The sequence below is a fragment of the Camelus bactrianus genome, chromosome 2 (assembly GCF_048773025.1).
Source record: "Camelus bactrianus isolate YW-2024 breed Bactrian camel chromosome 2, ASM4877302v1, whole genome shotgun sequence".
Lineage (NCBI taxonomy): Eukaryota > Metazoa > Chordata > Mammalia > Artiodactyla > Camelidae > Camelus > Camelus bactrianus.
Window position 1 is genome coordinate 86,098,464 of NC_133540.1, and position 72,089 is coordinate 86,170,552.

The following is a 72,089-nucleotide window of genomic DNA, read 5'->3' on the forward strand; positions in this document are numbered from 1 at the left end:
CATTTTTTTCCTCCTGGGATATAGACAGACAGATAGATATGTAGATAGGTATTCATACATATGATATATATGGATGTAATAATATCCATCTATATCTATGTGATATATGGATATAATTGTATTATATTATTTTAATATTATATTATATAGAATTAGTGTCACCTTTAGTTCCACGAAACATTCAACCAAGGTGGTCTTTCTTCTGCTAGTTGGTTGCATTTTATGAAGCATAGATCTATATATATATAGAGAAAGAGAGAGAGAGAGAGGGAAAGAGAGAGGAAGAGAGGGAAAAAGAGAGAGGGAGAGAGAGAGATGTTTACCTATTCATTTATATATCCCAGGAGGAGAAATATATGTTTATATTCAATATATTTTATCAAATATGTTAATAATGCTATAATTATCTATAGCCATATTTAAACACCTAAAATATATTTCCATATATCTGTATCTATGTCCATATGACTTTATGTCTTTATATCTAGAGCTCCCTATATGGGTATAAATATAGATATATAGAAATTTATAAAATATATAGAAATGTATAGAGAGAAAGAGAGAAGGAAAGATAGATACAGGTGTAGATCTATAAAAATAAATATATAAAGAATCAACTTCCAAACACTAGTCAGAGATCCCTCTTTACACACACATGTGTGCACACACACACGTGCACGCACACACACACACACACCAGCTCTGGTACATGGCTGTGACATGAGGTTCCATCTGTTGAGATGCTGTCTCTTTTCCAGCTTAAAGACACCAGCCAGCCCTGCAGTGCTGAGCACTTCATTTGTGACATGGTCTCCAGTAGATCATAAAATAACAGAAATGGGAATGGCCTGAAACTCCTTATTAGTTCTAACAACTAAGAATTCCAAAAGCCAAGTCAAAGTTCCAGAATGGAAATAAAATTTGTAAAGGATAAATTAATTCACTCTTGGCACTATTTGTTAGAGATGGTCCAGATATGACAAATCCATATTTGTGGTATCTTTAAACTGGAAGGGTTATTAATGATGTTAAAACCAACCCCCTCAATTTACAGATGAGAAAACTGAAGACAAGAGAAGTTAAGTGTCTTCCTCAAGATCACAAAACTAGTGTAGGGAAAGCTAAGACTCAAAACTAGTTCAGAGATCTTTAAACAACCAGAAAATGCACCTCACAGCTCCAGGCTCATCTGGAATCAGTGTCGCCTTGAGTTCTGTGTAATGTTGAACCAAGGTGGTGTTTCTTCTTCCAGTTGGTTGCATTTTATGAAGCATCCCCAAATAGGATATGAATTGTGTCTCACAATGTATCATCGTTAATATTGACCAATTTTAAATAAACCAGGGCTTCCCCCAGGAGCATGCCTATCTCGAGATTTCTGCGCACCCCCCTTCACTTTCCAAGTCTGGATCCTTCTACATTTATTTGCCTGTATCAAACTAGAAGCCACCTTTGCTGACTGTACTCAGATTAAGCTTGTCTAAGCCAAAAGCTGTGTCAATTTTAATATTTTTAATAGTTAATTTAAATGTAACTTACACAACAGAACTTCAAGTGGGAAACATGATATTTTATAGCATCTATTTTTATAACAAACAAAAGCTATAATCCTGAAACCCAAGTGCAATTAATTATACCTTGATATAAAAATATGAAAACAGAAAGAGTAATCCAAAATCATCTATTTCACTATAATCTACTTAAACCAATTGTATTAAATTGTGACTGTCTTAATGGAACAATCTCCCACTGGGAAAACAAGCTTTAGACCTAACTCCTCCAACAATAATCATGTGAACTTGGACAATCCAATTCTCTACAACTCCTAGGTTGTTTTTTTTTTTTTTCTTTCTGTACATGAAGGGAAAAAAGGACTGGAACTAACAATTTCTCAGCCCCTTTTTAGCCCTAAAATGCTATGGCTTTTGGTCTTCAACACTCCATACTCTCCAGGAAAAAAACAGAATTTGTAACAGAGCAGGACCCTATGGGGTCTTCCCAGAACAGACTTCCCCACTCATGTCCTCTGCTTGCTTCTTGTCTGTAGAAAAACTTTAGCTTTCTAGGCCTTCCCTGAGTTCCAAAGGGTAAATTTAATCAGAGAAATGAGAAACTGTGGAAAGAAAGGAAAATAGCCAAACAAGACAAAATAATAATAGTTTAGCCATTAAACAAAGTCAAGGACTTTTAGTTCCTGCTCAAGGGCTGTAGATAATATTCTGAGCCATATCTTTTGAGCTGTTTTGCACGTACTGAAACCCCAACCAGATGGAAGAATTTAACTGTATGCTGCCCACACTCAGGTAGACCCCAAACCGGCTGGAACCAGAAGGTTGATGATGCTGACTCCCAATTACCTCACCTCAAACCAATCAGAAGAATGCCTACGGGCTGGTCACGCCCCCCACAACCCTCCTCCCTCACCTCGTCTTTAAAAATCTTTCCCCAAAAGCCTTCAGGGAGTTTGGACCTTCAAAGCACTGGCGACCTGGACTCCTTGCTTGGTGCCTAGAATAAGTGCTGCGCTTTCCTCCATCACAGCCTGATGTCAGTAGATTGGCTTTGCTGCATGTGGGGCAAGCAGATCCAAGTTTGGTTCAGTAACAACTTCATATATATTCAATACAAAAATGTTAAATCTAACTCTGAGCAGAAATCTGGAATACATTAGTGTTTGTCCTATGATAAAGTAGATTTTGTGTTGTAAATTCCTGAAATCTACACCCCTTTTATGACAAACAGTAGGTAAGTTATATTGTGTTTGATTACTATAAGCCACCAGAAAAGAAAAAGAAAACGTGGGTATCAGAACAGCTACCTGCCCTCAGGAAAGAGTGTAACAAATGCCCTTCCTCCACTGTTAGAGACACTGTTTTTCAAGGCAAAGCCTTAAAGAAACTCTGTCAGCATCTCCTGAGGTGCTTGTTAATGTGCAGAGTCCTTATGTGCCCCTTCCATCGCCTAAAAAATCAAAATGTTGGCTGTAGTGGGGGGAGGGAGAGGATGCGTTAGCTCAGACTCCCATAATAAAATACCGTATACCAGGTGGCTTTAAAAACAGAAATCTATTTTCTCATAGTGCTGGAAGCTGAGAAGTCCAGGATCAAAGTGCTGGCCAGTTTGATTTCTGGTGAGAGCTCTCTTCCCCACTTGCAGATGGCTGCCTACTCACTGTGTCCTCACACGGCCTTTCCTGAGGCATCTGTGGAGAGAGAGAGAGAGAAAGAGAGAGATCTCCCTCTCTTCCTTTTCTTATAAAATTACCAGTCCTATCAGATTAGGAACTCACCCTTTTGACTGCATTTACCCTTAATTACCTCCTAAAAGCTTTATTTCTGAATACAGTCACAGTAGGAGTGAAGACTTCAACATATGAATTTGTGGAGGACATAATTGCAGTTCACAGCAGAGGTAGAGTCTGCAATTTTAACAAACTCTCCAGATTTTTCTTTTGCAGAATAGTATCTGGGAAGCACCGGCTAAGCTTCAAGGAGAATTAACTTAGCTTCAACAGCAAAATTTGAGATCACATACCCCTTCTTACTTTCACATCATAACGAATAAAAGGAACAGAAAGAAAAAGAGAAGAGAGAGAGAAAGAAAGAGAAGCAGAGACATGACAGAAACAGAAACAGGAATAGAAAAAGAACGTGCCAAGTTAAAATGAGATTTATAGAGAGCTTGTTTCTTTGAAACTTTGAACAAGCAGAAGACCCCACGATGATGCTGATATGTCAAAGGGACATAGGTGTCAAATGAAAGAGCTCCCCTGGACAAAGCTAGAACAATTTAAGCAACACAACAAATGAGCAGTAATGATGAATTATAACCCAAAGTATAAAATAAATATCCATGAATCCATCCTAATATTAATTAATTAATAGGGGGAGAATAGACAAATATCCTATGTAGAAGAATTTCAAATAATTTATGTAGATTCTCCACCCTCAGGCTAGTGGAGCGTAACTTCTCACTTTCATATGTGGGATACACATAATGGCTTCTTTCCAAAGGATACATTATGGAAAAGCTGCAAAGAGGACTAACTTGACCAGGAAGAAACCTGGCAAACACCACCTCAGCCAGCTGACCAAGGTCAACATCAACAGTGATAAATCATGCTGATAGTGTGTACTATTGATATAGTGTGATGCAAATGGTTCTTTACCTCTGCATTTTTCCTTTGACAATGCATGATCGCAGTCTAATCATGAGAAAAACATCAGACATATCCCACCTGAGGGACATTCTACAAAATACGTTACTCCTCGAAACTTCTCAGGTCATCAAAAGCAAGGAAAGGCTGAGAAACAGCCACAACCAAGAGAAGCCTAAGGAAACTCGATGACAAAATATAATACGGCATTCTGGATGGGAACTTAGAACAAACAAACAAACAAAAAAACAGTAAGCAAAAGCTAAGTAAATCTAAATCAAAAATGGATTTTAGTTTATAGTAATATACTAACATTGCTTCATTAATAATAACATTGTACGATACTAACGTAAGATGTTAATAATAGGAGAAGTTGAGTGTGGGGTATAAGAGAATTCCCTATCATCTTCACAATTTCTCTGTAAATCTTTATTTTGTTCTAAAAAAGTTTACTTTTAAAAGTGATTTAAATGAATCAGACTCTAAATGTCAAGAAACTTTAAGAATAATTTAATTTATTAATTTTTACCTAATTCTTAAAAAACTTTCAATAGGAATAAAGAAAGAGTTCTATATCTGAAGGGAAAATAAAAAAGCTTGTGAACAACTGTAATGCCTCCTCAACCTCAAAAGCAGGAAAAAATAATAAATTGCAAAAATTCGATAAAAGTATTTCCTTTATAGAAGGCACAATATTGCAAGTGCATTTAAAAGTAGCAGGGCATAACATTTATTTCCTTGACATCAGTCTTCCAAAGAGTTCAGTGTCTGAGTGTCAATTAAAAAAAGGATTCATGTGAAATTTTTATTAAACCAAATTTACTGTGAAGTTACTGCCCAGATAATACTTTATTTTGATCTTATTGAATTCTTTCCTGACTATTGAGCCCTTTATTAGAGCTTTCAAATATACCAAATACCTTAGAATGCAAATTTTTAAACTGCAATTACAATACCCTAATGAATTACATATTGTTTTCCTTTACCCAGATATGTCACATGGTAGACATCTAGTAAAATACTGAATGAATGAATGCAATTGCCTCTGATTCTTCATTCAGAGCTCTAAGTTTGTCTCCTGACTATCCCAACGGTGTAATCATCAGTTGGTTCAGTATCTTAGCTTTCTTCTAAATGCATCATCTCACAGCATAATCCTCACTGGAAGGCCTGATTATTGCAGCTAGAGATCTTTGTTCATTCTGGATTTGTATAGTTATTTGTGTGTGTGTGTGCATTAGTTAAATCCAGAGAATGGAGAGAAAAGCTGCTATAGCACGTGGATTTCCCTGCATTGTCTTAAGAACAACTACTCACTTAATACTATGTTATTAAAGATAGAAATGGAACTCCCTCCTCTCTACCTGTTGCCTAGCTGTGCAAATCCAAACAACATCACTGAGCATTTGCTGTGTAGCAAACCACCTCAAAACTTAATGGTTCAAAACAACAACCATCTCATTTATATCACGATTCTCTGGACTATCAGAGCTGGATGAGGACTTTCTTAACATCAAACTTCAACCTTCAGGAATGCAGGCTTTTTCACATGGAGGATTCCCAGAACAAAAAGGAGCAAACCCCAATGCACAAGAACTTTTCAAGCCTCCGCCTCTATTATGTTTTCTAGTGCCCCATTGGCCAAACAAGTCCCATTGGTAAGTCCATATTAGAGAGTGGAGAATAGATTCCACCTCTTGACAGAAGGAACTGCTAAATATTGTGGCTATTTTGTCTCACCTACCACAGTCCATTCCCAGTGCAAAATACACTGGCCTCCCTATGGCTATTCCCAAAGTCTGATCCAAGAGGGTGTCAGTCTCAAGGTCTAATACCTTGCAATTTGCATCCTGTTTAAATGTGGATGGAATCCTGGAGTGTGGCATCTTGGGTGCACACCTTCTTTGTTCAGAGACCTGCAAACTTATGAGAAGATAACTGCTCTTGACGCACTTAATGTGCAATGAAAAAACAGGGACAAAAGAACGATAACAGAGACTCTTATTCAAAAATGGAGGAATCAGGACAATACAGCAGTCACTTTTTCATAGCAATTCTGAAGTCCAGCTGAGTATACGTTGTCAGATACCCCACTAAGAGGAAAAGGAATGATCCTTGGTAAGAATGAAACTCTGCTCCCAGGAAGTGGTTACCTTGTCCATTGTTATGTCTTTTGGTTCCACTCCTGAAGCTCGCCTCCACCATCTGAGATGTCCATCATTGTCCGTATGAAATTGCACATTTGCAACTAAGTAGCTTTCTCAGTCTGCTTTCTCCCTACTTATAAAAATTGGGGGATCCAAAAATTTTTTGGGCTATCTCTGTCCATTTTAGTCCAAATTTGCCTAGTGTGGGGTTTCAGCAAGACTTCTGAAAGAAACAATGTTTAAATTGAGACTTGAAGAATGAAGAGAATTTTACCAGGCAAAGGAGAGGGTGACCAGTAAAAGAAAATACCATAAGCAAAAGAAATATTTTCTGCCTCTGAACTGTAGGACTGCAGGCAAGTTCCTTGAGCTCAGATTCTGAACCTGTTTCCTTCTCTGCACCTAGGTAATAGTACCTATATTATAGAGTTAGTATAGGTAAAGGAACAAAGAGGAACAAATCAGAGTTTGTCTAGTGCTTAATACCATATCTAGGATATTAGTAAGTACTTAATAAATATTCTCTAGCGATGATAACAGTCTGGAGCCAGACTTCCTGCATTAGATCCTGGATTTGCCACTTAATTAGTTGTGTGATCCTGGGCAAGGCGTTCACCTCGGGTCCTTCAGTCTCCTCTGCAGGGAGACACCAAGTACCAGTGCACAGGGCTGTGGGGAGGATTCCATGAGTTCCTATGCGAAGTATGAGAACACTTCTTGACACATACTATATGCTATATGAATGTTAGCTTGTAGTAGGAAGAAAGAAACCCCGCAAGAGTCCAATTGAGACGTTCTACGGCTTAGTAAAGAAATCGAGATGCACAAAGTGTAACTACCTGCCCAAGTTCACCCAGCTAACAAGCTCCGTGGTCTGAACTCAGACAGTTTCTTATCCGAGCCTCACCCCCTGATGCTTCCCTACGTTCCAGTAAAAACCGCCTCCTTGAAACTTCAAGAAACAATATTTGGCTAATTGATATAATAATATTACCATTGATAATAATGTTCCTTGGTCCTTGCAGTGAAGATGAATTTCCTGAGAAGTATCTGAGATATGGAGAAATAGGTGGGAATTCTTGTCACTCTGAATTTCTTAGGTCAGAATATTTTAACTATAGCACTAAGCAAATGATGCTTTTTAACAGGAAATCTGTCTCAGATTGGAATATGAGCAATAAGATGTGTAGGGGAAAATGCACAGGTCCTTGAAGTGCTCTTCTTCTTTTCAAAACAAAATGAGAGCATTTCAACTGACAGAATAAATTGTCAAGATACACTTAAGTAGCGTCTCCAATGTCAAAATGCTGATGGGAAAATATCACCAAAAAGCTGAAATGCACACCCAGGTCTGTCTGACTTTAAATCCCTTGTCCTGTCTACCACATCACTTCCACCAGCACATGCTGCCACCAGAGGTCATTTGCAATTGCTTTTTCATAAGCTCCTGAAAAAGGGGAAAAAGAAGTAGAGGAAAGATTGGTAAAAAAGTACTAACCTGCACAGAAACTAAGGGTTAGGGGTGTCGTTAGGAGTCACCTGGTATATCTCTGAAAGGGAACTGGGGTTCACATCTTCAAAGACAAAAGAATTTTTTTTTTTAGGAAAATGTCACTGAGGCCAAACAACTCCTTAATATTCAGCCTTCTCTCTCTATTCTCTCTTGGTTTGGTTTCCATGGCAACCTACACTTGTTGGGCAATTCTGTGTGTATTTGCTAAAGGCAGGTGATTGCTTTTGCTCAGCCGAGAAGGGGGGAAAGCAGTCTGGAGAGAGGTCATTTAGAAGAAGGAATATTATTTTATTTTGTGGGAACTCTAAGGCTGAAACCTTTAAAAATAACTGAGTTGGTTTCTTAAACTTTGAGGTAGGCATTATCAGAAAGATGAATTCAATTAAAACTAATTATAAGAACAGGAGGAGGAGGAAGAGGGAGAGAAGATGAGAAGAAGGGCAGGAAGGAAGGAGGAAGGGAATAAACACAGATGTGGTGTGTGGATTTTCTCTGAGGACCCTACTAAAGTCTAGCCATTTCCACTGCTTGCCTTCAGACTCCTAGGACGTCTTGCTATACCCACTCCTTTCTCCACCTCTCTTATCCTTCTGCACTCTGACTTCTACTCCTGTCACTGCAGTGAAGCAGAAGCGAGAGGCTGGCAGAATTGCAGGGAAGCCATGTGCCAAAACCACCACCACCACCTGGACGTCAGTCTCACAGATTTAGAAATGCTACCATCCCCCCGTCACATGACTCCATCTCTCTGCTTCTCTGCCTGAAGGCTTTCTCCAGCATCACATATCTCTACATGTGATCAGGACAACCCCAAAATACAAGGTGTTTAACCCTCAGCTGATGAGGGACAGATGTCTGTGGACAAAAATGCCATCTTGACACAAGCCTTGGTGGGACGCTTCTGAGGGGTATTCCACACGGTTCCTCAGTGGACCCAAGAGGAATTAAGCTCATTGGTTGTCTACAGCAGTAATTCTCTCACTAACATGCTCTTCTGGAGCTTCTCTGCCTCATTTTCCCAATTCCTCACTGGTATATCCTAGAACTTGTTCCCAAATAAATAGTTACTTCCCAAGTGCTCATCTCAAAGTCTGCTTTTAGGTGAAGACAATAATTTTTTGGCATTAATGTCTCTGGGAAATAATAATAATTAAAATGATCAATTATTAAACAATGATCATTGAAATTATTATGGGAAATAATAATAATTAGTTGAATAATTCAATTCAACTAATAATAAATATAAGAGGGTAATAATTAAAGCAAAAGGAAGTTGATATTTTTGTCATTGCTCCAATGCCTCATTCTGAGTTCCATCAGGGAAACAGAACTCCCCTGGGTTTCCATCTGGAAGGGTTTTTCTGCAGGAAATTAGACACCCAGACAACCCCTGGAAGAGTTAGGGAGTCAAAGGCCAGGAAAGCTATAGCTCAAGGCACGTGATTCTCAGGAAAGCATGTGGAAAGCACTGCACACCATATGTCTGTCATCTGTCAATTAGAACTGCTGCTGGAGAGAAAGAGCTTCTCTTTCCTCCCATCTTCCGAATTTGATGTGGAGCCATAAGAAGAAAAGGATTCCGGAAAACCGGGCTCCAGTTCTCTGCCCTGCACTGCAGAGCGGAACAGAGGAAAGGAAAAGGTAATTCTAAGATGATGGAGCACACACAGGGAGAATGCCCCGGGGGAGGCCAGACGCTGCCCTCGGACAAGGCTGGATCAACATTGACACGTTCTTACTCCCCGAAGTCTTCTGTTCTAGACTCCCTGAGGGCTGCCATGTGTATTATTCAACATAGTATGATTATGAAGAGAAGCTCCATTTCAACCAGTTAAATCAGACAACAAGCCTGTCTGAAACGTATATACCCAGTGACCCTGACTGACCAGAGGTCCCTTCTTAGGCTTCTCAGCCAAGCATTTACAAAACACCTCAGTGCATCCAAATCTCAAATCATCCTCACCATTCTGTCCCACCATCACCCACCATCACCGTTAACCCTGCTTCTCCTGCCAGGTCTCTATTTGAGTTAAACCAGTGTAACAAGTGTATATTGTGCATATGCTTTGTCATCTACAAAGAGCTGACTCTTGGGAGCTTTACTCCAAGAGGTCCTGTCTGCAAAAGGGTGGAAAACTTCCCATATTTTCTAGAGAACAGATAGAAACCTCTGACTTTTTCTTAGTTTCGTCCTAGTAGCACAAGCCACCACAGGTCACTGTCCCCAACTCGTTCCCTTCCTCTGTTCATTTGGTTTTCCTCACAATGCACTTGCTTTGTTCTCGTCCCATCCCTGGTCTTTCCTTCTGCTCCATGGCTGGGCCCTCTTTCTTCTCCAGTGGTTGCTCCCTTCAAGGCTTTACCCAAACTTTTCCACCTTTATCTCTATAGAGGTTCTTAACACTTGAGGGCAGGAGAGATCACTCTGAGGGTCTGATTAACTAAAGACCTTCAACCTAGGAAAATGACATAAGCATATATTGGTGGGGGGAGTATTAATTTTAAATTTCACTTTTCTCCTTTTGCTTCACGAGTGCACAACCCTGCCCCTGTCTTCTCTGTCTTGATAGTCAGCTACCCCCATCCAGAAAGCTTCATTTCCCTGTAGGCATCAGTTTCTTTGTAGCTGAGTTGAGAGCTAGTCGCCCTGTCATGTGGCCTGTTGCAGCAGAGTGAGATAACACTGTGGAGGCTGTGAGGGACCACTGGGTCAGAGGCCAGGTCAGGGAGGAGGGGATAGAAGACAATAAGATATGAGAAGTCACGTCAGCAAGAAAGGATAGTTGCTGCTCCCTGAGATCATGCCTGGGCCATCAGATAGGATGGTGAGGTCACCTGCCTCGGAATTCAGCATCCAAAGCCAGCCGAACACATTGCAGTCAGGCCAGGGGACATGCCCCCTGACAGCAGTGGATACGTGCCAGAACAGTCCAAGGACCCACATGAGGTAGGTCCCTTTTCCTCATCCCCTGCATACCACCTTCATGAGAGAAGCAGGAGGAGACGGCCACTCACTGAAAGCCTCAACTTCTTATTCCAAGGGATTCAGAAAGTTTCTGGAAGGTGCTTTTTACATTACACAGTTGGGCTAAGTTTAACCCAGACTGAATGTTTCATTAGCTGGCTTTCCCACTTACTAGCATGTGAGCATTCAAGGGAGAAAAATTAATCAGTAATGGACTGAATTAATTTATTAGATTTTTTTCCTGCACAATCAATTTGGAGTGAGAGTTACATTTTTTTTATTGTAACACACACAAATTTTCATCTCTTTTCAAGGATTTCATAGCACCTTTGATGGCTAAGTGTGCTGTCTATATTTGTAGTGAAATGCCATTCACTTGTGGAGGCTCCACCTATTTGCAAAATCTTTATTTTCAACCCTTGTATGTGCTTTAGATATTGTGACCACTAGCAAGACATCTTAATTTAGATGTTCTATAGACAACCCGAAACCCAATGAATGTACAGTAGAACCTACCTTCTCTCCCTAAAGTCAGCTCCCCCCTCACCTCTTTCTTGCTGTCATGATGTCAAATCCGGCAATTTTTTTCTTTTGAAGCGGATCTAAGCTTTACCCCTTATCGCTCCATTTCCACTTTCACCGCATTACTGCACATCAAGATGCTGTAGATCCTCCCAGCTCCTCATGACCCGAGCACCTGGGCACTTTAGTTCGTCTTTAGTACTCTTGGATGATTCTTCTTTTTATTTTTATTTTTCTTTTTTCACTGAGTTATAGTTAGTTTACAATGTTGTGTCAATTTCTGGTGTGCAGTATAATGTTTCAATCATACATGAACATACATATATTTGTTTTCATATTTTTCACAAGTTACTACAAGATATTGAATATAGTTCTCTGTGCTGTACAGTATAAACTTGTGATTATCTGTTTTATACATAGTAGTTAGTATCTGCAAATCTTGAACTCCCAATTTATCCCTTCCCACCCTCTTCCCCCTGCTGGTAACCATAAGCTTGTTTTCTATGTCTGTGAGTCTGTTTCTGTTTTGTAAATAAATTCATTTGTGTCATATTTGAGGTTCCACATAAGTGATATCATATGGTATCTTTTCCTTTCTCTCTCTGGCTTACTTCACTTAGAATGATGATCTCCAGGTCCATCCATGTTGGTTCCAGTGGTATTATTTTATTCTCATTTATGGCTGAGTACTATTCCTTGTATAGATATACCACAGCTTCTTTATTGGATGATTCTTCTTGAGGCTGCTATTCCATTATGTCTTTCTCCTGCTCAAGCCTCCTCTTGTTTTTGACCTGGCTTTTTTCTTGATCTCCAGGTTTACAATCCCAGTTGCTTGCTGAGTTCCCTACAAAGATGTTCCCAGAGTCCTCAACATCTCATTTTTGGAAACCAAGGTCATTATGTTACTACCTCACCAAACCTTCACCTCGTCTTTCAATTCGTATCTCAATCACACCAAGAACTGCCTGGTCATCAGTTTGCAACTATCAGTCTGCTCGCTTTCCTCTTTCACACCCCCAAATTCAACAGATCACAAAATCGTGTTGATTCTTTCACCAAAATGCCATAAGTCTATCACAGCCTTTATGTTACACCTCTCAATTCCAGCTCCTGTCATTTCTTCTTCCACTTCTAAGCTTTCCAGTTTACTGCTCACATCCCTATAGAATTATCTTCCTAAATGATATAGATTATCATGTCACTGGCCTGCTCAAAACCTTTTGTCATTCCCATCCAGTAGAGCTCAAGAATTCTTAGCAAGACATTCTTGCTTGGTTAGATGCTTAATAGGGAAATAGTGAAAGCCCTTCATATTTCTCCACCTTGTCTAGGGAGGGGATTGGAAGGAAGTGCACCAACCCCAAGACAAGGCCCATCCTATTTGTGAAAAGACATAGGCATTCGATGGCTAAGGCTGCTAAACTTGTCAGACGCCAGAAGGACCTGAGGAGACTGAGAGGTTTTGGTTTTCTTTTTTTAATTATGTGTATACATGGGGTTTTTTTTTTTTTTTTTGGTCTTTTTAAAAAATTGAGGTATAACTGATGTACAATACTATATGAATTCCAGGTGTACAACACAATGATATACAGCATTTAAAAGTTACATTTCACCTATAGGTACCACAAAGTGTTGTCTGTATTCCCTGTACTGCACAATACATCCATGTAGCTTCTTAATTCCATACACAGCAGTCTGCTCCTCCAATCCCCCTCCATGTCCTGCCTGTCCCTCACCTTCTCTCCACTGTTCTCCACATCTGTGAGTCTACTTGTCTTACCCTTAGATTCCTGCAAATGGCAAAATTTCATTCTTTTTATGGCTGAGTAGTATTCCATTGTGTATATATGTATACCACATATATGTGTATACCATATTTTCTTTATCCACTCATTTGTTGATGGACACTTAATTTGCTTCCATATCTTGACAACCATAAATATGGTTATGAACATTGGGGTTCATGTACCTTTTCAAATTAGTGTCCTCATTTTCTTTGGATATATACCCAGGAGTAGAACTACTGGATCAGATGGCAGTTGTTTTCCTGATTTTTTGAGAACCTCTGTACTGTTTTCTACAGTGGCTGGACCAATCTACACCCCATCAACAGTGTACGAGGGTTCCCTTTTCTCCACATCCTCATCAACATTTGTTATTTGTGTTTTTTTTGATAATAGTCATTCTAACAGGTGTGAGGTGATATCTCACAGTGATTTTGATTTGCATTTCTCTGATGATTAATGATGTTGAGCATCTTTTCATGTGCCTGTTAGCCATCTGGACATCCTCCTTGGAAAATTGTCTCTTCAGGCCTTCTGCCCATTTTTAAATTAGATTTTTTGTTTTCTTGATGCTAAGTTGTATGAGCAGTTTATATATTTTGGATAGTAACCCTTTATTGGCCATATCATTTACAAGTATTTTCTCATATTCAGTAGGTTGTCTTTTTGTTTTTTTCTATGGTTTCTTTTACTGTGCAAAATCTTTTAAGTTTAATTAGGTCCCATTTGTTTATTTTTGCTTTTATTTCCTTTGCTTTAGGAAACAGATCCAAAAAACATTGCTACAATTTATATCAAAGAATTTTCCACTACGTTTTCTTTTAGGAATTTTATGGTTTCCCATCTTACATTTAGGTCTTTAATTCATTCTGAGTTTATTTTTGTATATGGTGTTACAGAATGTTCCAACTTCATTCTTTTACATGGAGCTGTCCAGTTTTCCCAGCACCACTTATTGAAGAGACTGTCTTTTCTCGACTGCATATTCTTGCCTCCTCTGTCATAGATTAATTGACCATATGTGCATGTGTTTATTTCTGGGCTGTCTATTCTGTTCCATGGGTCAATGTGTCTCTTTTGGTGCCAATACCATACTGTTTTGATTACTGTACATAGCCCTAAATCAGGGAATGTGACTCCGCAAGCTCTGTTCTTCTTTCTCAAGATTGCCTTGGCTATTCAGGGTCCTTTGTGCTTCCATACAAATTTTAAAATGATTTGCTCTAGTTCTTTGAAACATGTCCTTGGTATTTTTATAGTGATTACATTAAATCTGTAGACTGCCCTGGGCCTTGATTTGGAAAGAGGAACTGATCCCAGAGAACAGGGAGGGGAGAGGGTACTTGAAGGCAGAATGCTATGAGGGGGCAGGTAAAGAGGGAAAAGGTAAAGAATGGGAGTCCCTGTGAGGGCCCAACATGATGCTGACTGGGTCCAAATTCCTCTCTACCTGTTCTTAACTTGAAGAGTTAGGGAATATTCACAGAAATCTTTTCAGAGATGAAATGGGTACACCACAGGGCTGTCCAGCACGGATTGCTTTAAGCAAAAGTAGGTGAGGCAGCATCTAGAACAAGAAGAGAATGAGTACCCCTGTATCTCCTGGTCACAGACAGGCTGGCCATCTCTTCAAGGTGGACTATTTAGGTCACTCAGAGCATCTCACACAGACAGTGACCCAGCGGGAAAAGGGTTAGATTGCAGCTTGAACCTTTCTACAGGAAGCTAAAGACCAATTCTAAAGACACAAAAAAAATCAGAAAATAAGAAATGGTTGAACGTGGCCAAAAGGTACAAACTTCCAATTATAAGCTAAGTCTGGGGATATAATGTGCAGCAAGGTGACTGTAGTTAACAATACTGTATTCTATTTTTAAAAGTTACTAAGAGAGCAGATTTTAAAAGTTCTCATTACAAGAAAAAAGTTTCTGTACCTATGTGAGATGACAGATGTTAATTAAAAGTATAGCGGTGATCGTTATGCAATATATAGACACATCAAGTCTACGCTGTATACCAAAACCTAATACAACACCATGTGTCAATTATATCTCAATAATATTTTTTTAAACCTGCCACATGACAACTCTTTATACTGTAATTAATACCTTCTGCCTCATCTATGGGGAAGGGTGACTTATTCGGGATGTCACTGGGTGATCCTTTGGGAAATAAAATTGCATTGTTAACTCATAGTGGACAGATGTGCTGCTAGAGATTGCATAAATATATTTCTCTTCCCTTCCAGGAGTTGGCAAGATTTTGTGATCTTAAACTTTTGGCCTTTTTGGCCCAGGAGGTTACCAGCTCTTGTACGACCTTGAAAAAGAAAAGTTACTAGAGGAATGAGGAATCAAACTGATGAAATCATAAGCCAGACTTTGTGTCTAGATTCCATTCAATTTTATTGCTTGATAAGATTAAAGAAATGGACTTTTCATGTTTCAGGTGTTGAAAAAGTGAAAGCAACCCTGTTGCTTGGAAAATGGTTTGGGAGGAGGGGACAAGAATCTGGTGAAATGTGATCCCTCAGAGACTCAAAACCCCTAGAAGGTGCTGACTAATGGATCCCCATAAGGACGGGGCATGATGATCTGAGAGTTATAGAAGGCCATCCTTGGCTGAATTTGACCCACAGGGAGTGAAAGTGCTGAAGAGGGTGCCTGCCTTACAGCGGATCACTCTGGCACGGGCAGGGAAGACCCCCACTCTTAATGGACGGTAATAGAGCTCTGAGGACTGGGGAGCTCCTTCCTGGACTGGGTATGTCTCCCAGTGTTGATGGACAATTCAAAAAGAGGAAAGGAACTTTGTCTTCTCCAAAATGCTATTGCATTTATAGTCACTATCAGTTAGAACTTCCCAAATGTCTCTATTCTCTCCTTCCATTTCATTCTGGTTCCCCTAAACAGGAAGCAAGGGCCGTAACTAATGCAGTGTTTTCTTTAAACTCCCATATCCTCATGTCTGAGCACAAGACAAATGCTCAGTAAACATGTGTGTGCCCACAAATTAAGTACAATATAGCCAGGCCCACCAATGCTTTCTGAATGCTTATTCTGCAGTGACCAGGACCAACTATAGATAGATAGATAGGTAGATAGATAGATAGATAGATAGATAGATAGATAGATAGATAGATAGATAGATAATGTGAATGTTTATATATATACATATATAAAGTGCAGTTCAGTGCCAAATGAAAATACTGGGCACCATTCTCAGCATAGGGCCCATGTGCTACACAGGTCAAATGCCCATAAAGCTGGCCCTGGCCAGAGGCTTTCATGAACAGTATTTCAATCAAGCTTACCACCAGTCTGTGGTGGAGTGGGTATTATTCTATCATATTTACAGACTAAGAAACTGAGGCTAAGTATATGCAGGTGATTTGCTCAAAGTCCTTTCATAAGCCAGGAATGGAGTTCACATTTAAATTTAATCCTAAGAACTTTATATTAAATCTCTAGAATGTTAGCAGGAATAATGAAATATAAAATTCATTAAGTCATAGTGAAGATTTTGTTTGTGGTTGTTTGTTTATGGAAAATTGCATGTAGGGCCTGCTGAGTTTAGTCCCTTCCCTGCCTTTTGTCGATATCAGCACTGGGATTAGAGTGAGAGTGAGGCTCTCACTTGCCAAAATTTAAGGAGGCCAATGAGACATAAGATTCAAGATAAATAACATGCAATGTGATTTTTAAAATCAAAATAAATGCAAAAAGCCCATGATGAATAAACTGTCAAAATTATAAATAAAAATAAGCAGTGGCTATTTATTTTACAATCTTGAATTATATATTATACAGTGGAAACAGTCTGCCTCAAATCAGCCTGCTTTCATCAGGTCCCCGTCAGGGCAAGTTTATGAGGGCTGACCAGTGCATGTGAAGAGTGAGGGCAATACAGGCCTTTATATATTAGTCATTTTTTTCCCCACATATTTGGTCAAGTTTTTTCATTACAGAATTTTTATTAACTTTCTTTTCATGGTTCAAAATGTAGGAGGATATTTTGTCATAGGGACTCACATTTTTCTTTTTGCCCCAGGCTGCAGAGTGTCACTGTTGATAATGTGGTGTATCACTGTTGATAACTCATTGTATTCTTGGGTATCAATTTACATGGTACCTCTGATTTATGGTGTACTCCTCACGGCATGCACTGGTACCATATGCCCCCTCTGACCATAGAAGTCTTAAAGAACATTTTGACCTATTGGGCAGAATACACTTCATTTGGTAGCAGACACTCCTCTTGGCTACATGTACACTTGTCCTGTTCATCATCGTAGTCCACATGAATATCGTGCCAGGGCATTCCTAGACTGCTTTAGATACCTGGTTTAAGCAAGCATATTCATCCCTAACCAGTCATAGACTCCCCTGTGCTCTCATCTGCACTAGCCCAGGCACTTGAACCTTCTCATCTATACTTGCCTCTCACATCCCACTCATTCTTCCAGGCCTAGATAAATGCCACCTCCTCTGAGAAGTCTTCCCTAATCCCTTCAGTCCCTGGTGCATGCTGGCAAGGCATCATTTGTACATGTAAAACTCTCACCTTCTCTACTATAGAGTAAAATTCCTGGGAACGTGGACTGTCTGTCTCATCCTTTTATCCACAGCTCTAATGATGTGCGTATAGTAATGCTGAATATTCATTGGATGAATGAATGAAACTCATTCAGCTTTTTATTATAATTTTTTGTGTACTTGAAGAAATACACTATCTCGTGTTCTCCTCTCCACCCTCCCCGCACTTACAACACTTTTGTTTATGTGCCTGTTATCAGTTTTTGGTAATATTTAATCAGTTGAATTAGGATTTGAAGGTAGTTTACAAAAATGACAAGTTTAATTTCAAACATGTACTGTCACGTGAAATAATAATATTACCATGAAAAAAATGTTGCTGCTGAAATGTATTTTTACATTCTCCAGGATAGATCACATATTGGCCCACAAAGCAAGCCTCAGTAAATTTAAGAAAATTGAAATACCAAGCATCTTTTCCAACATCCTTTCCAACCACAACACTCTGAGAGAAATCAACTACAAGAAAAAAACAAAAATCCCAAACATGTGAAGACTAAACAATATGCTACTAAACAACCAGTGGATTTCTGAATAAATCAAAGAAGAAATCAAAACATACCTAGAAACAAATGAAAATGAAAACACAATGATCCAAAACCTATGGCACACAGCAAAAGCAGTTCTCAGAGGGAAGTTTATAGTGATATAAGCCTACCTCAGGAAACAAGAAAAATCTCAAGTAAACAACCTAAACTTACACCTAAAACAACTAGAGAAAGAAGAACAAACAAAACTCAAAGTTAGTAGAAGAAATCATAAAGATTAGAGCAGAAATAAATGAAATAGAGACAAATAAAAATAGAAAGGATTAATGAAACTAAAAGCTGTTTCTCTGAAAAGATAAACAAAATTGATAAATCTTTAGCCAGACTTATCAAGAAAAAAAGGGAGAGGGCCCAAGCTAATAAAACCAGAAATGAAAAAAGAAGAAGTTACAGTTGACACCACTGAAATACAAAGGATCAGAAGAGGCTACCACTGTGAGCAACTATCTGCTAATACAATGGAAAACCTAGAAGGAATGGACAGCTTCTTAGAAAGCTACAATCTCCCCAGATTGAATCAGGAAGAAGTAGGAAATGTGAACAGACCAATTATCAGCACTGAAATTGAATCAGTAATTAAAAAGCTCCCAACAAACAAAAGTCCAGGACCAGACGGCTTCTCAGGGGAATTCTACCAAACATTCAGAGAAGAGTTAATACCTCGCCTTCTGAAACTATTCCAAAAAACTACAGAGGAAGGAAAACTTCCGAATTCATCCTATGAGGCCATGACCCTGATACCAAAATCAGACGAAGATATAACAAAAAGAAAATTACAGGCCAATATCACTTATGAATATAAGAGCAAAAATCCTCAACAAGATACTAGCAAATTGACTCCAACAGTGCATTAAAAGGATCATATACTATGATCAAGTGGGATTTATCGCAGCGATGCGAAGATTTTTCAATATCCGCAAATCAATCAATGTGATACACCACAGTAGCAAACTGAAGAATAAAAACCATATGATCATCCAAATAGATGCAGAAAAAGCTTTTGATAATTCAGCATCCATTTGTGATAAAAAAAAAAAAAAACACTCCAGAAAGTGGGCATAGAGGGAACATACCTCACCATAATAAACTCCATATATGACAAACCCACAGCTAACGTTATTCTCAGTGGTGAAAAGCTGAAAGCATTTCCTCTAAGATCAGGAACACGATAAGGATGTCCACTCTCGCCACTTTTATTCAAAGTATTGGAAAGGTTTTTAACATTTGATACCTTTGTGAGTTTTAAAAAATACGATTTCTTCATTATCGTGAAGGTAAACACCTGCTTATTCCATGTCTAAATGGTGACAAATGCTGATGGGTGGGGTTTAAATTAATGAAGTTCCACTGAACTTAAGGGACTTGAACAATATGGAGTTAATTTGGGGTATCAGAAAAATATTTTAAAATAAATCAGTTCGTATAAAATTTTACTATTTGTAAAAGCTTCAGGAACAGCCAAATACTCTCCGGGCTTTTTACTTCTTCATATCCTTTGTGGTTCAAGAGATTATTTTGGTCCTACCAAATTGAGTACTCTCCAATAAGAGCATTATATGTGTACCTTGACTTAGTGCGCATGCCCTGTTGCTCAATCTACATGTGTTTTATTTAATGTCATTTTCTCTTATTTTTAGATATTTTAACAGACTTCAGAAAAGATAGCTAAACCTGTTCAATCTGGCTGAAAGGTTGAATTCTAAAAACAAGCAAAGCTAATCAGCTGGTTGCCAGTGAATCCTTTTATCTTATTCCTGTTCAGTTTTCACTTTTGAAAATGTCTCAAATGCTGTCACACGTAGTAGTCATTTACTGAGCTAACTGGCAGAGTCTACATTTCTTTTTCTCTCCTTTGGAAGGTAAATAATTTCAGTTGTACTTTTATTTCAAGGTTTAAGATGCCAAAGTTAAGAGGCAGGTGACAATGATTTACAAGTAAAATGATCTGGCAGGATCTGTATGTAAGCCTCCTGAGCCTTAGGGTCATAATCATGCAAATGTGGATAATGATTCTTACCATGCAAGCACACTGTGAATAAACAGTGAGAGAGGTTACTCCCTAGCCCAGGCCCAAATTATTTTTAACACCTCCAATAACGTTGAGTTTACAAGTGGTAAAGTCCAACTCCACATCCCAAAATAGCAGACTTATCACAGCACAATTTAAAAATCATTAGGCCTTTAATTATTAATTATTATTATTATTATTAATTATTTTCAATAGCATTGTAATAACTCTTCTTCAGTTTATCTCATTGGGTTTTTTCAAGAAAGGAGTAGGGAAGGGAGGCGGGAAGAATATAGAGAGAGAAATGAGGCAGTCTTTAGGGCCAGTCACCAAGCTGGAATTCTTTACCTAAACATGGCTTGTTCAGACAAAGCAGAAAGACATTCCTTTCCATAGGGATCATGAATCCTTAAAAACACAGAAAACTTTTACTGCATCAGTGCACTGATTTCACTTCAGAAATGAGATCCTTGTTTTCCATAAGAGTAATCAGAGAACATCATTTTCATCATTATCACCCTTAATATTATTGGCCTTTCTAATAGTAATTAATATTAATTGAACGTTTACCTCAAGAATGCTTAAAATATTCCAGGTGTGAGGCTAAACATTTTGCTGGCTTTATCTCATCTAATCCTCTCAGGCCACCCTATTTATTATTTATTGTCACCTGGTTGATGAGAACATTAGTAGGGTTACGAAACTTGCCCAGGGGCTCCCAGTAAGTGAGAGATCAGGGACTGAAGCCCAGATCTGTCTGAATAAAGATCCTATGCTCAAAGCCTTTGCATTATAATAGCTCAGAAGCAAATTTCCCCCATCCCTATGCCATTTATAGAATAACCAGGACACTGGTTTGGTTAAGAGTTCAGAGATTTTGATGTGCAGATAGAGTTAAGAGGCAGAGAGGTGACAACCCAATATCCAAGACCAGATGATCTTCAGGAGTAAAATAAACAAAACCAACCAACAAACAAAAAACACTATGCAAATGATTTTTTTTTTTTTTTAGGGTTGCTAGTTCTGGTTCATTGAGTAAACAAATGTTCCTAAGGTGTTAAAAAAGAATATGCTAAAAACAGGTTTATTAAAATTAGCTTATACATTGCAGTATTTCAAAAATGGTTTTACAGAGCAAGTTGGAAAAAAGTTCTCTCTCACTTCTTATTAAAACCCAACATATGACAAATAATTATCCAGTTTGGATCACAGAGCTTCAAAAAAATTTATCATTCTGCATACACCATACAAGAATAATTATACTTGCCACAGCAGCAAGCAACATTAAGGAGTTCTGTGTTTGTGGAGAATTCTGTTTTGTTAGCTTCTTTTAAATAAACTGAAGAAGGAGAAAAAAGAAAACAGTTACTGAAGTACCTCTATTGCACTATTTTTTTGGTAACTTAAATTTGAGTAAGAATAATAAAAATGGGAGGAAAAAGTCTTTAAAAACATGTTTAGTTAACATTTCTTTTATAATACAAGCACGGACTATAATTGTAGATTAAACATTTCTGGATACCCACATTTTGAAATTTCCAATAGCAGAAGCATAATTTATCTCTTGAAAATAATTGCCGATATAGTTTTTGAAGTTATATAATTTATTTAGTTTCCTAATATAGAATTTCAGACTACTTCAAACACCTGACAGGTCCTGAGGGCAAATGAGTTTACAGAAGTGCCAACTAGATGTTATTATAAGATACATATTCCCAGGATCAGTAACATTAGCAAGGATAGACTATTTGCACATTATGTTCCAGCGTTAACACTCAGTTGCCAAAGTTGATCACATGGGAACAGGCTCCTTTGCCGAGAAATACTCTGAAGCACAGAGGATCCTTTGAAGAACAGATGCCCAAATACAGCACCTATGTTCATCAACCATAACGAAAAAAAAATGTGTAAACCAAGATTTTTACCCAAAGAAACATAGTTATACTTTTTTTTTTTGCTTTTGATTGTCATTATTAAAATATTTGAATTATTTGGGGATCAAAAGAAATGGGCTAATCTTACCATATACTGGGTTATTCTGTGAATGCTCACCTTGACTTTCATGCTCCAAGACAGTGGCATAGGTTAAAAGTCTAATGACAATGATCTCTGGATAACGTAACCTCTTGGATAAGCTTTGTTTTAAATTTAATGCTAGGAAAGATTATAGCCACTGCAACATAAGCTAGTGGGACCACGAGGTCATAGATTTTTGTTCACTGATGAGGTCCCAGAACCTAAGGTACTCAGCACTTAGTAGGTGCTTAATAAATATTTTTGAATGAATGAACGACAGCAATTCCCCAATACATTTGGGTTCTCATAACATAGTATATGCAGAATATAAACTAAATATATATGCAGAATATGATACTAAAATAAAGGTCTCATTAAGGTCATAGCTTGGTCTTAAAAGCATGGGCATTTAAATATATCCTAGACTTCCTTCACATAATTTTGCACAAACCAGGGCCTTTTCAAAAAAGCTAGTTATTTGACCCAGAATGTTTGACTCCACTCTCTACATAACCCTCCTTCACCATGGACGGTAATATAGATTGGGAAATGTAAAAGGGCCAAATAATACACTTTAGGGAAGAAATCAAAAGCCCTTCTCCATCTCAACCTATCGCTTAATGATGTAACATCACTGGAACCAGGAACATCTCACCTGACAGCTCACGTGCACATATTCTTCACCCAGTCATGCACGTGTGGTGGACGTTCTGAAACAAGGCATGAAGCCTTGATGCTGTCTCTTTCTTTTATTCCCTTGTAGCAACACTTATTAGTCTCTCTACTGCTAGAGCTTTCCAAGAAATTCCGTACAATTTGACAAGGATCCAAGAAATATCTGGCCTTACCCGGGATTTGGGGCAAAGACCTTTATTTCTCAGAGCTAGCCATCAATTCAGATGTAATTTCCTTCAGGGGGCTTCTCCAATTCCTGACAAAGCTGGCTAAATCATCCTCCTCTCCAATCCCCTAATACCTTAAGCCTTTCCCAGAGCACCAAATTGTATTGAAATTATCAATGAGTAGTTGTTTCTCCCACTAGATTATAAATTACCTAAGGGACCATGTCTGATTCTTCCTCATTATTTGTCTTGATGGGTGGCATTGTGCTTAGAATGCAGGAGGTGCCCAATCAGTGCTTGCTGGGCTCTCTGCTCCCAAGCCCATGCTCCCCTGCAATTGCTGTCCTGAATGGCTGTATGGTGAAAACGCAACATTGTTCCTAGAAGTGTTCTGATACAACTGAAGGCACACTTTGATAGTACTGTTCCATAAAGAATGTTATTTATGCTTTCAGAGACTGTTATCCACAATCTCAAGATGCACCAGAGTAGTCAGGATCTTGGTTCCAAGTTACACAAATCCAAACAGAACTAGCTTAAGCCAAATGAAGAATGTATTATAAAGATACTAACATGTCTCATGGAGCCTGCACACAGGAAGGGAATAAAGCTAAACTTTAAAAATGCCCACAACAGTAACTCAAACTGCCAGGAAATTTATGTCTCACCTCCGTTCTCTCACAAGCTCTCTTTGCTTTTCTGGTCCACATGTAGCAAAACATGACTGCCAATAGCTTCAAAATGCATTTTTATGCCCCACAAGGACTCAAAGAGGAGGAACTTTAGTTCAAGCTCCCAATCCCCCTGGGAATGGCTCCAATTGGCCAACTTCATTAAGTGCCTACCTTAGAGCAACCAAATGCAGCTGAAGATGGTGTTAAAAAATAGGGCCAGGCTGTGGGGCAGACAATCTCCTAGGTGGCTAGCGCACTTCTCAATCCTTCAGATTCTAAGGAAAACATATGGTCAAAATAGACTATTTCACATGTATTCATGATTGTTGCTATAAAATATAAACTTTTTTAAGGCAATAATGTTCAAATTTATTTTGATTAATAATTCATGGTAACAATAGAAAATTCCTAAGTAAACATACATTTGCTTTGTTTTAAAAATAAATTTATTTTATTACATGATAATACTGGCAGTCTACATAAACAAGGTCACTTAGCATACGCCAAACAATTTTAAATACATTTTGAAAAGATATAAATCTTTGAAGGTCTTTCTTGGTAGTTCAGACCTACCAAATTTCAAGAGACACCCTTAACATTTTTAGAATCAAAACAAAATTCCCAAGCTTGAATTGGCTTGAGAGTTTCCATTGGTCAAGCAACCTCAGTTCAGGAAAGAAGCAGCATTAACAGCATTGATTTTTTTACTTTAAACATTCTAATAAGCATGGGTTTCAAGCACTTTTAGTATCAAAGAAGACTGAGAAAGGGAAAGAATGACTCAGAAGGAGGCTTTTGAAAATATAGCATATACAACAGGGTTCAGTTGAATATAATCCTATTTCAAGGATGTTAAGTCAGAAGGAAAAATGGATTTAGAAAATTATCGGTGGTTTGACTTAGCCCTTATTGATATTTGAGCTATTTCTGTGTTACACCTTAAGCACAGCCTCAGTCTCACTTAAAACATGATGTGTGATAGACGGCAGTGTACAGCTTCACCTTTTCTCTGAACCCCCTTTTCCCTTGGTGTATGGCATCTACACTGCCAGGCAAAAGTTACAAAGATTCTGGAAAAGCTGCTTTGCTGACAAGCACAATAGCTAACGTGCCACAATTTGGGGACATCTGTCATCAGTTTTGAAAATGGTCCACTCAGTCAGAGTAGAACTTTCCATATTCTATGGAATTCCAGCTAAATGTGCATTTTGTTTTTTCAGTTTTAAAAGAATCTTTATTCAATGTAATATGGAGTTGAAGGAGCATTTGGCAAGATGATTCCAAGTAATAGATGATTATGGTCATGATTTCATTTCACCAAAATTTACCTGAGAGTAGTCACAGGCATTGTTTTTCAGAAGAACAAAAAATGAGGATGTGGTCACAGCCAGTCTCTGCCTGGGGTCTGCTGTGCTGTCACTGACCACTTACCAGAGGATAAATAAACTCTTTTAGAGCTGTTATCTCTCCTTTAATGAGCATAGACACTTACCTGGGACTTGAAGACTGTCAGACATTTACTTTCCATCTCTATTCATTACCCTAGCTATGGGGCAAATTTTGCTTAACTAATGTAAGAATGTATGAAAATCACTGAGAATTTATAAAGGAGCAAAGAAACATAATGCAAGTCAAGACTACAGAAAGCATGTTGGTAATAACAGTAACATATACCCAGGACTCTGAATTCTGAGTTTCTGCAGGAAAATGTCCCAATGTCCCAGAGTCATGGCAAAACAACACTTTAGTGTAAAATATTGGGTTATATTATGAATTGGTTTGCAGAACCGCCAATGAACAAAAATGATGGTTAACAACACGAATGTTGAACTTGGGTAAATCTTGGTTCCAATTTCAGCTCCACCAAATCCTGACTCTGTAAATCTGTGTTAAATTATTCAACTTCTTAGGGCCTGTTTCTATGCATGAGAAATGAGGATCATAGGTTCTTGAAGGAATTAAAGAAAACAATATATTTCACACTCTTAACACATAGTGTCAGATAAATGGCAGCTTTATTATTAATTCAGTTCCTAAGATCTAAACTCCTTCCTATTTTCCTTGTTTGTTTGACTAATAATCCTGGTGACAAAACTTAAGTGGAAGTTTATTAAAATTTCCCTTCTTAACTGGGTGCTTTTCCCCAATTACCATACAATAATAAAATTATTTGTTCTTATTATAAAAACAATAGTAAACAACACAAGTTAACGTTACAAACAAAAAGTAAATACATTATTTAAAATTCATGTTGCTAGCTGTTTTCCTGAGACACATTCTGTCCATTTTCAAATGAGTAAGGCATTTTGTAGCTTGCCACCAGAAAGGAGGTACCTTCATAAACTGTAGAAAAAAGAGGGGGGAAAAGGAGCAAACCATTCAAAAGAAACATACTAGGTAATTAAAAAAAAATCTAGAGCCAGCATTTTTGTTTTCAACTCATTAGTGTCATTTTGGTAATAAGTTAGGAGAACACTACAATTTTTTTGATAAGCCTTTACTCTACCCTATTAATCTGCTGGGAGGATCTGGGAAAGGAGATTCTTTGTACTGCTGGGAAAGCTATGGAAAGTCACTGCTGTTTCTTGCTTGATGGAGATAAGGAAGCATGTGGCCCTGATCCCTGCTGGCCTCTTCTATGACCTAAAATGAATTAGCCAAGGATGAAACCAACTCTTCAAATGGTGAGCAGAAAGACAGAAATAATATTTCTCTGCGTGGGAACTCTGATACAAGCAAGGGTGAATGCTACGCTTCCTCTGGACTGCCAGGGCATGTGAGCCAATACGTCTCCTTCATTTTGAACTAGTTTGGTTGGGTTTGATGCTGTTACAGACAAAACAATCTTGTCTGACTGAGCTAGCTGTGCTCGGTCTGCCCTTCCGGAACCTTCCTCTGCCCTGCTCACGGGGCTGGCTGACCTCCAGATTGCATCACAAGGGCTCCCCTACCCTCTGAGTTCTCATGGGGTTTGGCTAGTGGGAGGTACCTGCTGAAGATCTGAAAGCAAGAGAGAGAAGGTTTGGGGTTATTCTTCCCATTTCCTGCCTGCTTCCTTGTTCAAGTGCTGGCAGTGGCTCTTACCATCCACAGCTACAGCTACAGTAGCTCCTGCCTAAACCGTGCCACCCCCGACCCGGGTGCAGCCAGCCTCTCAACGCCAAAATCACTCTTCCCCAGCCCTTCCATGCATAGGAGGGGCACAGCTGCCCGCCATCGATAGACTCTAGGAGCCCCCACATTCCTGTGGGCTCCCTCCACCCTGCCCTCCCAGCCCCTTCATCAGAATCTCTTTACTGGATCATCCGGGGGGATTTGTGATTCCCACTATCCCATTTGATAGAACATTTAAAGAGCTCCAAACAATGCTTGGCATGTGGTAACTGCTCAATAAATATGGTTATTATTAAAACATTGCTATGTTCTTTCAATGTGAGATATCTAAAATACTTCTTCCTGTGTCCCCAAATGAAAAATATACCAAATATCGCTAATATTTTATAAAAATATAAAGTCACTACCACAACCATGCAGAACCAGAAAGCACACTGATCTCAGTACATTAGAAAACATATATAAAAGTCCTTTCTCCCATGTGCTATCTCTGCAGTATCATGCAAAAGAAAGATATGAGAGAGTCTTCTATTTGGCTTCAGAGTCTATGAAAAAATCATCAACTTATTTTGAGATGTTTTTAAACACAATCAAATTCCAGTCAATGATTTACTAGATGCAGTTAAGCCCCACTTTACCAGGTAAATGTCCCTGATTAGTTTCCCATCAACCATGTTTATTGAACTTACCGTTAAGCAATACTAGTCTCTTGAATGTCTTCATTTATAGGAGTTGCATCTTTACCCAGAGTTTCCATTTCTTCTTCTTTCTTTCTTCTTTTACGATGTTTCCGAAGAGGACTTGGAAAATAAAGTGTTAGAAATTAGTGTGGGCCTATTAGTTCATAGAATCACAAAATTAATCATCAAGAGGACCTATGATCTTATTTCTAGACTGTTAGAAATGTATGGGTTCCTTTTAAAAAATATATATTTTACGTTCTCTCTTAATCCATCTCTTTCTCTAGGCTGAAATGACAGCTACAATCGCAACAGTGTGGATAGAATTTAGTTGTATCTATATAGAAAGGATAGGGTACCTGATTGTTGACAATGCATGGGGAGCAGAGGAAAATTTTTTGGGTCAAGCCATGTCACAAACTAGACTGATAAGTATTTAGTGCGTAAACAAGAAATAGAACAAAAAAGAAACAGACATGAGAAAACCAAAGAGAAGGAGGATAGCTCTGGATGTGCTATATTAAGAAATACATTAGATATTCTAGACTGCAGTCCAGTTTTCTTGAAGCGTAATACAAAATTCAGTAAAATAGGGCATTTCCCAGCTCTGCCCCAAACTTGGCATTATAAAAATGCCAAGTATTTTTTTTTTGCCATAAAGGTAAAATGTTAAAAATAACTTTTGCTTTTATAGCTAGAAGAAATCCTATGGATTATTTGGTTTAATCCTCTTGTCTTACAGAAAATAAAAGTAAAGATGTTGAAAAATTTGTTCAAGTTCTCAAAAATGTTTAATGCCAGAGCTGGGATGAAAATCAAAGACCCTAGACTCTTGATAGCTATGCTCATGTTTTTCTACCAAGGATGCTGTAAAGAAAGGAATCACATGACACCCTCTTCTAAGGTGTACCACAGCTTCAAAGTAAGTGTAACAGTTCAGGAGACTTCTCAAGACAAGAAGCTAGCACTTTAAGATTCTGTGGGAGTCCTGGTCAGATAAAAAAAATTGACAGGTTTCCAAAACTAACTTAAGAATTGAAACAAGCCATTCTGTCTCAGAGAAGAAAACAAGGTTGTTCTTGATTACTGAGGCTGTGATATATAGTGAAAAGTAAAGACAGGAAAAACAGTGCAATTATCTTTTGGAAATAAAATTCATGTTTTCAATGTGACCAAGAAAAAAACATTTTGGTTTGCTTGTTTCTATCTTTCAAAGTTACTGTGTCATGGTACAGTTTAATAGTCTTGTTTAGCCTACTAACAAACACACAAAAAATATGACTGACTACAGGACTAAATAATTGACACACAACATTGTATCCTTTTCAGGTATACAGCATAATGATTTGATATTTGTTTATACTGAAAAATGATCACCACAGTAAGTTTACTTATCATCCATCACTACAGTTATAAAATGTTTCTTTTTTGAAATGTGAACTTTTAAGATCTTCTCCATTAGCAACTTTCAAATACACAATACTGTGTTGTTAACTATAGTCACCAGCGTACATTACATCCTCAGGACCCATTTATCTTACAACTAGAAGCTTGTACGTTTGGGTCACCTTCATCCATTTTGCCCACTTCCTTTTTTTCATTTAAGATATTTATATAAATTTTATTTTAAATTATAATAATTATGCTCAGTGAAATGAAAAAAAAAATCAAGTGTCATGTGTTTCATTACTTCAAAGTAAAGGATGGCAAATTGTGAAAAGCAATTTACATAAAAGCCAAAAGGAAAGAAAAGGTAGGTAGGAGAGAGAGAAGGAAAGGAAATTGTGAACAAGATGAAAAATTTTCAGATTTACTTTAAAGTAAATTTAAAAATACTTACTGACAGCATGTGCAGACACCAACCACCAAAATGATAAAAATGACCATAACTGCTATCAAACAAATCACCAAAATCTGCCCTCTATCTCCTCTTAAGTAAAACAAGTCAACTCTCTCACATCTTGCCCCAGCGTAGCCTTCCTCACAGCTGTAAAAATAGAACAAGAAGAGGGCAAGAAAGTGAAAAGTGAAAAAATTTTAAGAATCTCTACTATGTCTTTTTCAAAGAAACTAACAGTTTTCATTACTTGGAATTAATAAAGGACACAATTGGTTTAAAAAAATCTTTAAGCTGTACAACCACTGCATTCATAAGTTTCATTCTTCACTTTGCTGAAAACTTGTCATCACTTGAACATCAGTAACAATATGCCTAATATAAATCACTAGGGATGGTAACAGTTTACTAAAATTTTCTTGAAATTTTAGATTCTGAGTTTGAAAGGGAGGGGTGATAAACTCCCTACACAGCACTCCCAAGTGCTTAAATACCTCCATGGCAGGGAATTCAAAAACCCCCAGGAGCCCTCATTTCATCAGAGGGCAATGCAAACAGTTTCAGCATGCACAAGTTCTCTTACTATAAATTATTTTTAAAGTATACGGTTTTATATAGTCAACCACGGAAGACACAGAAAGCTCCATAAATGTTATTCTACAGGAGTTCTCCCCTTCCCCACCCCTGCTGCCCCCAGCCTCTCTTTATAACTTCCAGCTTTCAGGTCTAGTTCTACCACTTGTAGGAGTCACAGATTTTTAGGTGATGCTCTTCTATTCACCACCCCCCCAACTGCATCCCCTCAAAACATCATAGGGCTTGTCCTCTCCAGTTCCTTCATCTGATCCTCAAAGGCCCCATTTTCAGATCTGTACACCATCCCCTCCACTGTCCTCTGAATGCTCCCCTCTCTTCTCCATGACCCTGGTAAAGTGCAGTGACCAGAAATCAACAAGCTGTCCAAGTGGCACTGTCACCTCTCTCATTCTCCCAACTCTATCAATATTCAGTCCTGAATTCACCTCAACTTAGTAGATGCCCCCATGTCTGAAGTTACAGATACAGATACATTGGACCAAGCCAAGACTGTCCAAGCAACACTCAACCAACTTAAGTAGCAGTGATTTACGGACCATCCACAGTATTCTCTGAATTGTGTCGGATGCTTAAAAGATGCATGAAAAGGACATTTTAAAACCAAAATGATACATTGCAATGTCAGGACCTTTACACTAACAAATATGTTCCCTTTTTTTCTCCTTGGGCTCATTCCAAACACAAAGAGATACTGGTCATATACATAATTATTTCAACCTCAGACACGTGAAACTCTGCTTCCTGAAAAGATTTAAAGATTTCTGTGTAACCTCATTTTTTGGTTATTGTTTGTTTGAAGAAAGGGTCCATTGCCAGGTAGCTCTGGAGTTTATGTTTGATAAAAGCCAAGGCAGTTAACGCGCACAAAGCCTGTATTTCTCAAGTAAGGAGATCCCTTACTGACAATACTATAGCCGACACAATGCTTAAAAAATAAATCTAGCTCAGTCACAAACATCAACTGAAAGGTAAGACTAAATGTAAGCAAAGGACAAAAAACACCTAACGCTGTCTATTGCAAAATGACCTCAGCACATATGAGGGAAAATTGCTTCCTGCAGAATAGCTGGGATCTTCATTTCAAGGTCAAAATAACTGGAAGAGAGCTTAGAAATATCTTGAATATCAAAAATCTCTTGTATATAGGATTAGACCTAGGGGGAATATCACTTTTAATTGCATGTGTGGGAGGGAGATTTTTAAGAGTTTTTTTTAAAGGTTATAATTAAAATCTTACACATATAGTCTCTTCCAATTAGCTGAAATTTTTTTTAACAAATTTACTAAAAACAGCATTTTTAAACAATAACTTTGCCTATAAAAGACATAGCAATTACTTGCTGCTCTTTTAGAATGTTTTTCTAATGATAAGCTCCGGGTTCAGTTGCTCAACCATGCTTTAAATGACTTTCTCAGTGAGCAGTCCTTCCTGTAAGTTATAACCCAGTGAAGCCACGTACAAGGTCAGATTCTTATATAGCCAGTTATAATGGCTCTCACATTATTTCACTGCTCATCAAATTAATCACATATTAGCCAATGGCCATTTCAATGGGAGAGGAAGAGGCAAAGGGTGAAAGATGCTAGTAAATTTTTATTAAATGCTGAGTAAATGAATGAGTTTCTATCTAGTAAACATCTTATAATTAAATCTTATAAATTAAAATTAAAAATTATAATTAAATTAATTTTATGTTACAAATTAACATTATAAGTTAGAATTAAAAATAACATTTAAAGATGCTATGATAAATAAATAAATAAATAAATAAATAAATAAATAAATAAATAAATAAATAAAATGTATTATTATAAAGTCACTATGATTTAAAAAAAAAAAGATTCTATGACCCTTGAGGACTGTTCAAAATCAGGATTTGGGGGGGTTATTCTGAAATAATCAGACAATGTTCTAAGAGATTTATGAATAGTAACTCAATTGATCCCTATAACAACCTTTGAAGTAGTTGCTGTTATTAACCCCATTTTGCAGGTGGAGAAACTGAGGTGTAGAGAGAGTAAGTGAGTGGGGCTAGGATTCAAGGCAGGAAGTCTGGCTCCCAAGGTCATGTGTCCAACCACATGTCACACTGCCTACACAAACTTTGCCACATAAATAAATAAAAGTTATGTATCTGAAAACAGATCAAACAGTTCCAATAAAAAAAAAATACTAAGAAGACCAAGAGGGGATTTCAGTTATTTGAAACACACTTTGGTTTTTTATGTAAGGACAGGAGTCCACAAACCCCTATGATCCCAAGCAGGAGGAGATATTTCTGGTTTCCTAAGACAGCATAATCACCAATAGCAAGGCAGTTTTGGGTGAATCAGGGCTACACCAAGTCACCTATAAAGTCAGGTCCAGGTGGAATATCTCCCATTCATTTCAATGGTACAATTTACCAAACATTGACTCTACACTGGGTACCACAATAAGTATTTTTGCTTGATGTATTATTTTGCTTAATTTTCAGCACTTGAAAGGAACAATTCTGTGGATGATAAAACACTTAGGAAGGGTGGCTGACCCATTGTTAATGCTGCTTATAACTGGTGGAAACAAAATCTTAACTTAGGTCTATCTGACTCCAGAGTCTATGTCCTGACTCCTATCTTCTTCCTCCTCCCCTCGATTTTGTATCATTCCACCACTGAGAAGGTGTTCCTGGTTCAGATGAAGGCCTTGGTTTTGACATTTAGCACAGCACTCGGGGAACCGTGATTGAGGGACTTGCTTGCTTATTCATCAGACATTTCCTGAGCACCTCACAAATCCTAGACACTGTGCTTGGCACTGAATACGAAAATGAATAACGCCCTCTAGGAGTTCACAGCTGCAGAGGGGACTTTCAAAGAAACCAACAGTTATGCTTCAGGACAAAAGAGCTTTCACAGAAGTGTGACTGGATCACAGAAGAAGGACATCTAACTCAAGTCAATGCGGGGGTCCAGGAGGAGCTGATATTTGAGTTGAATCTTAAAGCATCAGTAAGAATAAACTTTCCAGACTATGAGAAGAGCTTGTCCAATAAACCTTGCAAAGGAGTGTAGGATTTCAGACCATTTGGGAATATGATGAGAGATACAGCTAGAAAGATAAGCCAGGATCAGAGCAGCTACGGAAGAAACGAGTTTTAACCTCTGACTGAGGGGCCAGACTGCGTATTGATCTAAGGCAGGTCAATCTCATGCTGTGGTTTCATTCTAGAAGGCAGCAGTGTTCAAGAGCAGTCAACCACAGACAGAAGGACCAGTTAGAAAAATGTACTGGTTAAAGGGGATTATTAATCTTTTTAAAGTTCATTATACTCTCCCAAGCCAGTTAGCAATTAAATGAAAATTTTTTAAAATTAGCTCTATCTTTCCCAAGCACATCTTTCTTATTTTCTTACATAGCAATTCTTATTCTCCTCTATTATCTCTGTATATTTATTTTCTAATTAAATTTAATTATAATTAAACTTTGAAGCAGTCCATTCCTCTTCAATGTTCCACTGCATCAGGGCTTGGAATCACTGTTCTGAGATACTTGTTTTAAAAAAAAAGGGAATGTCGGGCAAGCACAGAGAAGAACATAAACATTCTATAAACCTTAGATCAAAATTGTGCTTAAAAACCACCTTGCTCCCTATGAGGTAGTCTCAGACAGCACTTTAGAGGAACATCTTTTTAGAAGAGAATAAATATTGAAGATATGCAAAACATCTGTTTGTGCCTGAGTAAAATTAAACTTGGACTCAATCTGCTAAGAGTTGGAAAGAGAACTTTTCTCCCAGTTCCCCGCTATACTCAACAGGCTTCATGAATCTCTGTAAATAGGACTGATTTCTAGCCACTGAATTGTCCCCTGCAAAAGTAGCTTTTAATTTGGCAGAAATGCCTTCATATTTACATTCGCTGTGAACCACCTAACACATGCCAGAAGAATGTGTTTCCATTGGCACCACCTGGGAGATTATTTGAGCTGAAAAGCATCCTTAATGCTGGACAGAAACAGTTTTGCTTGCGCAAGGCAGCAGAGGACACGGTCCCGCCTGGCAGGGGATCGCACGCTCAAATTTCAGCAGGAAAGTGTGTGTCAGTTTCTCCATAAGTAGCTGCGGGCCCCTAAGCAAGTGGTCAGGTGGCAGGACCAGCTAACTCGGTTAGCTCAGACTTTCCAGTGCTGTCAAGCCCCAAGCCGGCACCAGCCTGCACCTTTGCTGGTCAGCTCCTCGTGCTCCACTTACACACAGGAGGGCGTCTGCTCGGCCACCACGAAGCGACATCTCCCTTTGATGCAGTAATGCTTGTATTGCCTGGGGCACCGAGAGAAGTGGCCTCTTCTCTTTGGTTGTGTGGTGGTAGCTGAAGAATGAGAAAAGGTTCAATAAATCAACTCACTTTAAATACACATTTGGGAGGAGAATCATATTCCTACCTGTGCTGCCACTTTTTCTGTAGACCAGATGCCAATCTCTCATCTTCTCTCCTCACTGGAATATGTCTGAGTTTTGTGACCAGAAACTAACTCTAGAATGGGAATAGTAATGGGAATTGTGATGGGAACGTTTCATATTTTAATTAAGACTTGTGCCCAAACTACTTCTCAGAAACATTGGTATTGTTAAAAGGGTAAAGCATCGTTGTGACAAGAGAGAAGGCTCTTCTTTGCATGAAGACTGAGCCATAGGACTGACGGCACTGAAAACTGAGACGGTTTTTTCTTTTCTTTTCTTTTCTTTCCTTTTCTTTTTTAAATTTAAACACCTAGCACTTACTGAGTGCCTGATGCAAGTCTATATGCTTTACAAAGAGAATCTTCCCTCGGTATTCACAGGGACTGGTTCCAGGACCCCACGTGATACCCAAATACACCGATGCTCAAGTCCCTTATGTAAAATGGTGTTTACCGTCGACCCCCTATACTCCCTGGTTTGGTTCTGTGGTTGGTTGAATCCGCAGATGCACAGATTCGGAGGGAAGACTGTATTAACTCGTTTAATACTCATAACAGCCTTGTGAGGGAAGTATCCTTCTAATTCCTACTTATGGATGAGCAAAGCACAGCACACAGAGGCTAAGTCACCTTCCCAGATCATGCAGTTAGCGCAGGACTAGGGCAGAACAGGGACTCAAACCCAGGCGGTCTTGCCCCAGAGTCCAAGCTTTTGACTGCTCCGCTCTGGCGCTCTGTAAAGCAGGTAGCTGTCATCTGCTCTCAGCCTAAGGCACCCGGAAGTTCTGCTTGTCTGAATGGGAGGTTCTCCCTCTCATCTGACCTCTGGAGGGTTTCTCTTGCCCTGAAGGAAGAAAACACTGGGAGCTTCATATCTGGGATTTCAATCCTATCCTGACTTTCTTGTCTTACCTTTTAGAGTCTTGATTGCCTACTTTTTCAACGTGGGGGAGGGGAGCAGTAATATGTAACAATTTCTCCATCACTTACCTGTAGAAAGTTTCAATAAATAAGGATTGTCAAGAGAGACAATATAGAAATGCTAACAAGCTACTCCACGTGTTGACTCACGACAGACAGGTGCCCACGCCCAGAGAAAACAGCTGACTAGCCAGCTGCAGCCCAGGGTCGGACTTTCCACAGCCACGGACACTGTGGAACTAGAAAGACCGTGGTGGTCACTTCAGAAGAGCATTTCACACTAGGTTTGATACGGCACCCCAGTGACATTAAACAATCATTTTATTGACAGCAATGACTACTAAACAACTTAATTAATATTATGACATGAGTATATATGATTGCCCAGGGCCACCAGTAAGAGGAATCGCAAAGAAATCTGAGTGATCTATACACAGCAGATTCCTGTGATGCCAGGTCATAGGGTTTCAGAGGGGGTCAGAGTGTTGCAGAGGAGCTGGCTGACCTGGTTTTGATTGCTGACTTGATTACCAGCAATGCTGACTCCTTGTATGTGCCAGATATTTGTTCCCATGCATGCCAATCAACGGGACTCATTGAAATTTCTCCCAGGAAAAACTGCAACATGACTCAGAGGCAAAGATCTGTGTACTTTGGCAAAAAAAATCGATCAGTCAAATTCCACTGGTCAAGTACTTCCTCTTTCCAGAGCTCTGTAGTAGGCACTGGAAAATATCGAAGAGATAAGGGATAGCCTATCTAACTCTCTACATTGGTATTTACAATGGAGCAAATTAAAGTCAATAATAAGCGACCAACTAGTAAAAACAGCCATAGAAACCACACAGACAGTTGTGAGACACTGGAAACGAAATGGTGGGAAAAACAGTGGATTAGGAAAAGGAAATTAGTGTTTCATTTTCAGCTCTGCCTTTAGCTGGCCCTCTGGGTCCAGACAAGCTAATTAAGCTGTCTGAGCCTCAGTTTCATCATCTGGAAACTGAAGATGATAACATCTACCTTACAAGGCGGTTGAGAGGCTCAAGTCAAAAATACATGTGGAAATTCCTAGCAAAGTGCCTGGGACAATAAAGAGAATCTTGAAAATCCTGGTGATTCTAGAGAAACGGTAAATGCAAAAACTAAACTGTGAAGCATTTTATCAGTGTCTTAGGTAAGAAAGTGCAGAATGGATTAAAGTAGGAAGATGTCAAGGGGGGAAGGAGGAGTCCAAGGCACACCTGATCCACACAGACACACAGGATATGAGCCAGGGACAGGGGAATGAAGGGCGAGGAGATGAATTTAAGAAGCAGTACTGACAGATCTGCTGTGCTCCAGAAAAGTCTTTTCTACTTTGCAAAGTACACCTGACTTTAAATATAAACCACATGGCTCTGTATCTTGTACTTTACTAATTTCTCTGGCTGCCGTGCCCCTTTAAATGTAGCCAGTCTTTTAATAAACACCACACAGAGCATGACACCAAGAAGTGCCTTAACCAGCAGCTGCTGGATGCAGTGATTTGATCAGCCTCGGTTCATCCAAGCAACACAAATCCATGCCAGGGAAATGGTTGCCAGACCCTGTTTTGATTGCTCACAGAACTCTCTCCTTTGCCAAATAAGCATGCCTTTAAATATTCCCAGCGTTATTTGGATTTAAAAACCCTTCCATGCCACCAAGCAGAAAATGACCTGTGATTTCTCTATGGAAATTTAAAACCTGGAAGAAAAATGAATCACACATCCTGCACACCACCCCCCAAACCAGATGGGATCCTCTCTTCCTCTCTCATGGAAATGAGAAGGCTTATCAGCATTCCCCCTTTCGAAATGCACCTAAAATTCCAGTTGCTTTCATTTAATATTCATCAAGATCACATTATCTGAAAATTGAACAACTGTGAAATCTAACATTTTCTGCCTATCAAGAGACCTGATGACACAGGGAACAGGATGGCAAAATCTACCCTTCCATCCCAGAGATGTTTATCAAGAAAAGGGAAAAGTTAATCCTATGGCAAAAGAATGATTAGTCCACCGTATTGTGTTTTTCTGTTAAGAAGTGAACTGCATGGTCTTAAAAATGTGAGAGCTGTGAAGATTCCCCTGATCCTGGGGGTGGTAAAACTTAATTGATCTTTTTCCCTTCCACCTTACTCTTTTCCAGCCCACATTCCCAAAATCAAAACAATGTTATGGGACAGAGTGAGTCTGTCTCATAAAACTGCACAGGCAAACTACATGCACTAGTGGGCCAGATCACAACACCATCTCATAAGTGGATGGGCACTACAATTAACATCTCAGAAACCCTTCATGAGATGCTGCATTTCAAAGATTCTAAAGCCAATAAAATAAGAAACCACAAGGGCTACTGCAGGTCATTGATGTCAAAGTTTGTTTCTAAGAGTTGGTGAAAGGGATCAGAAGCAAGAACATCTTTCTTTGATAGCATGGGCAGATAGACAAGAAGTGGTCACCCTCCTTAGGTCACATAGATAGATGAGATGTGATGGATTCTCCTGCACCAAACTGAAGTGGAGGAACATAGCAAACACCTAAATGACTTGTTTTAAATATGGAATTTTCCTTAATTTGATGGAGGCTTTGATTAAACAGTGTGATTTCTTAGTCTTTTAGTGCATGATTCTTATTCTCAAGCCATGTGATGAAAAGCCTTCACCATTGATATACTAGGTTTATTTTTCATAAAAGCTTCCTTCACTTACTAGAATAATGTTCATTAAAATATATGTAATAATTTTGTAAATGACATTAATATCAGGAACTCTTCTGAAATCCATTCTAAGGGTAATATACAATTATTATTACAATACTTTTTTTTGGTAAATCTCATTACAATGTTTATAATCTCTTGTATTTCTAAAATTTAGTCAGCTACATAGTTAGATCTCTGTGTAAGAGATTAAAAGGGGATACCAAATTTTTAGCTATAAGTCTCACAAGCGTTAACAAAAAGAGAGAAAAAGGAAAACAAATATCTATAAATTTATCTTCCCAAACAGATATCTGATCTAAAAAAGGGGGGGGGGGGAGGAAGCAACACAGAAGAGTTAAATGGTAGCAGCAAAGTTTGGAGAAAAGTTTCCTCTTAGTCTATGAAGTAGAGCCTAAGGGTCTAACATTCTAGTTCTTGGCTTCCAGGCATCTTCCCAAAGAGGAGTTTCTTCTTACAACCTTCTTAAGCCAAGAGGGGAGGAAGAAAGTTTTATATTTTTTAACTTAATTTTCCTTCTTATCTTGCCAACTAGCTCCTTGAGACAGGGGAATGTAAATTCATGATGTCCTTGAAAAAGTGCAAAATTGGATGATGTATTGTAATTGAGGATTTCCATTTGTCTTACATTCAATGCCATTTCCTATAAAAATGTGAATGGGTCTGTCTCTCCAGGAAAAGAAAAATAAGTCCCACAGACATACTTGTTACCCTCCTGGGCTACTAGGAAACACTTACACAGGGCACCAGTCAGGCCTGATCAGTAGGTCTTTTCGCCAGAAGGACTGTGCCAACCATTTCTGAGCTTACAGGAGTGGACCTTCACTTAGGGCTGCCCTTTTCCTTCTAGCTCTTTAAAGAAAGGAAAAAAGGGTTACGGTTTGAGTGTATTTCCTGTATTTAAAATTATTCAAGGCTAGGAGACAAAGACGAACGGACAGGAAAAAAACTATTTCATTTTGTTTTTCGAGAATGCATGTGACGCCTCCTTTGTTCATTCTCCCTTGCTGGTTCCACCTCAACTCCACAAACCTCTAAATTTTGCAGTGCACTGAGGCTCAATGTTTTCTTATCTCTTCTCCTCTCCCTGCCTCCTCGCTCGGTGTTTCCTGGCCTCAAACACCTTACTGGTTACAGTGCTCAACTTTGCTTCTATCCCAGATTTCTTCCCTCAATGCCAGCTGTTCCTAACATCTAACTGGCATTTCAACCTAACTTCCAAAATGGAGCAAGAGATCTTCCCCCTCGAATGGGGTATTTCCTCATCTCAGTAAATGGCATCTACCTCTCTTTTCCCATTGCTTCTCTGACCTCACCTTTAACTATTTTGTTCATTGTTGCATCCTTGGCACATGGAACAGGGCCTCCTGTGTATTATGTGCTCATAAGTACTGGCAGAATGAATCAGTGTCTCAAGATAGAAAATAGAAAAGTAAAAATAGAATGCTTAAAGATTGGGGCTATCTGAAAACAAAATCCTAGAGTCATTTAGAAACAGGAAGGATTCCTAAAGATCATCTAATGCACTTCTTTATTTTACAGGTTGCAAGCTAAGTCTCTGAAAACTTAAGTGACTTGCTCAAGGTCACACAGTCACTCAACAGAAACAATCTGCTCCCACTTCACATTAATTCCTCTTTCTAGAAGCTACTGTCCTTATTTGGACTTTTAAGCAATTATTTTTCAGAATTTCCCCCATTTATACTGCATTCTGATCTCACAACATGATTCTAAGACTTTAGCATGGAAATTAACAACACACATTCTAGAGCCAGGTCTCTCCAAATTCGTATCAGGCTACTCCACTTACCTGTGACCTTAAACAAACTAAAAATCTTCTGCATAGGAAAGAAACAATTAAGAGACTGAAAAGGCAACCTATAGCCTCTATGGAAAATAGTATGGTGTTTATTCCACAAATTTTAAATGGGGCAATCATATCATCCAGCAACATGGCTTCTGGGTATATATCCAAAAGAACTGAAATCAGGGTCTCAAAGAGAAAGTTGCACTCCCGTGTTTATTGTAGCATAATTCACAACAGCCATGTTGTGGAAACAAGCTAAATATTCACTAAGAGATGAATGGATAAAGAAAATGTGGTATATACAGATAATGATTACACAGTCTTAAAAAAAAGAAAATCTCACAATATGTAGCCACATGGGTAAACCTGGAGGACATTATGCTAAGTGAAATAAGCCAGTCACAGAAGGCAAAACTATACATGACTCCACTTACATGAGTTACCTACATAGCCAGATGCACAGAAGCAGAGAGTCGAGTGGTGGCTACCAGGGACTACTGGGGAGAGGAAAAAAGGAGCTGTTGTTCAATGGCTATAAGTTTTAGTTACATAGGATGAATCGTTTCCAGAGATCTGTTGTGCAACCTCAGATGCCTATAGTTAAGAATGCTGTATTCTACACTCAAAATTTTGTTAAAATGTAGGTTCCATGTCAAATGTTCTTACTACAATAAAAACATTACAAAATACATTTAGGATAATGAGGAAAAAGACTTTTTAACACTGTCCACGTCAGATTATGGAATGACCTCCCAAAGGAAATGTGAAAATGCCATTGTTTAAGACATTTGAAACCAGACTGAAGAAAAGCACACAGACATATAAAGTTGGCTTTGTCCTTCTGACTACAGGGGCAACAAGACCCATACAAGCAAGACCTCAGACAGCGATGGATCCCACAGGCTATGGGTGCTCCCCAGACCACCCACTAGTGTGAGGGAGGATAGAGGAAGACTGGGCTGGAGCTGGTGACTCACATCAGGACAACTTGCTCAGCATGTTCCTGGCTCAGTTACAATGTCCCCAAGGTGCTAGGAAAAGAGCACTTAACCCCAAGTCACCACACTCCCAGCTCAGAGAGGCTTCCAGGGAACACAGGAGGCTCTTCTCCACTCTGTCCTACTTTTGGAATTGTCCTGTGTTGTGTTTTGTTTTAAAACAAGAAACAACCCCTGTAGGAGACCAGAGCACACAATCTATAAAGGACAGGCAGAACCTTAGACCAGGAATCAACAAACTATGGCACAATAGCCAAATCTGGCTCACAGTCTGTTTCTCTAAATAAAGTTTTGTTGGAAGATATCCAAGGCCATTCATCTGCATAGTGCCTATGGTTGCTTTCATAGCACAATCGCAGAGGTGAGTAGTTGCAAGAAAGGCCACATGGCCCACAGAATCTAAATTCTTATTGTCTGACTCTTTACTAAGGCTGGCTCTGCTTCAGATTAATGACTTTGAGAATACTTTTTCAAGAAACTCTAAGGTAAAACATATTTTAAAAATTGTTGCCTTCTTCCCTTCTTTTAACTTATAAAATAGCAAAAAAAAAAAAAAAAGTTTTAATTTGAATAGAATATGCCAACTTTTCTATGGATCCAGCCCAGAGATCTCCTGCTAGAGGCTGGAGCACACATCTGTAATGCCCAAAATGGTATAATGACAAAGACTGGAAGCACTAAAATCAAAAAGACCTGAAAGGGAATCCCAGATTTGCTATATACCACTGTGTGACCTTTGGCAAATTATGTTTCCTTTCTAGGCTTCATCTTGAAATAGAGTAAAAAAATATCCAGCTCATAGGGTTCCTGCAAGGAGAGAATGAATTACTGTATGTAAAGCACTTAGCCCAGTGCCTGGTACATTAGCATGTGCTCAAAACACTGCTTAGTTTTATGATTGCTACATTATCAACAACTTAAAATTTAGGGAGATCTGGTTACAAGGACGGGGAAGTATGTGGGAAGGGATAAATTGGGAGTTTGAGAGGTGCAGGTACTATATATAAAATAGATAAATAACAAGTTGATACTGTATAGCATAGGGAATTATATTCATATATCTTGTATATACCTATGGATATACAAGATATATTCAAATATCTTGTAGTAACCTATAATGAAAAAGAATATGTATGTGTATGTATGACTGAAACATTATGCTGTGCACCAGAAACTGACACAACATTGTAAACTGACTATAGGTCAACTAAAAAGGTAAATAATAAATAACTCTGAAATTTAAAAAATAGAATAGGGAGATCACTGTTCTGAGACTGAATATAAAGCTGACAAAATACAAACAAATCACTTGTTTAGCATTACCTGGGCAGTTTTCCCCGAGATCTCCACAGAGAAGGCCATCTTCTCCAGGACTCCTGGTTGAATTCCCATCTGCAATGACGTAGTGGAGGATCACTAGACCTTCAAATTCAAACAGAACCAAAACAAACATGAAAACATGCTCGACGTGAAAGATGCTATCAAAGTCATGACGATTTATGAAAATAACAAACCTGTGTCTCCCATTTCCAAGTCATTCTCCCGCCGCGGAGCGGCAGGGTAGGGGGCGTCCACAGGTTAGCCTGTCTCATATTTTAAGCTCAGGGCTCAAGACAGAATTCTCAAGCCAGCATCATTTATATCTGACAAGGCCTGGCCCCTTAAGTAGGGAGAACTGACCATAGCATGTGGTGCAGCCTTATCCTACAAGCAGAAAAATAGAGGAAGTTCTCGGCCACTTGATGAATACACAGAATTTCCAGGGAGAAGGGACGGTGAGCCCCGTGTGGCAATGTATTTTCTCCATTCCACACAGACCCAGTATTTCTCAGGTATTAATTATTGTGTGTGCTTCCTTCTGGTGAGATGAAACCAGATACTCAGTTCATAGGGATTATTTAAAAATTTCACATTTCTCCAGCTAAGCATCTCTGTCTCTGAGGAGGACAGGCCTCATGGAAATGTATGAGGGAGAGAGGAACTCGTGTTGTGGCTAGGACAGCTCAGAATACAAAGTGTAGTCAACTGAGTGGGTCCTGATTCAAACAAACCAACAGTAAAAATCACTTAGAGATAATCAGGGAAACCTGACACGGCCTGGACATTAGATAATATTAAGGACTTGTAGATAGTTTCAAGTGAGATAATGATATTGTGGTTTATATTTAAAAAAAAAAAAACAGAGTCCACATCTCTTACTTATTAATGAAATTAATGTATCTGAGACTTGCTTTAAAATAATCCAACAAGGGAAGAGGCGTGCGAGGTAGTGAGGGAAAGGGATAGATGAAACAAGATTGGCCGTATATTGATAACTGTTGAAGCTGGTTCACTCTGCTGTTCTCTCTACTTTTATATGCATGTTTTTAAATTTCTATCATAAGAAGTTGGAGAGGAGAAAGGAGGGGAGGGCAGAGGAGAGGAGATAAGATGGCTCGGCAATTAGCTGGTCCTGAGTTCATCACCCATTTTTGCCACCTTACAGCCATGAACCTTGGACAAGTTCATAATTTATCAGTTCCCTCATTGGCAAAATAGAGATAATTATTATCTTTTCTGCAGAGCACTGTTGTGAGGATTCAATTAGGTAAGTACGTAAAGCACTTAATACAATGCTGACATGTAATCAATACTCAGTTCAATTACTCATCATTACGTAACTGGTAGGAATAGAATAACTTGCCCACTGGTTGTATTGACATTTATACGTCTAGCCAAGGTCTCTAAACTACGCATGTCCTCCAACACAACTCAGTTCAACAAACATCCACGAGCACCCAGAAATACACAGGTGGATAGGACATGCTCTACTCTCACACTGCTCCAAAGCTACTAAGGCAGGTAATCAGCCAACCAAGTAACCAAAACACAAAGTGCTAGTATTGAACCAGAGAACAACAGTCTACAAAGTTCAAAGGCCAAGAGTTTTCAAAAAGATTCTTTTCTATCCATTGAATTGGAAAATAATAATAAAAAGAGAGAGATGGTAACTAGCAATGGAAACAGTGAAGAGAAATGGAAATTCATTTCCATCAGTGATGGGTAAATTAGGACTACTTTTCTAGAGGACAACGTGTGCTAAAAGCTCAAAAGTTGAACAAATGCTTAAATCCAGTAATTTCATTTCTAGCAATTTGTCCTAAAGAAATACTTCAAGATACATTAAAAAGACATAGCTACAAATTTCTCTATAAGACATAGGCTATAAAAAATTAGAATTTACCTAAATATCTAACAATAGAGAACTGACTAAATACATGGAAATACTTCCATGCAATAAAATGCTATTCAGCCACAAAAAAAATGATTTTCAAACATTTCAAAATATTCTTCAGTAAGACAAGCAGGCTATGGGATAGTAGTGTAGTGGGATCTGCGAGAGTGTTTGTCTGCATGTGTTTCTGATAAGTATAAAATTATCCATATAGATAAATAGTCAAAAAAAGTGGGTAAGTAAGTAGATAGAGAGTTGCTCACAATGGTTAGAAAGAGATTTTTTTCCTTAATTTTCCTTATTTGTATTTTCTAATTTTTCTACTTGAATATTTTGTTTGTTACAACAAGAAGAAGAGAGTAACTCAATTTTTAAAAGAGTGCAATTTGGCCACTATATTTCTAGATTTTTCATATCTTTTATCTCAATACCTGGCTCCCTCCTTTCACACTTAGAACACATCAGAAATAATCATTTAGGACTTCTCAAGCCCAGAAATTGTATATCACTCATCTCTGTAATCCTGGTACCCAACACAGAACACAATGGATATTCAACAAATGTTTAAAGAATGACTAATCTTAGATCAATCTATAAAAAAATGAACAAGACAAACGTCAAGACCAAAGATCACAATATCAATTTCCAGTCGAAATTTTTAATCAATTTCTTTGTTTTATTATAAAGCAGGTTTAACTCATTTTTAAAATCTCATACATGGGTTTTCTTCATGGGCATAATCAGGAGGCCTTAATTCTGGAGTTTCTCTCGCCTAATGGTGGAAATTTAAAAAAAAAAAACAACTTCTAACTCTCCTAGAGATTCAATATCTGCAAACTGGGGGTGACAGCATCTCCTTCGCAGGGTTGTGTAAAAATTGAATTAAATACTATATAAAAAGGCACACAAATTGCTTAGCACATAGATACAATTTTTCATCTTCTTAATCTCCATCACACTATCACTTACAATTTAACACATCATTCTTTATTTCTACCCAACAGAGGAAATCTTGATTCCATTGAAACATTCCCTGGGCCTTGGAATATTCTGGCAGGCTGTGCCCAGGCCCTTGTCTTCTAAGACTCACTCCATATGCTGGCATCAGCTGGCAAAAGGATTCCACTGGGGTGACCCCTGGGGAGGACCCCTCAGAGTAGAGACATCCTCAGGCAGACCAGACATCAAGCTCAAGGCTCTGGGAGAGTGTTCACTGTTCCTCCTACTCCCACTCAATAACCTTCATCAGCTGGTGGTCATGAACCAAATGAACCCTGAAGAACCATTGTTTTGGTCTGCATAGTTTTTAAAAATTGAATCATGACAGTTCATATAGAACCTGGATTTTTCTGCTTGTATTAAAAAAGCAGGTCTGGTGACACAGATCTGAAACACTTTCATGGCAACAACTGGCTGGAGCCTACTAGCAGGTTACCCCCTTTAATGCCACAGATCCCATCAGGCATGTCACACCATTTATTTTAACTGCCTAGACTCTGACAGGCATTGGAGTGTTTGATCTGTATGGAGCAACCCAGAAATCAGAGAAACGCTCACAAGACCATCTACTCAATATTGAAGGCTGCTTCAGAGAGAAAGGACATTCCTGTTCCATCCATAATTCAACAGATATGTATTAGACAGTCTGTGTTTGGCATTGATGCAGGACACTGAAGGTTCAAAGATAAGAGAGGTAATCACTAACCTCAAGAAGCTCACATTCTGGCAAGGCAGACAGACACAGAAATGTATACAACATAGCATGGTAAGTACATCATAGGTAGCACGGGAATAACATAGGGTGCAGAACCAACTCTGCGTAGCAGCAAAGATTCACAGAAAAGGTGAGGACTATGGTTAGTTTTTAATGAGGAATAAATGAATTTTAAAACTTCAGTTAACAACTTCTAGAAAACAAAAACTGTGTAAGCAAGACAACATAATTATACTATACCATTTGTTTCAGCAGTGAACAATATGTGCTCATAATAATGTAAATACTGATAGTTTAACAAAAATTTGTCATAAAATCAGGACCAGTAATTAGCTCACATGGACCATGTGGTTGTGGTGAATCATCATCTGTGCTCTGCTGGTTCCTAAGTGTTTTGAGTATCACCCCTATAGTGACTCTATTGAAATTAGAAGAGAAAGTCAATAGGTAAATTCTAAACTTGACAAGGCAAGAAACAGCATTATAAGCAAATTGTTTAGCCATATGGAGGTGAATACAAAAGGTGAATACCATCACATTGGGTATTTGGAGGTCAGGCCTTTGGTAGGTGATTAGGTCACAAGGATGAAGTTCTCACGTATGGACCAGGGCTCTTGTAAAAGAGACCCAGAAGCAAAGAGCTCCTCTGTCCCTTCTGCCATGTAAGGACACAGCAGAAAGATGCTGCCTATGAACCAGAAAGCAGCCTCTCAACAGACATTGAATCTGCTAGAGCCTTCATCTTGAACTTATCAGCCTCCAGAACTATGAAAAATACATGTTTGCTGTTTACAAGCCCGAGCCTCCTAGTCTATGTTATTTTATTATAAAAGCCCAAACTGCCTAAGGCATGGAGAGAAATCTAGTTTTAGATACTCTTCTTTGAAGGTGACTATGGCTCATTTAGCGATAGTAAATGGATATTAGATCTAGAACTCTGGCATCAAGTCCAAGCTACAAGTTCTATATTTGGGAATCATGAAAAACAAACAGGTATTTAATACCATGGATGTGTGTCTGTTGGAAAGAGCCATATAAAAAGAGAAAGCTGATTAAGGATGGAATCCTGAAAAAAAATTATAATAGAGGGGCAGAGATGTTCAAGGGACAAAGAAGGAAGAGCTACAGAACTAAGAAGACATTTTTTTCTCGAAGAACTTGATCGACTGTATAAAAATTGATGGAGAATTAAAGATAAGAACTGAAGTATATGCATTGGATTTGACAACAAAAACACTAACAGTATATAGCTAGAAAAATAGTAATAGCATGAAAAATGTGCAAATAATTGTAGATTATTATTCAAAGATGTTGAACTAAGAAAGAGAGATGCAAGATTAGTCAATATGTACAGAAAAAAAGAGGATTGTTTTGTTCTTGTTTTTTTTTAATATGAAAGATAATTGACAGGAAGATGCCAAAGGTACGAGAGAGGTAAAGGATGGATTAGCAACAGAAGCAGAAGAGGCTAGAAAGTTAAACCCAAAAGGCAGGGTCTCTTCTACAACTGCAATGTAGTCCTTTGCAGTCAAAGTTAGCAGTTTTGGCAAATATAACTTTATTTTGAGTGAATGGAAAGTCTTTGGAAAATAAGAGCTTGAAAGTATTTTATAGGCAATACATCTTACCTCATTGCTCAAGGAAATCCAAGTTCTGGCTAAAACGAGTGGGAAACATCTAATGGGTTCCTCAGCTTTTACACTACTGGCATTTGGGGCTGGGAACTCTTTGTTGTGGGATGCTGTGCATTGTACAGTGACGAGCAGCATCCCTGGCTTTTGCTCATGAAATGTCAGTAGCATCCTACCTCCCTTCCTCTGCCCACTCCTGAGATGTCACAATGAAAACTGTCCCCAGACATTGCCTAATGTTTCCTTGGGGGAGAAATTACCCTGGTTAGAATCTTTGCAATTATCTCCAAACCCTTTTAATATTTTTTATCTAAAACATAGCTTTCATTTTTAATATCTTCCTTTAAGTTAATTGCATAGCCTCAAAGGCTCAAATTTTTACTTCTTAAAAATAATTTATTAGGGAAAGTGCCATCCTCATGTGGAAATATCACCAGACTTAGCCATCAATTCACCGTATGACCTTGAGCTAATTAACATACTATCCTGACCTTTTTCCTGAAGAGAAATTTGGATCATAATTTCCCTGCCTATTCTGTTATCTAGTTCACAAAAATCAAGGGAAATAGTATAGCAAAAGAATTTGTAAAGGAACATAATTTATTAAGTTATCTTGTATATAAAATACACATGGATTGTATTTTAGAGAAAATGAAAGAAAATGTGGTACTTAGATTTGAAAAACATAAGATTTTCATTCAAAAGAGTCACAAATTATATTAAATTTCAGAATTAGTATGAACCTTAGAAAAAAGAGGTATTCAACCTCCTACCAGCCAACTCACAACTGCCCTGAAAACATCACCTGGAAGAGTTCATGAAGCCCGCCTTTAAAGTTTCAGCCCAGAGACTTCACTCTCTTCTAAGGCCCATTTCAATGAGACCATTCATCTCTTCCTTCAATCATACTCATTCATTCATTAAAAAAAAAAATTAAGCACCTATTTCTAAAGCTCCATAGATGCTTCTTTATGTGGAATTGGTTTTTGCTTTCCTATAATTTTACTCTGCTCATTGGAATCACCTAGAATAAGTTTAATCTCTCTTTCCTATGACAGATCTTCATATATGTGAAGCCAGATATCAGTTCTTCCTGAAAGAATTTCTTTCTCAAGCTAGACATCCTGATTCCTTTAACCATATCTTACCTGACATCATCAAGACCTCTCATAAGCCTTGTCATCCTCCCTTAAATACAAGGTTAAAATAAAGTATCATTTCACACACTCTGGCAAAGATAGAATAGAGTGGGGCTCTTAGCCTCCACATTGTGGGCACCATATTTCTGATAATGCACCCCCATTGCGTATCAGCCCTTTTAAACCAACTATATCATTAAATACGGGGGTTTTATTCTGCTTAGAATAAAATGAAGCTCCTAAATCTTTTATACTACTGGAAAGCAGTGTATTGATGGCTGTTTTGTTCTTTTTGTTTTTGTTCTGTTTGTTTCATTTTAATTTTCACCTAAAAATGATTTTGCACTTGCGTTGAATTTTACCTGTCATCCAAATATTTCACAGTCTTTTGGTTTTCTTGGTCTTTCATTCAACCTATTATTTGTGCTTCCCTGCTGCACATGACCTGCAGGATTCTCAGATGCATTCAAGCAATAAAAACAAAGTAAAACAAAATAATGTTAGATTTGTTGTATTTACTAAGTGACTGGAAATTGAATCCCTATTTCTGGGGCTGTTTTTTTAAGCATCAATTCCATTCATAAAATTAAGGACAAAAAGGAAAAGAAACCAAATTCTGCTTTAGTGAGTCAAAGCTCCACTTACTTTTATGCACTTTGAGATTCTCAAGTTAAAAATTATATAGTGTATTAAAAGTGTTATCCCCATCAGCCAACATGGGGAATGAACTCACTGGGAACAATACAAGCATTCAAAAAGACATAGCTTGACAAGGAGAATGACTACTGTCTCAAAGTTACTACTTATGCTGAGGTAAGTCCTATACCAGCTGGGTCAACTACTTAAAAAGATCAAATGTGACCAACCTAAACAGTCATACACGTTGTATTTGCCTCATCTCTGAGCCGAACTTTCCATTTTTAGAGCCAAGTGCATTTTATATGTTCAAAATAAATATAACATTATCACAAAATGTCCATTCATCTGTATTCTGACAACTTACTTAGGACATCTTCTTAGATATCCTAACTTTTACTTGTGTCTACTAAATCCAGTAATTTCCTATGATATCATATCAATCTTATTTCAGGATTTGAACCACACTCCATTTCCCATTAGACACTCCAACTGTAAGTCAAAGGAGAATGTATCTACTTATGAATATAAACAGAAATTGGAAGAATATTTCATAGTAAAATCCCTGAAACTTTATTTGTATTAGAAGGAAGCAGTATAGAATAATAGGAAAAGGATAGATCTGGAGTCAAATGGAGCTGGAACTGAATCTTGAATGTACCTTTTAATCACCAGATTTGTGATTATGATTAAGTGACTCAACACTGAACGTCAGGGTCCCCATCTGAATCTTGAGTGTGCATGCTATACACAAAAAGTCTTTTCTAATTCTAAAGAGAAGACATGTCTAACACTGAGTTGAAAAAATTATTAGGGGGTGAAAATGCTGTTTTAACATTGTGCATGTGGGTGGCTGAGACAAAAACTGTGAAACAGATTGACTTTGAGGTTTTTCTTCATCTTTTTTTGTTAACTCCTTTCCTATCTTTTTCATTGTTGTCTTTTCCCCTCCTGTAAACCAGTATCCTCCTACTGCTTTAATGTTACCCCAAATAGAACAGAATTCCTTAATAGATTTCCCTTTCTAGATGTGTTTGCTTTCAATACAATTCTCTCCTGCAGGGAGACAAATTGCTTAACTCAACAGAAATACTCTAGCATCAAGTGCTTCAACATGGGTCTTCTGGATAGCAGAGCCTGAGATACAGATCAAGGGGTTATCACTTTATTAGGGAGATACAAGCTCCAGGCCTTGAGAATGAGATGAAAGGAAAGGAAGCAGAGGAGACAAAACAATGCAACGTGTGCACCCATCATGCTGGGTGCAGCCCAGGAGTGAACCACAGACACAGAAACAAGTGACATGTTCACTAATCCATGAGCCGTGTGAAGGGTTCAAACAGGGACGTTGTCTTCTAGTAGTCCACAGAAGAAAGGAGGAATTTATCTGCCCCCGTCACTTTCATCACCCATTTCCCATTGGACTAAGTTTACCCCACTGGGTGCTGCCTCCCCTGATCTCTGGCCCCTTGGTGAGTGAGAGGCTGGGATACATGCCCTGGAACATGGTGTTGTATCTAGGTCCAAAAAGAGGGGCAACCTGGTATGGGCGGAAAGCTGAGCAAGAGACAAAGGGGGTAGTTGAAGGGCTCTTAAGAAGTGTACAAACTTGTGTCCCAACACAGTGAGGATCTGGGGCATCAGAAGCTCTCAGGGGGAGCCCTGTTCCAGGACAAGGAGGGATTTTTCTAAGGTCTCTAAAATGACACAACTGGAGAACTGCCTAATCTATCAAACGGAAAGATAAGCTTCTAGATTTTCACAGCCGAGAGGGGAGGCAAAACAAGGGCAGAGAAAAACTAAGAGAGTCTTCACAGATAGTTTATGTCCATCCAAAATCAAGAAAGTAGAATACGAACTCCAGCACAAAATTCTATTCCAAATGGTAGAAACAATATCCTGGTCTTTAAGAAGGGCTTAGAATGATGGACAACACTTTTCTAACTCATAAAAGTACTCCACATCTTATATCTTTGAAGCCCAGAGAGGGAAGTAATTTAACAACCTGTCATACATAAACTAACTTCCATATCTGAAAGCTGTCAACACCACGATAATGCCATTGCCACTAAACCAACTTTTTTTTTTTTTTTACCGTGACCGTTATTGAGCCTGTGACAACAATGACTAAATTGAATGAGAACCCTACAGTAACCTAGAGCGAGTTTCTTAGAAATCATCAGTTGTCAAAACTTGACCTTCTGATACTCATTCCTTTATGATAAGGCCAGATCTGACAGTCAGACATTATAGCACTTTAAATGAAAAGCTCTGGGCTCACCGAATTTCCATAATAGTTCAAAGAGAGGAAGCAAAGGAACCAAGGAAAAAGAACAACTTGTTGTCAGGGAGGATTATCTGAGTGCTAAATGAGGAGGAATAGTGGAGCTGGCCTCTGGATCCAGAGATAACACAGCCTCTGACCCATGAGGAAACAGTCACCAAACTTTAATAAAGCTAAAGAAAAGGAGATAGGGTTTCAGAGTAGATGCAGATCCAACCAGAAACAGCCCCAGAATTTAGGTCCTTAAAATGAGTTAGGATAAGTCAACCCAACTTAACATTAATTCATTACGACTTTATTGATCAAACCATTTGCAGATAACAGAAATATCAATCAACCAATATCAGACAGTATATTATAGGTGCCATATATAAAGAAAATAAATTCTATTGGATTTCCAAAAAGAGACAATGTGTTAAGCTGAAGAAATTATAAGGAAATTTTTCACAAAAGAAGCTAGAAACTAAACTGGATCAGAGGCAATGACATAGAAATGCGTTTAGTGTGTCTGGGGAGATGATGAGTAAAGATGTGAAGCTGGAGTGAAGAATTATACAAAGAAGGATTAAGAAACAAGGGCTTCCTTGATATGTGTGGTGTGACTGTGAAATAATTCAATTGATTTTCTTGTGTGACCTATGAAAATAAGACTCATTAAGAAGTAGTCACACCACACATTTCCAGTTGTAACTTTGCAACATCTGTTCACCTCATCCTGAAAGACAGATTCCAAATAAAGAATCTGACTAACCTAGAAAAAACACTCAAGTATTTAATAATGGTGCATGCTGTGGGGTAGAAATCAGTAAGAAAGAATGGGGTGCATTTCCTTCTTCAGACTTTTGCAAAGACAAATGGAAAGTGTATAGTTTCATCTCACATCTAAATCACATTTTGTTATTCTTGCCCTTTATTACAGGAGAATTATCATTTATCTAAAAGTGAGTAGAGAATCTTCTCACAGAAGTTTCCTACCATAAGATGGCAATATTAGAACTTTCTCCTGAAATAACAACATCTGAAATTTTTGTCAATATAACTTATCAACTATCGTTATGCCAGGGTTTTTTCCCCGTCACTACCGGATCCCAGGTGATAATTATTATCCTAATAGATGGTACAATAAAGAGTGCAGAGTCTTTAAGGCAAAAACTGAGCCTGGAGCATGGGGTTAGTACTATATCCCAAGATATCCTGCCATCACATCATACGAGGCGAACATGATATCTACATGACATTACTGGTGATGTTAACTTTGATATTTCTATTCATGAAAAGACATGGTCACTGAACAGCTTTGGGTTGGGGGGAGAAGGAGGCTCAAGTGACTTCCTTTTTCAAAATTCTTTACCATTGGTTCCCAAAGTCCCCAAGTGTCCTGCCTTTTCTCATAGAAGTCAGCTGGCAGTTTCTTAGCTTGAAACTCTCTACCAACCTCCAAAATATTTCCAAAGTGAAGTAACTTAGTAACACCTATCATTCACAGAGACATAAGAACACTTGGTGGTCATTTGGTCCACCCACTACCTCACCTAGGAATCACCTCTACAGAAGCTTCCTGTAAACGTCATCCAGACCCCCAATATGTCCAGGCATGGGAAGCCCACTGCATCCCAAGACAGCTGATTTCATTTTTCCAAAGCTCTAATTGGGAAAAGATTTCCTAAATTAAGGAGAAAGCTGTCTTCTTGGAACTTTAGTTCATTCATCCAAGTTGTGTACTCTGAACTACACAGAGGAAACCTCAGCTGAGTCAACTTTCCAACTATTTTCAATTGTCTCTCATACTCAAAACTTTCTCTATTTTCTGCCCAGCACCCAGACCTCTATCCATTCAAGTGTGGGTGTGTGGGTGTGTGTTTGGCTTCATCAATTACCATTAATCTCCTGGCTGGTCTTTCAAGAGATGATTTCCTCATAGCTCACTCTCCAGTGACCTCCTCTTGAGCCCCAGCCTCCTCCATCCACAGTATTTGATGTGGTTGACCTTCCCAAATCTTCCACCTAAAATCCACCCCTCTTTGGATTCCTGACTTGTCCTTCCCTTTTCGTTCAATTCTACCTGTTGTTTTTCTGACTCCCACACCACGTAGGTGGGTGCCACCAACACTCTCCTCCTCTCAGTCCTCTTTTTTCCCCAATTACTTATATTGTGGTAAGACTATATATATATAGAGACACAATTTACCATCCTAACCACTTTTAAATGTACAGTTCAGTGATATTAAGTACATTTATATTGTTGGACAATCATAAATACCTCATCTCCAGAATTCTTTTCATCTTGCAAAACTGAAACTCTGTACCCATGAACAATAACTCCCCATTCCCTGCTCCCCAAGTCCCTGGAAACTGCCATTCTATTTTCTATCTCTGTGATTTTGCATTGGTCTTCTTTTGTATAATGCCATTTGATCTCACAAAATGCCCATAGGCTTAGTATTGGAACAAATATTTACTGGGGATTTATTGTGTGCTAGGCACTATGCTAGATCTGAAATTATAACCTGCTAAAAAATTCACTCATATTTTCAGCATTATGGTAGGTACTATCATAATTATCATCCTGTAGATGAGAGAATGCAGCACAGGGAAAGTAAGTAATTTTCTCAATGTTACAGGACAATTGCTATGGGATAACTTAAAATCTATGCATGGCTGTCTGCTTTTGAATATCTGAAAAAAAATTATTTTGTCATAAAAATTTCTTCTAAAATACTTGTTTATTTTCCATTGTATCATCATCCATTCTTCCAAAAGGACAGTTTTATTATTTTTCAATTATGGTAACTATTTATACAACCAAAATAAATGAGACAACCCCACTTTGATGAGATTTAAAATATTAATATTATCTTGTAAATATTTTATTTTTCTCTGCTAGTAAAGGCCAGCCTTTTCTCTGATTCACCTTACGATGCTGGGTTTGGTATCAATGCCAGACATGTGCTACAAAGCTTTGCTCTGCATACAACTAGAATCAGAATCAGCAGTTGAAGAAGAATCTATAGAGACTTTTTTTTTTTAGAAAGTGGATAAACATTTTGCTTTTGCAGTGTCATCTTCTTACATTTGTTCCTTGCTATCAAAACCAGCTAAAATACAACTCTTTTGAGAATTTTTATCTATTTCATAACTAGTGGGAGCAGAAATTTGAAAAATAAAGGCAAGGGAAAGTTTTTCCATCAGTTGGTAGGTCCTTTTTTAAGATACAATTATGCCTGGACAAACTAGCAGTCATTAGCAACACAAAGCAGAGCCATTTTAATCAGATTGCTTTCCTCTTAAATTTTACTTTTAGGGGATTCTTGACCAACTGGAACATGGATTCCTTGTGGACCCAGGGGTTTGTTAGCAATGTTGGAAGTGTTTCAGGATCACGACTTAAGCCTAAACTGCATTCAGCCCAGATTCTGGCTTACTTGGACCCTCCTGGCAAGACACTAATCTTAACGGAGAAGGTGACACGCAGGGTTCATGGATCGGAGGGGTGGCTCAGGGTGCATTCTGGTGCCTGTTTCTCTGTCACTTGCCCCAGCCTCCTAGTGACATTCATGCCCATGTCCTGGCATGAACTGACTACTATCAGAGGGTGAGGAAAAAACAAGATGAGGCTTTCCCTGGATTGGACTGGGCTCTCCATGGATTTAAGGAGCATGAGATACTGGGGTGAGCAGTCACAGCAGAGATGGGGCAGTGCAGGGGCATGGACAGACACAGGTCCTCTCTGTCCTAGGCATCTTTGGCTTCTGCACAGATATTAGCAGGCCAAGCAACAGCAGGGCCACCACAGTGGTACAACAAAGCTTGCCTGCAAAACTGAGGTCTTTCTTCCAGAATTATCTGAGAATTTCCACACAACAACTGAGAACGGAGCAATAGCAAAATCTGATTTGTAACAGTTGTTCATAGGCGAGCGTGGCCTGTGAAACCTGGGAATTTTGAAGAGGAAAAAACCTCTCAATGCTCTTCTATGCCAAAGGGCACAACTGAAGAGGCAAGTCCTAAAATCGTCAGTGTAGGGGGCTTCGGTCACTTCCTTAGGACAATGAGAATCTTACTTGCTGCCACCTACCTACTTTACAACTTGAAAGCTAGATATTACATCATGAATACACTCATATTCTCTAGAAGAACTTAAAACCAACTTACGTAGATTAATGGTTTCAATTTTAATAAGGGGAGGGGGACATATTTTGACCTTAAAACTCACTCATTTTTTTTTTAAAAAGAAACTTTTTTTTTTCCTTTTTTCATGGGCTATGGTTTCAGCTTTAGTCTCCTATAGCAACTGGATGAGAGGGAGAAATTTAAAAACAGAATTAAAAGGGAATCCAATTTCTTCAAGATAAAAAAAAGAAACACTTAAACAAAGTTATTGGTTCTTTACCCATGTTTATCAAAGAAACAAGCATCCATGGTTCTATTATGGCAAAGTTTACATGAAACAAAGATCCACTGCCAAGTAAGTGGAAGTTAAATATAATTGTAAAAAGATTTTCTCTTAAATTCTCAATAGAAATGTTGGTTAAAGATGAGTAGAATGTCAGGTTGGTAAGGACCTTTATCTCATCCAAAGCAACCCCCTGATTTTTCAGATAAGAAAAACAATACTCAGAAAGTTGTAACTCATCTCAGAGTCACAGAATGGTAGAGCTGGAATCAGGTCTCACATCTGCCCAGCGCCAGTTCTAAAGATGCACTCCACCGTGTCACACACACACACATCCTAGAACATCACACAGCCATGGCTCACATTCTTTTCAAGAAGTAAACAAAATAACATATGACTTAAGTTGGGGATGAGATTTAAAAGTAAAGTGTATATGAGAGAAATAGGACCACTTAATACAAACACTGGTGTCAACAACCTTTGTCATCTTGCAAAGAGTAAGGCTCTTAGGGGATCTAGAGACTGAATCCAATTCCCTAAACCAGACATTCAACAAGGCAATGGCACACCTAGATTACCCTGAATTACAATAGCACTGAATTAGAGTTCTGTTTTTTCATTTCTGCCTTTTTTATGAGTTTTGAGGGGGAAAAAAAAAAACACGATGCGATAGTATTTAGGGAAGAATGCCCATCAACCTGGAAGGGTTGTTTCTACCATAACATTTCAGCCGGCGCATCACCCTAATCGAGGCCTGAATTAGCTCGTGCCTAGATGATACCTATGAGACAGCCAGGTCCGCTGGCCCCTCCCCTCCTCCCACACTGCACATCACTGCCAGGTATATCTCCTTACATCATTGTTTGCTATATATTACTCCTGTATTCCAGACCTGTGATACTGTGTGTTTAATTGTTTATTGACTCATGTCAGTTTTTTTGGCTCTTCATAATTTATCTGCCTCTCACACATTCTCCTTTCTGGAAGGCTGATTATCTGTCTTGCTAGGAAAGTAATCTTATTCCCACATCACTAACACCATACTAAATGTTTTTCCCCTCTCTTGTCCCCCTCTCTTCCCTACAGCTTCAAATTCTACCAAGCTTCAATCCTACCCACTCAGGTCCTCCAGGCAGCCTCCCCCCTGCTCCATTCCTCCCTGTTGAGCTCTTTTCTCTGCTCATGACTTTTTCTCTTATTGCTTCAGATCTGTCAGTCCTGCATTCCCAAGTCCAACATAACATCTTTTAGGGCAGAAATCATATCTTAGGACTCTCTTGAGCCAGATTCCCACCCTCATCCCCACAGCATCTAGCGCCTTGCTGACTGCAGCAGATTCTCAGTAAATGCTCTGACTGTTGGGCAATCCAGATAAGGTGAAGGAAGAGAATGCCGGCTTCATCCAAGTGATGCTGGCAAAAGCACCAGCACTATCTCCAGGCCTCACTGTCAGGCCCATTGCCCTTCGGGCTCCACATCACTCATCACTAAATCGCTTCTGATCTCTTCCTCTGCAAGGTTTGTAAATCAGTCCTTTCTCTCTATCTACAATCCAAGTCTGGTCCACTTCCAACCAAGGTCATGACACCTCTTTAGGCACCTCTCTTATTCCTAGGACATAGCTAAATGGAAGTTTCCATTTAGATCTCGCCTTTTTTCCTCCATAAGAGAAAGCCAAGCCCTTCCCAGGTTGGAAGGTAATGTCTTCATCACATAAACCCTTCAGCTAGAAACACCCATCCTCCCACCTCGATGCCCCAAGCCCAGGTGTCCCTATGACTCACTCCAGCTAGGACTACAAAATACTGCCAGTTTCCCTTCCCTCTGCTCGCCTCTCTTCAAAATGGCCATAATGCAGAGAGGATGCCTTGAAGCAGTAGGATTTTCCCACCTAAGTACCTTCCTGCTCCCTTCCCATACTGGAGGGTGAGGGGGGCCTTGCTTCCAGCTGCAGACTTTCCCCAGCATCTCTCTGCCAGCAGACTCCCAAGGAAGTGAGGGGAGCCTCCAGCAGGTTCCGGTGGCCTCTGCCACTCCTCCCACTGGCCACCTTTCCCTCACACCAGGTGACCACACCCAGCAGTCCCTAAACTAACAGGCCAAGTTTCACCTTCAAAGTGAGGAAGAAGTTTTCTCTCCGCAGTTTCTCCTTAAAAGAGGAAATAATATACTCCAAGTAAAGCATCTGTGTTTCATCAATAGCCCCCTCAGTAAAATATGTCATCTCTCTTTTCTTCCCTATCAGTGACAGGAGATTCAGGTCTCATAAGTTGAGTCTTTTTTTCTCCTACTGCTCCTCCCAACTTCGCCAGCAAGAAATAGGTGTAATAATTCATTCTCAGGCCACTGCCAGCTCTCAGCTCTCAGGGGTGGTCCCCCTCCAGTCCCTAGCACACGCCCAGGGCCCACACATCAGGCAAATCGTTCTCCCCCTTGCCCCGCACTCCCCGAGACCCGAGGCCCGCATCTCAAGCCAAGGGGTTCCCGTTTCTCTGTCGTCCGCAGGGTGTCTTCTCTGTTTAGTCTCCCAGGCTCCCGCTTTGGCGGATTTCCCTGCCACCACCCCTCGCGGGCCTGCACGGCGCCCCACGGCGGAAGGACACCCGCATCCTGCGCCCCGGCCTTTTGTGCTGTGCGGCCCACGCGCCCAAGCCCGCCGCGTCAGGTGCGGCCCCAGGTGCCTAATTGCGGATCCTTAACTTCACGCCGTCCCAGCCGTTCAAGTTCTGCGACCCGCCCCTGCCAGCCCCGGGACGCCCTCGGGTCCAGCTGCCAGTGCGAAAGATTCGCCCTCCCGCGACTCCACCCCAGACTTTCCTCCTGGGTCTCCAGTGTTCAGGGCAGCCACTTACCCAGGGCGAGGGCCAGAAGCAGCGGCAATTTGCTGGCGCTGCTGCCCGGGGCGACCCGGGCCATCAACCCCGCTGCGGGGCCCGGCAGCCCCGAGACAAGTCTCCCGCCTCCTCCTGCGCCCTCTTCCCGGGACGGGGTGCCTGGAAACGGATCCCGGAGCCAGCAGGAAACGAAACTACTCCACACGCTGGCACCCTGGCTACCGCTCGGGCAAACACCCAGGGCGGGCGGCCGGCCGGCCAGGCGAATGTCGCCGGGAGGAGGGTGCCTCTTATTTATCCGCACTCTTTCTGCACACACCCCGCCGAAGAGGCGCAGGACTTCGTGGTGGTGGCCTCTACGTTGTTCCCACCCAAGTTACCCCACACCCACACCCACGCTCCAGGACACTTTCGGGCTGCCCTCGGGCCAGCTCACCACTCCCCCTGCTGGGTCGCACCTGCTGGTTCCTGTCCCTGTCCCTGGGGAGTCGAGGAGGTGGTGAGTGCGCGGAGGAGGGTGCGCGCGGAGGGGTCCGAGGTAAGGGGCCTGCAGGCAGAGCTGGGGAAAGCCGGCTATGAACTCCTGGAACCCACTGAACAAGACTCAGAGACCCGTCCGGGCTGGAATTCTAACTTCCCTTATTTCAGCCAACTGCTGTTGTCTTGGAGGGACCAGAGCCAACACCCACTGTGGTTAACCTCAGGCATTTGACAATCTACAATCCTTTCTTTTCTATATATAATTTGTTGAGTATCTTGGAGTTTGCGCTCACCAGGAGCTATTTTAGAAATGTCACTTACATTTTTTATTTCTCCATTTACTCGTTTATTCATTGTATTTTCATTTATTTATTTTTTTTTTTACTCCTCTACTTTGTCAAATCTCTGAGAACAAGGAGAATGCTTTTTGCATTTTGTGGCCTGCCAAGCAGGATCTCTACTCCATCACATCTCCGCTTTAGGGAGAGGGGGGATCTGATGGTTCTGCGCCAAGCATTTTCTGGAACACGAAGGCATCCTTACAGCTTTTAAAGAGAGAAAGCAGCAACTAGTTTTACCTTACGTGATCCATATATTTGCCTCCAAAATAACCAAAGGGTACAGCGGTTTTCATGCTGATCTATATTCCTCCTGCGAGATCTGTATGTGTAATCATGCCCCCTCAGTACAAAAGTTGTATTTCTAGAACATCCGAAGTCTGATAAACATTCATTTATGTAAGAAATGCAGTTCAGATGTCTGCCCTTTCCACCTCATTGTTTAAATTAAACAAATTATTATGCACTTTTCTTCCACAAGTGACATTTCATTTCAAAACCAATTCACATTATTTTAGTGCCCTAGGCAACGAGTATATCCAGAGGTCTAAAAATCAGTTAATTTTCAGAATCCCATTCTAGCCCCCACATGTCAGCTCATAAAGAATCGGTAGAGAGGACAAGCATGAGGTTGAGAGAAATCCAAGATTGTGGGAAAGATGGAAAACACACTAATCTCAGGTAAAAAGGTCAAGAGAAAAAGAAACCAGTGGATTTGACATCATCTCTCTCCTTTCAATCTCCATCCTTCCCTTTTTCTTTCTAATACTCTCTCCTTCTCTCTGCATCAGGACCTTTGTTAAGGCAACTCTCACTCTGAGATGGTACCCTAGCCAACAACCATCCTGCTATCCTCAACAGAACCTTATTATTTTATTTTCCTTCTTCATAGATCCTAATATAAAATAAAGCAAACCTAGGCAAACAATACCAGGTGTTTGTCGAATATTGTAAAGTGCCAGGACTTGATATTCATGCCACTTGAATGGTAAATTAACTTTTCCAGGCCACTAGAGTATGAAATAGTGTACTTTAATATGTTAAGTAGGCCAGATAAATTAATATCATTCCCTAAGGGCTTTATTCACTGCCAAAAGTAAAAAGTACACCAGAGAATATGCCTTCCAAATTTTCTGGCACCAGAGTTCCAATCTCTTTAAGGTCAAGCAACTTTTTTCTATCTTTCTCTTCCTCTTGCTTTCCTTCGCCTGCCCCCCTTTCTTCCTTCCTTTCTTCCTGCCTTCCTTCCTTATTTCTCTTCCTTCTCCTCCTCCTCTTCCTCCCCCTTCTTCTTTCTGTGTCTCCCAATTCATTCACCACAGGAGAAGGTAAATCTGAGTTCCAGCCACTATCTTTGAAAGAGTAGGAGGTAAGAACTGACCTTCTTGAGGAATCATTCATGTAACTGAGGTGTGTCTCCATGCTTTAGATTGTAACCTGAGCTGTTACTAAAATAAGAACGGGTCAAATCGACACCAGAGTCACAAGGTACAACTTGTATACCCAGACTCCGCAAGCCAGAGTTTGCTTGAATGGTATTTTTCCTGTTCCAGCTTTAGGCTGGTATAACCAGCCCTTCCGAATCTGGTGTGAGGCTTAAGTGAATGCCTTCAGAGGCCTTTAAGCATCAATCTTTCCTCTTCCCACACAAAGCAGCCTCCAGCAGGGACACTCCACCCCCTTCTCTGGGCAGGACAAAATATGCTTGTGGTTACTTGTGGGGCACAACACCTATGTGGACAGACACACATGTGGTGGTAGAAAGGAAAATTCTGGAATGTATCCATTCAAGATCAGCACATATTCTCCAAATTATGACTTTTAAGCATTCAGTAAAGGAAGATTTCCTAGTGTTCATTAACAGTATTTAATTGAATAAGGGTAGATGAATAAAAAGAAATATGAATGGTGAATATAATGTTTTATACTAGTGATAAACGTTATGCATTATGGATTATTAAAAGTCAGTAGTACATGAGTGAAGAACTCAGTGCTCAGAAGCTGTATGCAGGTGATTATGCTTTACAATCTAGTTTGTCTCAGGGAAGGGGGTTATTATTTTTCCTTTATTTTTCCTTACCTATTTTATCATGCCTTCCTCTTCAGTCTTTCAGGGATTGTTTTTTTCATATGCATGCCTCAGTCTGTTTGACTTGCTGTCTTTTTTAAATGGCAGTTTAAGAGAAGTTTAATAAATCTTAAATATAACCCTCTCTGTAATATTTTATCTATCAGTTTCAGGTCATCATTATGACCTTCTCCTTTGATCATATTCATACATACTTCAAAAAGATACTTCTGATGTTTTTCTTAATCTGGGTTTGTGTGTAGGCCCTAGTTGTGGACTAAGTAGGCAAGCACCTAAGACGCTTAATGATTTTAATGCTGTAACATGGCAGGCCCTAGACATCCCTCCCTAATACACCTGCCACAATGGCTTCATCCCTTTCTACATGGTCATAGTTTCCCATCAGCAAGGCACTCTTCTGGGTGGGACAATAGAGTGGAATACTACATACAATTGGTTTGGAAGGTTGTTTAGTCTGTTCGAATTGGAGCTTGTCACTGAATGTCTGGATCACAAATTACTCTTTTCTCTGAACCTCAGTTTTCTCATTTCCAAAATGTGATAGTAATGATTGGCACAGTTTTTTTGATTCCCAGTGATATATATCCCTAAGGCAAAATCTGGCATATTGGAAATTATTCAGTGTATTATAGTTGTTCATCTATTTTGAAGTCTGTTTATAGATTACATAGGAAGAACTAGTAGGAACTGGTTTCCTTCACTAACCTTCTCTTACTAATAGTCCTAGTGGAGGGAAGGATAGAGCACTGAGCAAAGCTCTGATGGGAAAGTAACAGTGAGCCTGAAATTCCATGAAATTCTTGGGCACTGTTTTTCCCTCTGGTACTCCCGTAGATCCCTCTGACCTTCTTTCATTTGGTAGCTTCAAATTTATCCCAAGATTTGGTGCAATTGTAGCAATTATTGGAACAAAAGATTAGAAAGAAGTTGTTAGAAGAGGAGGTGGAGAAACCTCTATAGGAATCTCAGGAAAGCAGACTTATGAAGCACAGTAGAATGCATCAGGGGTCAAAAAAAAATGTTGAGGGAGGGGTAAGGAATAGAGAAATAGAAGTAACATTGTGGGAAGACTTGCAAACAACTGGCCAAATAGAAAATATTTTCCTAACCCACACAGTGGCAAAATTGTCCCCTCTTCAATTTTTTTCTTCTTTTGTCCCTACATTCTAGTTCGCCAAATATATATTGAATACCCACCTTGCACCATTGTATTAGAAGGTATTGATGTTACCCAAATGAACACATCTGATATGAGGACATTTCGCCTGTAGCATCCTTTGTCCCACAGTGAAGAAACTTACTGTGGACAAGGTGAATGTTTCTGTCTCCTCCCCAATACCCTATAGGCCTCTTTCATGGGTAGGGGAGGAAATTTTTTCAGTTCAGGCTACGTGAGTTCATCAATCCTCTCCTAGAACAATATTTACAGTGAACACTTATTGATGCTTATGGGTCTAACAGGCACCATTCTAAGCACTTTATGTACATTAATATTTTAAATGCTCACCAAATACATTGTGAATTATGTATTATTGTTATTCTCATTTCGCACTGAGGGAAGTAAAACACGGAAATTAAATAAGTTGCCCAAAGCCACGTAGCTGATGGTCGGCAGAGCTACGCTGCACATGCTCAAGTTCTGAATCCTGGACACACTCTTCAAATCCAGTGACTTAGTGGGAAATCATTCCCTGTGACTTCAAGTGGCTCAAATAGTAGCAGTGAGTGAGGCCAATCCTCTAGACACCTGCTGAAAGTCTTATTTGAGAGCAACAGTGTATCTAATGAGTTCTTCACTTGACTTCCTGAAAAGTTGCATCTCTTCAAAATATAGAGGAAGAGACGGAGGAATTGCTGCGCTGGATTTAATTCTAATTCACGAGGTGATATTGGGTTAAGCAAAATAAAACAGAAGAGAAAAATGATGGTGTGACCCTAGAATTAGTTATGGCCACAGAGGAGAAGACTGGAATCAACTATGTAGCATCAATTGAAAGAAGACAAGCTTTCAAAAGCATCTCAGAGAAAAACAGGCATATTAGTAGGGCTTGGGAAGCTAAAAAGGGTGAAAGCTCTAAAAAACACATCCAATTATATAATTATTGATCATTTCAGTTAAACATTCTATAAAATTTGGAGGGGAAGTCACATATTGGAATGCAGTCAAGGGTGACTGTCACAGACCTGTGAGAACAGCCTCTGAAGAGGCTGAGAAATGTGAAAATGACTCTCAGAACATGATCACAGAACTTCATTTATGTTCATAATGAAAATATCAAAGAGGAACATGACCAATCACTCTGTGCCAATGGTGCAACACACTTGAATCTCTCTTAAGCACACACATACACATACACATGTAAACTTTTTTCATTTTTATTGTGATTTGATTTCTTTTCTGCCAAGCATAACAAAAGGGAATAAAAAGAACATCTGAAAAGGTATCAAAACCCAAGATGAGTGAAGAATTTCCTTATTTTTTCAAGCTGAACAGTATTTCATTGTATGTACATAGTACATTGTCTTTATCCATCCATTGGTCTATGGACATTTAGATTGTTTCTACATCCTATTGTTATTCAGTGACCATAGATAGGAGTGTTAATACCTCTATTATTGTTATTGTTAACTCAGTAACCATAGATAGGAGTGTTAATATCTCTTCAAGATTCCTGATTTCAGTTCTTTGGAATGAATATCCAGATGTAGGACTGCTGGTTCATATGGTAGTTCTATTTTTAATATTCTGAGGAAACTTTTTGCTATTTCCCATAGTAGCTGCACCATTTTACATTCCCATCAACAGTGTGCAAGGGTCCCAATTTCTCCTCTTGTCACTTGCTGTCTTTTTTTTTATGTATATATAATAGCCATCTGACAGGTAAGTTCTGCAAAATGCAACCACATGGACAAACCTTGAGGACATTATACTAAGTGAAATAAGCCAGTCCCAGAAAGAAAAAATATTGCATGATTCCATTTATATGAGATATCCAAAATAGGCAAATTCTTAGAATCAAAGAAAGGAGTGGTGGTTGCCAGGGGCTAGGCAGAGGGAAAAAGGAGGAGGTACTGATCAACCGGCAGAAAATTTCCGTTCAGCAGGATGAATACACCCTAGAGATTCGCCTTCCATTGTACCCATAGTCAACAATAACATCACGTACACTAACAATTTTGTTACGAGGGTAGAGCTCGTGTTGTGTTCTTGACCTAATAAGTTAAAATTTAAAAATAGAAACTCCAAGATGAGTGTAGAAATTTTGAGAGTGTCCCCAAATCCTTTGATGAAATCAAGTGTTTCTATTCATATGAGTTATATTCCAAAACACTGGGGAGGAGGAAGAGCTGTTAGTAATCTATGTGAAATTAGTTTCCAAAGACTGCAGATAAGGAAATCTATTTTTAGTCATCCCAAAAGGGAAGAATGTGTATCTCATAAATGATAGTTTGCTAAATTTAACCAGATTGGTGAGGGTTCTTGCCTCTGTTTCACAAATAACAGTTCTTTCTGGGTTGTTTAGCCTTAAGCAGAGAGGACAAATGCAAGGAGGAAGGGAGGGAAGGAAGGTGGCTTGCATGATAGATGTCTTCAAATATTTGAAGAGTTGTCACATGGAAAATGAATTCTATTCAAATTACTCAGTCCCAGTGGTTGCAACAAGGACCTAAGGGTTCGAGGCAGATGAATTTGGATTCAATATAAAGATCTGTCTAAAGTTCTAATGAGATAATAGATTCCCTTGGGACCTAATGACTGGAAATGCACATGCTGTGTATTATAAAGGCAATTCAAATAATTTCGTTTCATTCTTAACCTGGAGGTTCTGAGATTCCAAGGCTAGATGACTTTAAACAGCCTTTTTCAGCCATAAAATGCTAATACAATATTGCAAGTTTTCTTCCTCCAACACTGTTTTAAAGTGACCAAATGTTCACTAAGAAACTATTTCTGCTTAAATAGGCCATGAAACTAGACATTTAGAAAATAATTTTAAAAACCAATTAGCATACAAATGGCTAAGAAGTCTCCCATATTCTAGACTATCTTCAAATTGCAACTTAATTTAAAATTTAATTTAAAACTGGTACTATTGGTTTATGGTCCATAATATTTACATGCCCACTGGCTCCCACAGAAATAAAAATTAAGCACTAAAATATATTTATTGCAAATCATGGTCGATTGGTCTCACAAATGATACAATTTAAAAATTTCTGCATTCTTAACCTATCAGCAAGTACAAGATTACGTCAATTATCAAATCATTTAAATGTGAAGTGCATAAGGTTAAATCTTGACACTGGTCAAATCACTATCTTTCAGCTATGTAGATCACACTCTTTAATGTATTCCTGAGGGCACAAAACGGAGATTTAACTTAGGGGTATGAACATAAGCTTGCATTTAAACAGAATAAATATTCCCATGAACAAAGACATCTAAAGGAAGGGTTCTTTTTAACTATAGTTGATGCCCCAAGAAGATGAAGGGTCAGATTTGCAATGTAGTCTAGACTGCAGAGCTGTTATTGAGAGTTCCAGCTGTGATGACAAATGACGTGTGTAAATCTTAATAACTTCTAACTGCTATATTCCTTTCTTTGGGCAAACTGTCAAAATGGTAAATTCAACAGAAAAATCCCCTCGAGTGAGTAAATATCTTTAACTCTCTCCCTCCAAGCGTTCATAATTTGAAAGTTTAGTTTTTCATGATGTAGCTTTCATTTGTACTTTCTTCTTCCTCAAAAAGCCTGGAAGCATCCCTTACCATTGCTGTCTCTTATCGCCTTTGTTTTATAAATACAGCATAAAGGAGTTCTATAACATGAGTCTCAGCATTAGAGCTAGAATCAAGGTCTTCTACCACTGAATCCAATACATAAGCTAGTACACTATATCCTTCTGTCTCCCTTGTGCTGACAACTTCATTAATAAAACCCACTTCAAGTCATTCCAGACTTGCAAATTGTCATTGCCTGTCATCCTACAGATAAGATAGAAATTATGCCTCTCCTTTAGAAATCTACTTAGCAGAAGATGGTGTGGTAAAAAAAATTAAAACATTTATTATAAAAACCTTCCCTCAACCCTCTCAATTTTGTATATTTCCACCATCTCTCTCAGTTTAAGGATATATGTACACTGCAGTACAACTATCTCCTTTATTATCAGCTAAAATATTTTCCCCCATAAATCAAAACGATAGCTCTGCAGACAATAAATGTCTCTCATAGCTTTACAGAGAAAATGTCTGCAAAGGCATTTCTGCCCAGAGATGAGATTCAAGCCGTCTGCACCACCTTAATGGCCACTTATGCAATGCCCTACTCAGAAAGAAGGAAATAAAATAGCTACAGGTGGAAAATATTATCTTCTCTTCCCTATCACTTCACAGCCTGGTTTCCGGCTTCATTTCCAATGCTATTGCATTAACTTGGACCCTTATCATTTCGTGCATGGAATAAGCTTCTGATTTTCCCAACTCCAATATTATTTCTCTGCTTTAATTCTCTCATATATAAAGTGGGGAATAACAATGATTCTTCTTTCTTTGGGTTATTGGGGAAAATAAATGGATGAGTACATAAAAAGTATTCAGACTAGTATCTGGTGCCTAGTAATCACTCAATAAATGTTCCCTCATGTAAAATATTACCCTCTACAACTCAATACTGATAATTCCACAATAAAAATCTGAATATATCCAGAATCTACCACTTCCCATCTCTTCCACTGCTACCATTCTGGTCCAAACCACCATTATCTCTTGCCTCAGTTAGCACAAGAGCCTCCTTACTGGCCGGTGTGCTTTTGTTCTGGACAGTCTGTTTGGCTCGGTAGCTGAATGATCCTTTTGAATTTTAAAATGATATATTAGATCTATTATTCCTTTACTTCTCTCTGTCTCTCTCTTTCTCTTCCTAATGGCTCTTCATTTCACTAAACCAAAGTCCTTATAGGGTCTATAAGCCCCTGCACAGCCCATGACACCCTTTCCATTACTTCCCTGACCTCGTTGCCACCTGTGCTCCTCCTACCTGACTTAACTGCAGGCCCTCAGGGCTCTTCAAGATTCTTCACATTTGCCAGGCCTGCTCCCACCTTCAGACCTTTGGACCAGAACTTCCTTCTGCCTGTGGCATCTCCTTTCTTCCAACACGCTGCATCATTCACTCCAGTGGCTCCTTCAAATCTCTGATCACCTTCTTTCAAACTGCAACTCTTCCTCTCTCCCAAGTGCCACTGATCCCCCTTAACCTGTGCTATGTTTTTGTTTGGTACATACGGCCTATTAACACACTATATAATTAACTAATTGATAATATATATTTTTCCTGCCAGTAGACAGTAAACTCCATAGGAGCAGAGATTTTTAACTGTTAGTGTATTGATGTGGCTCTAATGCCTGGAAGAGCGCCCAGCAAGAAACATGTTCGAAAACTTTTTATTCTATAAAACACTGAATGAACAAATGAATAAATGTGTTGCCACCCTGCTGAATACCTTTCAATACTTCCCCATGGCCAGGGGTCAGTTCAGACCCCTCAGCCAGCATATAAAGGCTCTGATGATCCAGCCTCTTCTGGTTCCTTCTACCCTGCACTCTGACCGTCGCCACCTCACTGTCCCCCTACTACAGTCCCACTGGACTATCTGAACTACTTGCAGTTTCCTGACCATAAGCTGAACATCTTCTGCTGACCTGAAAGCCTGTGATCGCTTATCTACCTGGCAGATACTGCTCACATTTCAGGGTATTACCTCGACTGGGAAGCTCTTCTTGACTTTCCAGTTCCTAGTGGAATATATGTGTCTCTCCTTTATGCCCCTAGTGTAACCTGAAGAGACTTGTAGCTCAGAAGGAAAGTCACCATTTTGGCCTCCTTTTTTCCACCTCTGTTCTCCTTGACCACATCATAGGGTACATGAGAGCAGAGACCCTACTCAGACACCCAGTATTTTGCAGAGTGCAAACTGGGTCATGTGGGTCACAGACACTCAATATATAGTGGTGTATATTCATAAGAACGAGTGAAAGATATACAGTGGATTCTGCCAGTTCTGGTTCTAATAGCAGTGGCAAGATTAGCAGTGGCAAGGTTAGAAAGTGAATTTCCTCCAGGTCAAAGATTCTGCCCGTGTCATTCAAACAAACTCAAGACACGTGCTGATGCCTTCAGGGAAGATAATGGAGGTGAAGCAGAGAGTACTGAATGTGGAGAAAGGACAGTTTTCTAACCAGTAGCACACAGAGGTCTGGGGCATGCATACCTCTGGTCTTCACAACTGTTGGTGGAGGCATAGCCATCAAGGGAGGGTCATATCTGGACCACCTGGATCTCTGGGTCTTTCCTGAATTACATTAACTCCAAGGAAGTCTCTTTTGAAGTGTGGGGGCTAGAGGAAGGGCAACCACTAGTGGAAAGATTACTCCAAGGAGTTTCCAATAATGTAAGCTAGATAAAATGTTGAGACAGGAACAAGTAGAGAAGCCATAGACAGAGAAAAGGAGAGAGAAAGAAAGGAGGAGGAGGAAGAGAAGATGGAAGAAAGAAAGAGAGAGAGAAAGAAAGAAAGAAAGAAAGAAAGAAAGAAAGAAAGAAAGAAAGAAAGAAAGAAAGAAAGAAAGAAAGAAAGAAAGAAAGAAACTGCTGCTTTTTTCTCCACCAAAATTGCCCTTGCAATGCCCTGCTTGTCATTAGCCCAAATTTCAACCCACATCCTTTCTATGGGGACAGTCCCAGAGTACGCGTCTCATAAAGATTTTTTCTATCACTGCCCCTTAAGCACGACTTTCAAATGTCCTCCCCTTTTCCCATTGATCATAAACCCTTTTCTCAGTCCAGGCATTTTTCCTTGTTTTGTTATCTGTTCCTTGGGCCAGGGTCATATCACATGCTGACTAAGGTTAATTACTTCATTAATTCTTCCACTTTCCTGATGCACAGTATTACTTTTATCACCTTCTGTTCAAAAATGAATTGAATTCATTACTAGGATTTTTGTGCATGAAGGTCAGTTAAACTTCAAATTATAGGCCAAGAGACAAGGAATAAAAAGAGCCCACAGTGCTACTGCTGAATGTTCTCTCCACATGTAACAAGTGTGCCTTCAGGTCATCTCGCTGGGAATATTATGACATAACCTGGGCTCAGCTCCATTTCTTCCACTTCAGCTTTTCCAGAAAAATGCACGGCTGCAGCACTAATTGACCAGAGACTCTCTTGTCCTCTCTTCCCAAAGAATCTCCTTTGCGGTCACATCTATTCAATTAATTCACTCAATAATCAGGAGAAATGCACCCACTCTGTGTCAGGTACATGGCAAGCCTCCATGCATATTAGATTAAATAAGACTAGTCTCTGCTCTCAGAATGCTCAGCACAATTAAAGAACAGAAAACAAAATCAAAGATCGCTGTAAAGTATGATGAATAGAATGATAGTAACAATAACAGGAATAATAATATTAACAGATACACTATTGTATATAAAATAGATCAACAAAGACCTACTGTAGAGCACAAGGACCATATTCAATTTCTTGTAGTAACATATAATGGAAAAGTTCTGTAAAGAAAATATGCATATGTATGTGTATGTATAACTTTGCTTTGCTTTGCTTTGCTGTACACCTGAAACTAACATTGTAAATCAACTACACTTCAATAAGAAATAAAACTAAAGAAAAGAATAGTTGCTGAAATGTATTGAATTTCTACTATGTGCCAGCCACACATTTTCATGGATTGATTCATGGATTTGACTCATTCACATATTAAGTCACACAACCCTATAAAGGCAGAGACTTATTGTTCTCTATTTTGCAGGTGAGAAAAATGAAACACAGAGAGGTTAAGTAATTTGTTTATCTAGTTGATAAAGGGCCAAGCCTTGGTTTGACCCCATACACATACCCTAAAGCATTTAAATCAGACCAAGTAACCCTACTTTTTGGTGTACACTGAGTACTCTCTGTGTACCATGTGCTGTGCTGGACATACAAAAAGCCTCCTAAGACCTCACGGTTTCAGTGGAGCAGAGAGCCATGTAAAGATGTAATAGTAAAGTGGTACCCTTGGCACTATAAAGAGAAGGTGAAAGTAAGGTACAGAAGAAGTACAGGACAGGAGGTGGGCATGTTATCAACGGTAAGGCCTGGGGAAGATTTCACATGGGGGGTGTTTGCCCAGCCAGAAGCAAAAAAAGACCTCTGAAAAGACAGCACTTGGCAGCAGCAGGAAGGAGGCTCATCCTTCTGTGGTTGTGTGATCTCTCTGGCAGCATCACAGATTGCTAAGTGTCATAAGGCAAACTCATCTCCTGCCTGGGGATTCAAGAATGGTCAGACTCTATAGATCCAGGTTCAGGGAAAGATGGGAGGAGAGCCTTCTATCTAAGGCAGGCTCTCCAGGTCTGGCCATACCCTGGCCAGAGGCACCAGACAACTTGTGAGCTCACTAGAAGGGTCTGGTCTCCATTAGGGGCCTGAGATTTCCCCAGGGAACTTGGACTCTTTTGGCAGAGAGAATCTATGCTCATATAGAATATAAATTTGGAAGGAAAGAGGATCAGGTTTACTCATTTTTGAATCCTTGTTGATGAAACCCCCAAGTTCCATGCTCAAATCACACCTGAGGCACACCACTTCTAGAGCTACACTAACTGTTACAATGATCAGAAACATCTCGCAGGATGCAATTACAAAGAGACTTTATGTTTTGTTTCCTACAGTTCTTATTTTGTTGTTGTGGTTTCCTTATTTCTGGATGAAAACTTAGAAAATTCTTTTTTTAAAATATTTTGAAATCTGATTAAAGTTGTAAAGTCTCAATTCACAATCAAGACGTCTGGTCCTCACTCAAAGGTGAGACATCTCCATTCTCCTCCAGCCAGGTTCTGCAGCCAGCAGCAAGGCTGAAGCTGGGAAGGGAGGGGTGATGGGCTTCTCCCCTTCTCTCTCACATTCTCCCTCATCAGCAGTTGCTGTCCCTAATGCTTCTGAGCTAAGAGACAAGGGTGTGGGAGAGTGAGAGGGAGAAAAAGGGAAGGAAAACAGGAAAGCTTTCATTTGACACAGGCCCATAAGGTCATAAGCTCATCTAGAACTTTCAGAGCCCAGCAGATGATTAGAGCCTGCTTTTCCTTTGCTGGGCATATTCACTTACTGTTCAGGAAACTTCCATCACTAGGCTTGTTCTCCCTGAAGTTCTCTTGATTCTCCTGGGTTCCTCCCTATTCCACCTTGTGGCCTCGAACCTAGGGACTTGACCATATCCTCAGCTTCTCTTTTCTGAGGCTTGTTTGGCCATCCAGAGGGCCTTCTGAAACGAAGACAACTCTAGGCCAGCATTCCCACTGTGTGCAGAACCCACTGTGTGCAGTCCACATCAGCAAAAGGGAAACACACAGGTATCCTTTCACA

General features: G+C 39.3%; 1 protein-coding gene across 4 annotated transcripts; it reads right to left on the reverse strand.

Moving 5' to 3' along the window:
• Positions 1 to 1,552: 1,552 nt before the first annotated feature.
• Positions 1,553 to 59,157, reverse strand: BTC (betacellulin). Of its 4 annotated transcripts, none has more exons than XR_012500106.1 (7): positions 58,774 to 59,157; positions 42,234 to 42,332; positions 34,234 to 34,351; positions 29,408 to 29,554; positions 27,577 to 27,687; positions 23,945 to 24,048; positions 1,553 to 3,202 (listed from the first exon to the last, which is right to left on the reverse strand). XR_012500106.1 is itself a non-coding variant. In XM_010969332.3 (6 exons), the coding sequence occupies exons 1-5, from the start codon at positions 58,835 to 58,837 to the stop codon at positions 27,579 to 27,581; spliced, it is 537 nt and encodes a 178-aa protein (XP_010967634.1). In that variant the 5' UTR covers positions 58,838 to 59,155; the 3' UTR covers positions 25,767 to 26,116; positions 27,577 to 27,578. The 4 variants fall into 4 exon arrangements, 1 of the variants encoding a protein (XP_010967634.1); XR_012500104.1 differs by lacking the exon at positions 1,553 to 3,202 and adding an exon at positions 16,847 to 21,580; XR_012500102.1 differs by lacking the exon at positions 1,553 to 3,202 and adding an exon at positions 16,847 to 22,115.
• Positions 59,158 to 72,089: the final 12,932 nt, after the last annotated feature.

Bases quoted from the DNA above. Each gene is read 5' to 3' on its own strand.
- BTC (XM_010969332.3), bottom strand. From the start codon at position 58,837: ATGGCCCGGGTCGCCCCGGGCAGCAGCGCCAGCAAATTGCCGCTGCTT. The intron at 42,333-58,773 runs GTAAGTGGCTGC...TTGAATTTGAAG, and splicing joins GCTTCTGGCCCTCGCCCTGG to GTCTAGTGATCCTCCACTAC. The intron at 34,352-42,233 runs GTAATGCTAAAC...CTCATTCTTCAG, and splicing joins TCTCGGGGAAAACTGCCCAG to CTACCACCACACAACCAAAG.